The 54,996-nt window shown below is 43.8% G+C and overlaps 4 protein-coding genes across 5 annotated transcripts; 1 reads left to right on the top strand and 3 right to left on the bottom strand.

The window, feature by feature from the left end:
• The first annotated feature begins 736 nt into the window (after window positions 1-736).
• Window positions 737-3,167, top strand: LOC115543090 (zinc finger protein RFP-like). The gene is made up of 2 exons (XM_030355647.1): window positions 737-1,035; window positions 1,140-3,167. Exon 2 carries the CDS (start codon window positions 1,358-1,360, stop codon window positions 2,762-2,764), a length of 1,407 nt encoding a protein of 468 aa, XP_030211507.1. The 5' UTR covers window positions 737-1,035; window positions 1,140-1,357; the 3' UTR covers window positions 2,765-3,167.
• Window positions 3,168-5,146: 1,979 nt separating this feature from the next.
• On the bottom strand, window positions 5,147-21,179 carry LOC115541772 (uncharacterized). Its single transcript, XM_030353612.1, has 4 exons — window positions 20,946-21,179; window positions 14,165-15,777; window positions 11,377-11,664; window positions 5,147-6,942 (listed from the first exon to the last, which is right to left on the bottom strand). Exons 2-4 carry the CDS (start codon window positions 15,773-15,775, stop codon window positions 5,317-5,319), a joined length of 3,525 nt encoding a protein of 1,174 aa, XP_030209472.1. The 5' UTR covers window positions 15,776-15,777; window positions 20,946-21,179; the 3' UTR covers window positions 5,147-5,316.
• Window positions 21,180-23,966: 2,787 nt separating this feature from the next.
• On the bottom strand, window positions 23,967-28,541 carry LOC115543085 (lymphocyte antigen 75). Of its 2 annotated transcripts, none has more exons than XM_030355640.1 (7): window positions 28,278-28,541; window positions 27,207-27,245; window positions 26,816-27,101; window positions 26,363-26,499; window positions 25,326-25,545; window positions 24,748-24,917; window positions 23,967-24,405 (listed from the first exon to the last, which is right to left on the bottom strand). In XM_030355640.1, the coding sequence occupies exons 1-7, from the start codon at window positions 28,309-28,311 to the stop codon at window positions 24,338-24,340; spliced, it is 954 nt and encodes a 317-aa protein (XP_030211500.1). In that variant the 5' UTR covers window positions 28,312-28,541; the 3' UTR covers window positions 23,967-24,337. The 2 variants fall into 2 exon arrangements, with proteins under 2 accessions (XP_030211500.1, XP_030211501.1); XM_030355641.1 differs by lacking the exon at window positions 23,967-24,405 and adding an exon at window positions 24,426-24,563.
• A 4,391-nt stretch (window positions 28,542-32,932) lies between these two features.
• On the bottom strand, window positions 32,933-39,019 carry LOC115541771 (tripartite motif-containing protein 16-like). The gene is made up of 3 exons (XM_030353610.1): window positions 38,804-39,019; window positions 33,962-34,757; window positions 32,933-33,504 (listed from the first exon to the last, which is right to left on the bottom strand). Exons 1-3 carry the CDS (start codon window positions 38,996-38,998, stop codon window positions 32,933-32,935), a joined length of 1,563 nt encoding a protein of 520 aa, XP_030209470.1. The 5' UTR covers window positions 38,999-39,019.
• Window positions 39,020-54,996: the final 15,977 nt, after the last annotated feature.

Below are 54,996 nucleotides of genomic sequence, written 5' to 3'. Positions count from 1 at the left end.
TTTAGACGGGGCCCCACACTGAGGTACCTGGGCAGGAAGAGACTGCCTGTTTCATTCTGTGTTGTTTTTATTCATGCATGTATGTTTGTTTTGGCAGGCGTCACAACGGTGCACACACACACACACACACACACACACACACACACACACACACACACACACACACACACACACACACACACACACACACACACACACAAGTGGCGCCACTTAGCCCCTGAGCAGCGAGTACACTGTGGCAACCCCGCTCCAACTGGGGGGGGTCGAACCACGCCAGCACTGGGGGCAGCGCCCTCCCCGCGGACAGGTAGTCCGAGGGAGGTATGTGCCGTTCAGCGCGGCGGCGCTGGAGCGCGCATCAAGCGCACCCGGTCGATCACGGGCATCGGGATCACCTGGGGGAGGGAGACGGGCACGGCAGAGGGCGCCGAGCACGCACCAGACGAGGAGGACAGCCGAGCTGGAGAGACACGGTAGGGGGAGATCGCACCAACCCATACTAACGCTAATACGCTTCCCCCCAGGACTGAGTGGTAGAAGACGGGAGCGATAGAGACGCTGACCTCGCAGCCGGACCAGACCCGGAGACGGCCCATTTTACCCCATAAGAGGAAGAACTTATATTGACTTTTGTTTTACCTTTGTTCCCACGTGAGGTACACGATTTAAAATCGCTGTTTGAGCGTCTCCTTTAAGAAGTATTCAGGGTAGCCCCGGAAACCCGGATAGATCAAAACCGAGGATCCCATTTGCAAATAACCACTGAATCACCACAATGTCTCTCATTCTGCACCGGCTCTCTCTTAAATCCAGAAAGAAGAGAACAACACAGACAACGCATTTGAAGAGAACGACACAGTGAATGAATGTAGTGCTGCACTCACGGGCCGAAGGGGCGGAGCCAGGTGTTAGAGGAGGGGAGAGGACGTCATGTTGAAGAAACGAAACCTAACGCACCCCGACGTGTAAGCAGTTCTCTCTTTTTAGAGTTAATAACACGCATTAAATAGTCCGACAGACAGAAACAACAACAAGGTGAGTAAAGCAGCACAACTTTGAGATAAGTTAACACTTTTGCAGTCAGGAATAACAAAAATAATGGGATTGCTCAATCCATTAACCTTGTCGTCTGTGTCTAGGAATGGCCCGCGCCAACGCTTCCTGGTCTGAAGAGAACTTTTCATGTTCCCTCTATCTAGATGTGTTCAACAGTCCAGTTTCCACACCATGTGGACACAACTTCTGCAGAACCTGAATTACAAAGTTCTGGGATGAACAAGTCAAGTACAAATGTCCCGTTTGCAACAAGCTTTACGACACAAGACCTGATCTACAGGTCAATACCCTCTTTTCAGAGATGGTTGATCGATTTGGAACGTCCGTACGAGTGAAAGAGCAGCCTTGTGTTGAACCAGCAGAAGTTCCCTGTGACTTCTGTACTGGGACCCAGCTGAAGGCCGTGAAGTCCTGCCTAGTGTGTCTTATCTCTTACTGCCAAACCCACCTGGAGCCACATCAGAGAGTCGCAGTCCTGAAGAAACATCGGCTGGTCGAGCCTATGGACCGTCTGGAAGACAGGATGTGTAAGACACACGACCGACTTCTGGAGCTCTTCTGTCAGACTGAACAGGTGTGTGTGTGTCAGTCCTGCACAGAGACAGACCACAAGTCCCATCCTGTTGTACCTCTAAAGGAGGAATATGAAGTGAAGACGGCCCAGCTGGGGAAAATTGAGATTGAAGTTCCACAGATGATCCAGGAGAGAAAATGTAAGATTAAGGCGATCAAAGACACACTTGAAATTAACAAGAAAGACGCAGACAGAGAGATTGCCGATGGTGGGAAGGTCCTCACTGCTTTGATATGCTGTGTTGAAAAGTGCCGGGATGATTTCAACCAAACGGTTAAAGAGAAACTGAAATCCACAGAGAAACAAGCTGAAGACCTTATCAAAGAGCTGGAGCAGGAAATAGAAGATCTTACCAATAGAAGCTCAGAGGTGAATCAGCTCTCACACACTGAAGACCACCTCCACTTCCTCGAGGCCTTCAGATCCCTCAAGGATCCTCCACCCACCAGGGACTGGACCACGGTGGAGGTCCGTCCTCCGTCATACGTAGGGACCTTGAGGAGATCCCTGGATCAGCTGGAGGAGACACTGAACATGGAGATGAAGAAGCTGCGTGATGCTGAACTGAAGAGGGTCCAGCAGTATGAAGTAGATGTGACTCTGGATCCTGATACTGCTCATCCCCAGCTCATCCTCTCTGAGGATGGGAAACAAGTACATCATGGAGGTGTAGCGAAGGCCCTCCCAGACAACCCAAAGAGATTTACAAAAAACATATGTGTTCTCACGAGGCAGAGCTTCTCAGGGAAATTTTACTTTGAGGTCCAGGTTAAAGGCAAAACTGCGGGGTGTGTAGGAGTGGCCAGAGAGTCCATCAACCGAAAAGATCGGATCATAGTGATCCCTGAGAATGGTTTATGGACTCTTTACTATAACAAAGATTGGTTGTTATTTAGAGATGACCCTTCTGTCCGTCTCCCTCTGAGAGCTGAGCTCCAGAAGGTGGGGGTGTTTGTTGATTATGATGAGGGTCTGGTCTCCTTCTATGATGTGGAAGCCAGGGTTCATATCTACTCTGCTACTGGCTGCAGCTTTACTGAGACTCTCTATCCACTCCTCTATCCAGGTCTCTGTGATTACGAAGGTATAAACTCTGCCCCCCTGATCATCTCACCTGTCAATCAAACAGACTAGGACCTTAGTTTGATAATAAAATAATCAAACGACCAAAACAACTAATGTTGTATCATGAATTAGAATCTCTACCATGTGAGATCTGAGAGAACTGCTTTGATGTAGTACTGCTGTCTTTTAACAAGGATAAATTCATAAAGTAAATAACCCTGACTATTATAAATGATAACCCATTGTAAATTATTAGATAACATTATATTATTCATTGTCTGTTTTCTCCAGTCTTTTAAGGTTTACTGCTATACAATTGTTAATGGTTGCAGTCATGTATAGCATGGTTTCAGGATTGATGTGTATTTCAGAATCATTTAAACATTATTGTTAGTTTATACTTTGGAATCATGAATGACATCATAATCAAATGTAAAAATACTTTTCTGATGTTAATAAAAATAGAAAAACAGCTGATGAGTCAATGACTTTTAATGTCCGCCATAGAACAACCCAACGTGTGTAAGACAAAGATCACAGTTACTACATGTTAAGATTCTCCCCGTGTGTGTGAGTACTGTGACTTTGTCTTTTAAGCTCTCCTCTCCTCTCCTCTCCTCTCCTCACCTTCCTCTCTCTTCTCTTCCTCTCTCCTATCCCTGCTCTCCTTTCTAGCTCATCAAGGATTGTGTTAAGTATTGTCTTGCATGAACACAGGTAGTGTGTAATGTACTACAATAAGGAGCACATTCCTTGATGAGCTAGTTTAGTTTAGTTTTATTCATTTGTCACATACACTATTGTACAGGGCAATGCGTAGTGAAATTCTTACGTACCAGTCCGGCTGTAATTAAACCAAATAAAGTGCAAGATTATAATAATGATGAGTGTGTGCAGGTAGTCTGTAGTTTGTGAGAGTGGCTTCAACTCCGACTTTCTGAGTCAGATCAAATCATCATGAAATCAAACGACGAAAAACAAGAGAACACTTTATGTGTGTGGTTACTGTATGATGTCATCAAATAAGGTTATTTATTTCGCTGTTGTACACACAAACACAGCAGGAAACCAGTCAGTCAGTCAGTCAGTCAGTCAGTCAGTCAGTCTAAACGGTTCATAAACAGTTTTAATAAACGGTGACTCAATAGTTCCAGGAATCCTTTGGATGATTTGAATCTCTCGTCCCTGGTGGCACGACCGGTAGAGCTGGCAGTTGGTGCCGCGCCCTCAGAGAACCACAGAACGGCCCGCAGTTCAGGGAGGAACTGAATTCATCAAGTAATTCAGGACTTTTAATCGATACTTCAAGCAGCCCTCTTTTCTACACCATCTCAACGAAGTTGAGATTTTGTTCGGCACTAAAATGCTGTCAACAATCTATGCTTTCTTTATCTTATCCCATCTCATTCGGTGCAAATAGTTCTTCCTGCAAAGTGTTCCGCGTCTGTACTTCTTTTTAAATGGAGTAAGTACACCGGGGGTGATTCCCTAAACCAGGCGGTCGGAGGCTTGTCCAAAGCGTGTGACGTCATCACCCGGCCGAAGTTCAGCACCTTGGAGAGCGACAGCGGAAGACGTCTCCCACTCTGTCTGCTGCGGCCATCCTCGACACACCAGCCACCAAGCCGACGCCATAAACACGTTGTATTCATTTAACACCTTCGTGTTATTCAACGATGCAATTCTAATAATAGTAATATAATAAAATCTGTGTGAGGAAGATACCGCAGACGACTCTTACCTGAACGTCTCACAATATTGAATAAATAGTCAAATTAAGTGTACCACAAAAGAGTAGGATTAGGGGCCCACAAAGAAGGTGCCGCCCCTCTGTGCTGATACCCGCTTCCGCCACTGGGTGTCGCTCACAACACTGATTATGGGACTGCTGCTTGTATACGCCAGGGAACAGATAGTAGACTATAGTAAAGACAAGTCAAACGGGTATTTACACATATGTAAAGTGCATGTAAAACAATACTTAACCCAATCCTGAATGAGCTAGAAAGGAGAGCAGACATAGGAGATGGCAGCGGAAGGAGAGAGAGGAAGGAGAGAGGAGGAACTAAGTTGAGAGGATGGAGAGAGGAGAGATGACAAGACAAAGTCACAGTACTCACACACACGGGGAGAATCTTGACATGTAGTAACTTTGATCTTTGTTTTAAACATGTTGGGTTGTTGTATGGGGGACATTAAAAGTCATTGACTCATCAGCTGTGTTTCCATTTTTATTAACATCAGAAAAGTATTTTAACATTTGATTATGTTATCATTCATGATTACGAAGTATAAATTAACAATAATGTTCAGATGATTATGAAATAAACATCAATCCTGAAACCGTGCTATACATGACTGCAACAATTAAAAATTGTATAGCAGTAAACCTTAAAAGACTGGAGAAAACAGACAACGAAGAATATAATGTTACCTTATAATTTAGAATGGGTTATCATTTATAATAGTCAGGGTTAACTTCCTACTGAATCACCCCTTGTTCTATGACAGCAGTAAGATATGGATACAGTTCTCTCAGATCTCACATGGTAGAGATTCTAATTCATGAAACAGCATTAGTTGTTTTGGTCGTTTGATTATTTTATCATCAAACAAAGGTCCTAGTCTGTTTGATTGACAGGTGAGATGATCAGGGGAGCAGAGTTGTTACCTCCATATCTCCAGGACCATGGACAGAGGAGTGGATAGAGAGGCTCAGTAAAGCTGCAGCCAGTAGCAGTGTAGATATGAACCCTGGCTTCCACATCATAGAAGGAGACCAGACCCTCATCATAATCAACAAACACCCCCACCTTCTGGAGCCCAGCTCTCAGAGGGAGACGGACATCAGGGTTATCATTAAATACCAACCTATCCTTGTAGGAGAAGAGAGTCCAGTAACCCGTCTCAGGGGTCACTATGATCAGATCTTTTCTGTCGATGGACTCTCTGACCACTCCTATATACCACGCAGTCTTGTCTTTAACCCGGACCTCAAAGTAAAATCTACCTGAGGAGAAGCTCTGCCTCGTGAGAACACATATGTTTTTTGGTAATCTCTTAGGGTTGTCTGGGAGTTCCTTCCTCACACCTCCATCATGTACTTGTTTCCCATCCTCAGACAGGATGAGACGGGGATGAGCTGTATCAGGATCCAGAGTCACATCTACTTCATACTGCTGGACCCTCTTCAACTCAGCATCACGCAGCTTCTTCATCTCCATGTTCAGTGTCTCCTCCAGCTGATCCAGGGATCTCCTCAAGGTCCCTACGTATGACGGAGGACGGACCTCCACCGTGGTCCAGTCCCTGGTGGGTGGAGGATCCTTCAGGGATCTGAAGGCCTGGAGGAAGTGGAGGTGGTCTTCAGTGTGTGAGAGCTGCTTCACCTCTGAGCTTCTATTGGTCAGATCTTCTATTTCCTGCTCCAGCTCTTTGATGAGGTCTTCAGCTTGTTTCTCAGTGGATTTCAGTTTCTCTTTAACCATTCGGTTGACGTCATCCTGGTACTTTTTAATGGAGCGCTTCAGAGCAGTGAGGACGTGCACACCATCGGCTATCTCTCTGTCTGCATCTGCTTTGCTGCGGTTAACTGTGTCTTTAATCTCCTGAATATTATTTAGTCTCTCCTGGATCATCTGCTGGACTTCAGCCTCTATCTTCCCCAGCTGGGCCATCTTCACTTCATATTCCTCCTTTAGAGGTACAACAGGATGGGACTTGTGGTCTGTCTCTGTGCAGAGCTGACACACACACACCTGTTCAGTCTGGCAGAAGAGCTCCAGAAGTCGGTCGTGTTTCTTACACATCATGTCTCCCAGACGGTCCATAGGCTCGACCAGCCGATGTTTCTTAAGAACTGGGAATCTTTGATGTGGCTCCAGGTGGGTTTGGCAGTAAGAGATAAAACACACTAGGCAGGACTTCACAGCCTTCAGCTGGGTCCCAGTACATACGTCACAGGGAACTTCCCCAGGTTTAACACAGACCTGATATTTTACTCGTTTGGATGTTTGAAACTGAGCGGCCAGCTCTGATAAGAGGGTATTAATCCGTAAATCAGGTTTTCTTTTGAAAGCCTTGTTGCAAAGAGGGCACTTGAACTGGACTTTTTCATCCCAGTGCTTTGTAATACAGGTTTTGCAGAAGTTGTGTCCACATGGTGTGGAAACTGGACTGTTGTACACATCTAGACAGATGGAACATGAAAAGTTCTCTTCAGACCCGGATGTGTTAGCAGAGGCCATTCCTAGACACAGACGACAAGGTTTATGTATTGAGCAAGTCCCTTCTTTTTTTAATTCCCTAAGGAAGAGAGGTTTTAACTTCTCTGAGAGTTATGCTGCTTTACTCACCTTGTTGTTGTTTCTGTCTGTCAGACTACTTGTTTCAAAATGTGTTTTCTTTTCCTCCTGAAATAGAGAACTGCTTCCACTTCGGATTGACTTGGCTTCTGGGAATGTTACGTTTTGTTTCCTCATCAAGACGTCCTCTCCTCTCCTCCCCTAACACCTGGCTCCTCCCCTAACACCTAGCTCCTCCCCTAACACCTGGCTCCTCCCCTAACACCTGGCTCCTCCCCTAACACCTGGCCCCGCCAACACGGATGCACAGTTCACTGACATTCATGCGCTGTTCTTTCAAATATATTTGAAAACAGAATATAGGACAAAGCACAGACAAAGAGACGGTGCAAACATGACCGGAGACATTGTGTTGATTTAATGGTGATTTGCCGCTCTAACTGGGATTGAGAGCTATTCAAAAACAATTGACTTGAATTGACTATTCACAAGGCTGGTATTTTCTCTCCAGTATTCTTAAAAACAACCCTTCCCTGTGTGTCCAGGTTGTATGTGCTAGTATGGTTTGTGAGTTAATGTTGAGTTAATGCTGGTAGTTACATAAGGCTGATCCCTAACCTCATTAAACAGCTGCATCATGAGGCTCAGGGTAGGGCAGACGAACCAGACCAACAAGTTCCCAATTCAGAGACAACACAGTCAATGCCAGCGACAGAAAAACAAACCTAAATTGTGCCGTGACAGTTAACAATGTCACATTATAACCGGCCTATTATGGGTAGCTTTTACGTACCAGGGACAAACAGTGTGAAAATCTGAAGTGATGGACAACTGGTTTAATAGTTTAGTTCTATTCGTTATTTAGGCTTATCAAGGTGTGATTGAGCAAAATAATTTTCCACTAATCCAATGCGGTCTTACATCATTTCAATACATGGATTTCCTTATATTCCTTTGAGCCAACTGAATGGGTGGAGTCTGCTTTCCCTCCTGGCTCCGTTGCCAAGCAGGTGACCAAAAGCCATGCACTCACCTTATAGTGACTGTCCAGCTGAATCAAGCTACAGAGTTATTACAGAACTAGCCAATTGAATACCTTTCTACCTGTGTTGTCTGGACAGCCAGAGGGAAATCATATCAACAACACACTACACACTCTCAATATCTTTCCACACACCCTAGAGACATCTATGGACTTTCATTTATTGGACTGAGAGACCCCTGACTCTTACTCTTATCTGTGTGTATGGACTCTTAAATGTTGTGTAAATGTTTTTAGGTGCTGTTTTAATGTCTTTCTATGAGGATTGAAGAGATGTGTAATGCAGGACAAATTTCTGTGTAAACGGACATTGAAGTTTATCTAATGTAACCTAATCTAATAATAACTGGACCTGCTCTTTGTTACTCTTTCACTGCAGCCATTAGTTTGGTTCAACATGATGAGAAATGCTCCAGTGTCTAAAGAACCCCGTCCAGAACCCGTCCACCCACCACTTAATCAAGCAGAATCATTTTTATTCCTTTCTAAACCAATCAAGCCTCGACAGAAAAGATGGGAGAATAAGAATCACATTTTGGATAATAGGGTTGTAGGAATAAAGTAACTTGCAGTTGAAGTTGTGAACTTTTTGAAGGAAAATCAAACATGCTGTTGGAGCTGGTCCAGACTATCAGAATGTAAAGAATGCATTCTGGCTGACATCTGGCTGACACTCGTTTACCATTGAGAGGTGGGGCTTAATTGCAGATCAGGTATTCACTGTCTTTGAGGTGGAGCCAGAACATTTGATTGATGTAACCTGATGACCCAGAACTGCAAGTATCAGTTAACTAGTGCAGTAGCATGTGTTTAAAAGAGGGCCATTTGAGGCCACATTTACATACGTTTTTGAAAATGTTATGCATTGAAATTGAGATTTGGACCAGGTTGAATCTGTATGATGTAATCAAATAAGTTTCTGTATTTCCCTGTTATACACACAAACACAGCATGAAACCAGTCAGTCAGTCAGTCAGTCAGTCAGTCAGTCAGTCAGTCAGTCAGTCAGTCAGTCAGTCAGTCAGTCTGTCTCTCCCTCTCTCTCCCTCTCTCTCCCTCTCTCTCCCTCTCTCTCTCTCTCTCCCTCTCTCTCTCTCTCTCTCTCTCTCTCCCTCTCTCTCTTTTTATAAACGGTTCATAAACAGTTTTAATAAACGGTGACTCAACAGTTCCAGGAATCCTTTGGGTGATTTGAATCTCTCGTCCCTGGTGGCTCGACCGGTAGAGCTGGCAGTTGGTGCCGCGCCCTCAGAGAACCACAGAGCGGCCCGCAGTTCAGGGAGGAACTCAATTCATTAATTAACTCAGGACTTTTAACCGATACTTCAAGCAGCAATCTTTCCTACACCATTCACAGATCGGTTTCCATTACTTCTATTGAATGTCTCCATCTCCAGGTGGAACACCTTCTGGTTCAGGTATCACTTCTGATTGGCTGATAGGGTGACCCGGTCCTTCTGATTGGCTGATTGGGTGACCCGGTCCTTCTGATTGGCTGACAGGGTGACCCGGTCCTTCTGATTGGCTGATAGGCTGACCCGGTCCTTCTGATTGGCTGATAGGGTGACCCGGTCCTTCTGATTGGCTGATAGGCTGACCCGGTCCTTCTGATTGGCTGATAGGGTGACCCGGTCCCCTGCAGATTGGCTCTGGCGCCACACAACTGTCCTGGGCTTACTGAAGCTGAACTGAAGGGGCGTTCACGGGGAGCCGGCAGCCCTGGAGCCCCACGATTAACCAGGACTGTTGAGGGCCTCAGGGGCCCCTGCTTGGTTGGTGTGTTCAGACTCCTCGTCCACAGGACCCCCGATGTCCCCCCTGAGCAGCCCAGACCTGGGCCTTCATCTCACTGGACGCTCTGGATACAAACGTCTGCTAATGATCTCATTCTGAGTTATGGTTTGGCTAACATGATCTTCTATAGTTGGAGGTGAGAGACGGTCGAGGAACCAGACGGCGAGTCTTGTTTTTAATGACGTTGAGATTTGGTTTGGCGCTAAAAAGCCGTCAACAATTCTACGCTTTCTTCATCTGATCCCGTCTCATTCGGTGCAAATAGTTCTTCCTGTAAAGTGTTCCACGTTTGTACGTCTTTTAAATGGAGTAAGTACACCGGGGGTGATTCCCTAAACCAGGCGGTCGGTGGCTTGTCCGAATCGTGTGACGTCATCACTCGGCCGAAGTTCAGCACCTTGGAGAGCGACAGCGGAAGACGTCTCCCACGCGTTGTTGTATTCATTTAACACCTTCATATTATTCAACGATGCGATTCTATTAATACTGTGTGTGAGAAAGAGACCGCAGACGACTCTTGCCTGAACGGCTGATCAAAAAAATGAATGAAAGTAATTTGTACCTTAATCATGCGATGGAGTGCAAAAAAGAGAATCATGTGTCACAATATTAAATAAATGGTTAAATTAGGCGTACTACAAAAGCGTAGGATCAGGGGCACACAAAGAAGGTTCCGCCCCTCTGTGCTGATACCCGCTCCCGCCACTGGGTGTCGCTCACAACACTGATTATGGGACTGCTGCTTCCATGCGCCGGGGCACGTAGACAATAGTGAAGACAAGATCAACGTGTATTTACTCATATGTAATGTGCACGCTGAACAATACTCAACACAATCCTGGATGAGCTAGAAAGGAGAGCAGACATAGGAGATAGGAGCGGAAGAAGAGAGAGGAAGGAGAGAGGAGGAACTAAGATGAGAGATAGATAGATAGATAGATAGATAGATATATACTTTATTAATCCCGGGGGAAATTCAAGTATCCAGTAGCAGCCGAAAACACACATAAAAACAATGCATTTGGATGTGCAAAAATACAGATATAAATAAATATAAATAAATAAATAAATAAAATGTCCATTGTTGTTATCTATTGTCCTCCCTGCCTTTACTGGGAGCTGTTGTACAGTCTGATGGCCAGGGGGACGAAAGAGTTTTTTAGTCTATTAGTGGAGCTGGACTGGGACAGCAGTCGGCCACTGAAAACACTCCTCTGCCTGGTGAAGGTGTCGTGCAGAGGGTGGTGGGTGTTGTCCAGGATGGACAGCAGTTTGTCAAGGGTCCTTCTCTCTGCCACTGTCACCAGAGAGTCCAGCTCTGTTCCCACTACTGAGCCAGCACTCCTCACCAGTCTGTCCATTCGACCAGCGTCTCTCCTCCTGCTGCTTCCTCCCCAGCAAACCACAGCATAAAAGAGCACGCTGGCCACCACAGACTGGTAAAACATCTGCAGTAGTTTTTTGCAGATGTTGAAAGACCCCAGCCTTCTTAGGAAGTACAGACGGCTCTGCCCTTTCCTGTATAAAGCTTCCATATTTGCAGTCCAGTCCAGCTTGTCGTCCAGCTGCAGTCCCAGATATTTATAGGTCCTGACCACCTCCACATCGACCCCCTCGATGGACACGGGTAGGAGATGTGGTTTCTTCCTTCTGAAGTCCACCACCATCTCCTTGGTCTTGGAGGAGTTCAGCTGCAGATGGTTGGACCTGCACCACCTCACAAAGTCCTCAACCAGGCTCCTGTACTCTCCCTCCCTTCCATCCTTGATACAGCCAACTATCGCAGTGTCGTCTGAGTATTTCTGCACATGGCAGAGCCCAGAGTTATGCTGGAAGTCGGATGTATACAAGGTGAAGAGGACGGGAGAGAGCACGGTGCCTTGTGGTGCTCCGGTGCTGCTGACCACAGTGTCTGACGTGCAGCCCTTCAGTCTAACGTATTGTTGTCTCTCTGTGAGGTAGTAGAGGATGGAGAGAGGAGTGATGACAAGACAAAGTCACAGTACTCACGCACACGGGGAGAATCTTGACATGTAGTAACTGTGATCTTTGTCTTACACATGTTGGGTTGTTGTATGGTGGACATTAAAAGTCATCGACTCATCAGCTGTTTTTTTATTTTTATTAACATCAGAAAAGTATTTTTACATTTGATTATGTTGTCATTCATGATTCCGAAGTATAAACTAACAATAATTTTGAGATGATTATGAAATACACATCAACCCTGAAACCATGCTATACATGACTGCAACCATTAACAATTGTATAGCAGTAAACCTTAAAAGACTGGAGAAAACGGACAATGAAGAACATAATGTTATCTAATAATTTAGAATGGGTTATCATTTATAATAGTCAGGATTCACTTCCTACTGAATTACTCCTTGTTATATTGTGTATGTATCATGTACATTGCTTTTGTTTAACGATGTGTGGATGTTGTAATGGGCAGCCTGTAGCTGCTAGCTTAGCTCAATTACCTAGTAATAGGTACGTTACATGCACAGGCTGCCTATTAGCCTGCATGACGTTGTGCATGTTGCTACTAGTTAACAGGACTATTTGTGTTCAACGATCCCTCGTTTGTTCTATGCTTTCTTCATCTTATCCCGTCTCATTCGGTGCAAATAGTTCTTCCTGCCAAGTTTCCCACGAGGATGTAGACCGGGGGCGGTTCTGTCACGCCAAATTTGTACCGGGTGCCAAATTTGTACCGGGTGCGTCATCCATACGTAATCCATTCCAAACCTGCCTGGCAACAGATGATCGCGTCGTCCGTTGCCTGGCAACGGACGATCGCGTCGAATGACGTGATAGGTTCACGAACATTCGCGAACCTTCAAGCTCGTTCATTCGCACTTGTTCATTGAACGTGACAAGACCGATAACATTGACCGTGACAAGACAGATGACACTTACACTTCCAAATACATGACCAAATTTGATTAAACAATTAAATACAATACAAATATAAAGTAAAAACAAGTGTTATCTAGCGATTCGTTTTCTGTATTATGTTATTTCGTCTTTGGCAACATGAGCGCGAATGTTTTTTGAAACCCGCTTTAAACACTCAGTTTACTAGCTAAATTTGATTAAACAATTAAATACAATGCAAATATAAAGTAAAAACAAGTGTTATCTAGCGATCCGTTATCTGTATTATGTTATTTTGTCTTTGGCAACATGAGCGCAAATGTTTTTTGAAACCTGCCCGGCAACGGACAACCCTTACGTAATCAGTTGTCCGTTACCTGGCAACGGACAACTGATGACGTGCCCGGTATAAATTTGGCACCCGGTCAGTTGTCTAAACCAGGCGGTCGGTGGCTTGTTCGAAGCGTGCGACGTCATCACTCGGCCGAAGTTCCCAGCAGACAGCATTCTGTCTGCTGCGGCTAACCTCGACACACCAGCCACCAAGCCAACGCCATAAACACGTTGTATTCATTTAACACCTTCATGTTATTCAACGATGCAATTCTAATAATACTGTGTGTGAGAAAGAGACCGCAGACGACTCTTACCTGAACGGCTGATCAAAAAAGTGAATGAAAGAAAGGAATTTGTACCTTAATCATGCGATGAAGTGCAAAAAAGACTCATGTGTCACAATATTAAATAAATAGTCAAATTAAGTGGACTACAAAAGAGTAGGATTAGGGGCAAACAATACTTAACACAATCCTGGATGAGCTAGAAAGGAGAGCAGACATAGGAGATAGGAGCGGAAGAAGAGAGAGGAAGGAGAGAGGAGGAACTATGATGAGAGGATGGAGAGAGGAGAGACGACAAGACAAAGTCACAGTACTCACACACACGGGGAGAATCTTGACATGTAGTAACTGTGATCTTTGTCTTACACATGTTGGGTTGTTGTATGGTGGACATTAAAAGTCATTGACTCATCAGCTGTTTTTCCATTTTTATTAACATCAGAAAAGTATTTTTACATTTGATTATGTTGTCATTCATGATTACGACATATAAACTAACAATAATGTTTAGATGATTATGAAATACACATCAATCCTGAAACCACGCTATACATGACTGCAACCATTAACAATTGTACATCAGTAAACCTTAAAAGACTGGAGTAAACAGACAATGAAGAATATAATGTTATCTAATAATTTAGAATGGGTTATCATTTATAATAGTCAGGGTTCACTTCCTACTGAATAACTCCTTGTTATATGACAGCAGTAAGACATGAATACAGTTCTCTCAGATCTCACATGGTAGATTCTAATTCAGGAAACAACATTAGTTTTTTTTGTCGTTTGATTAATTAATTATCAGACAAATGTCCTAGTCTGTTTGATTGACAGGTGAGATGATCAGGGGGGCAGAGTTTATACCTTCATAATTATAGAAACCTGGACTGAGGAATGGATAGAGAGGCTCTGTAAAGCTGCAGCCAGTAGCAGAGTAGATATGAACCCTGGCTTCCACATCGTAGAAGGAGACCAGACCCTCATCATAATCAACAAACACCCCCACCTTCTGGAGCTCAGCTCTCAGAGGGAGACGGACAGAAGGGTCATCTTTAAATACCAACCCATCCTTGTTGGAGTAGAGAGTCCAGTAACCATTCTCGGGGATCTCTATGATCAGATCTTTACTGTTGATGGACTCTCTTGCCACTCCTACATACCACGCAGTCTTGTCTTTAACCTGAACCTCAAAGTAAAATCTCCCTGAGAAGCTCTGCATTGTGAGAACACATATACTCTTTGTAAATCTCTTAGGGTTGTCTCGGAGGACCTTCCTCACATCTCCCTCATGTACTTGTTTCCCATCCTCAGACAGGATGAGACAGGGATGAGCTGTATCAGGATCCAGAGTCACATCTACTTCATACTGCTGGACCCTCTTCAGTTCAGCATCACGCAGCTTCTTCATCTCCATGTTCAGTGTCTCCTCCAGCTGATCAAGGGATCTCCTCAAGGTCCCTACGTATGACGGAGGACGGACCTCCACCGTGGTCCAGTCCCTGGTGGGTGGAGGATCCTTCAGGGATCTGAAGGCCTGGAGGAAGTGGAGGTGGTCTTCAGTGTGTGAGAGCTGCTTCACCTCTGAGCTTCTATTTGTCAGATCTTCTATTTCCTGCTCCAGCTCTTTGATGAGGTCTTCAGCTTGTTTCTCTGTGGATTTTAGTTTCTCTTTAATCATATGGTTCAGATCATCATGACACTTTTCAATGCAGCGCATCAGTGCAGTGAGGATGTGCACACCATCGGCTATCTCTCTGTCTGCATCTGCTTTGCTGTGTTTGACTGTGTTTTTAATCTCCTGAATATTATTTAGTCTCTCTTGGATCATTTGCTGGACTTCAGCCTCTATCTTCCCCAGCTGGGCCATCTTCACTTCATATTCCTCCTTAAGAGGTACAACAGGATGGAACTTGTGGTCTGTCTCTGTGCAGAACTGACACACACACAACTGTTCAGTCTGACAGAAAAGCTCCAGAAGTCTGTCGTGTTTCTTACACATCCTGTCTTCCATACGGTCCATTGGCTCGACCAGCCGATGTTTCTTCAGGACTGCGACTCTCTGATGTGGCTCCAGGTGGGTTTGGCAGTAAGAGATAAAACACACTAGGCAGGACTTCACGGCCTTCAGCTGGGTCCCAGTACAGACGTCACAGGGGACTTCTGCTGGTTCAACACAAGGCTGCTCTTTTACTCGTACGGACGTTCCAAATCGATCAACCATCTCTGAAAAGAGGGTATTGACCTGTAGATCAGGTCTTGTGTCAAAAAGCTTGTTGCAAACGGGACATTTGAACTTGACTTGTTCATCCCAGTACTTTGTAATACAGGTTCTGCAGAAGTTGTGTCCACATGGTGTAGAAACTGGACTGTTGAACACATCTAGACAGATGGAACATGAAAGGTTCTCTTCAGACCAGGAAGCGTTGGCAGAGGCCATTCCTAGACATAGACGACAGGGTTTATGTATTGAGCAAGTCCATTATGTTTATAATTCCCTAAGGAAGAGACGTTTTTACTGTTCTGAAAGTTGTGTTGCTTTACTCACCTTATTTTTCTTTCTGTCTGTCAGACTATTTGTTTCAAAATTTGATTTATTTTCCTCCCGAAAGAGAGAACTGCTTCCACGTCGGATTGACTTGGCTTCTGGGAATGTTACGTTTGGTTTCCTGATCGAGACGTCCTCTCCTCTCCTCCCCTAACACCTGGCTCCTCCCCTAACACCAAGCTCCTCCCCTAACCCCTGGCCCCGCCAACACGGATGCACAGTTCACTGACATTCATGCGCTGTTCTTTCAAAAATATGTATTATTATTCCTTTCTAAACCAATCAAGCCTTCACAGAAAAGCTGGGAGAAAAAGAATTACATTTTGGATGATAGGGTTGTAGGAATAAACTAACTTGCAGTTGAAGAAGTGAACATGAAGTTTTGAAGGAAAACCAAACATGCTGTTGGAGCTGTTCCAGACAGAATGTAAAGAATGCATTCTGGCTGACGTCTGGCTGACACTCGTTTTCCATTGAGACGTGGGGCTTGATTGCAGATCAGGTATTCACCGTCTTTGAGGGGGAGCCAGAACATTTGATTGATGTAACTTGATAACCCAGAACTCCAAGTATCAGTTAACTATTTCAGTACTATGTGTTTAAAAGAGGGTCATTTGAGGCCATATTTACATACGTTTTTAAAATGTGAGGCATTTCATTTGAGATTTGGACCAGGATGAATCCACATCACTACCATGTAACCAACTGCATCACCTTTCATGAAATCAAACAACGAAAAACAAGAAAAAATGTTATGCCTTTCGTTGCCGTATTATGTCATCAAATAAGGTTATTTATTGCCCTGTTGTACACACAAACACAGCATGAAACCAGTCAGTCAGTCAGTCAGTCAGTCAGTCAGTCAGTCTCTCTCTCTCTCTCTCTCTCTCTCTCTCTCTCTCTCTCTCTCTCTCTCTCTCTCTCTCTCAAATTCAAAGTGCTTTATTAGCATGACAGTATTTGAATACAGTATCGCCAAAGCATATTCAAGTTATGCAAGAATAATTTTACAAATAACAGATAGTAATACTAATAATAATGCTACTACTAATAACAATAACAACAATAGCAATAGCAACAACAATAATAAAATAAATATAAAGTCGGACTGAATCTCTCAGGTTATGACATTTCAGGAGATGTTGTGCGGCCAGGGCAGCAGACAGACCTTCACCAAGAAGAATTGCAATTTTGACCATATGTTCCATGTCTGCAGGATCCGGAATATAGGTTTGTAACTTGGTGAAGTATATCCGTCTTAAAATGTCCTATTTTTCACAATGTTAAAGGAAGTGCTCCTCTGTGTCAACCTCCTCTGCCTGACAGCGACCACACAGTCTGTGTTCCCTCGGCAGCCAGGTCCATCTGTGTCCGCCTGTTTCCACTGCAAGATTGTGGTCACTGAGCCTGTAATTGGTCAGGATTAGTCTCTGCTTCACATCTCTGACAGAGACGAGATAGTCTGCCAATTCGTAATATCTGTTTAGGATCAGATAGGAATTCTATCTACTTTGGTTTGAGGTTTGGTTTGTCCAATGTTCCAAATAGTCTTCTTTTGCTTGATTAATTATTTTGTTGACTGTAATTGGTGTCTGGGAAGCAGTTCAGGACTGAGCTTGATGTGTGTTAGTTAGCTTCAGCACCAGCTAACCCAGGGGACTCTTGTCAGGGTTCAGTTCCCTGGTTTCTTGCGCTTCAAAATGAAGTGTATTCTTGGGTCTCTCTCTCTCTCTCTCTCTCTCTCTCTCTCTCTCTCTCTCTCTCTCTCTCTCTCTCTTTTTATAAACGGTTCATAAACAGTTTTAATAAACGGTGACTCAATAATTCCAGGAATACTTTGGATGATTTAAACCTCTCGTCCCTGGTGGCTCGACCGGTAGAGCTGTCAGTTGCTGCCGCGCCCTCAGAGAACCACAGAACGGCCCGCAGTTCAGGGAGGAACTGAATTCATGAAATAATTCAGGGCTTTTAATCGATACTTCAAGCAGCCATCTTGTCTACACCATCTCACCGAAGTTGAGATTTTGTTTGGCACTAAAAAGCTGTCAACAATCTATGCTTTCTTTATCTTATCCCGTCTCATTCGGTGCAGATAGTTCTTCCTGCAAACTGTACCACGTTTGTACTTCTTTTTGAATGGAGTAAGTACACCGGGGGTGATTCCCTAAACCAGGCGGTCGGTGGCTTGTCCGAAACGTGTGACGTCATCACTCGGCCGAAGTTCAGCACCTTGGAGAGCGACAGCGGGAGACCTCTCCCACTCTGTCTGCTGCGGCTATCCTCGACACACCAGCCACCAAGCCAACGCCATAAACACGTTGTATTCATTTAACACCTTCGTGTTATTCAACGATGCAATTCTAATAATACTGTGTGAGAAAGAGACCGCAGACGACTCTTTCCTGAACGGCTGATCGAAAAAAATTAAAGAAAAAGTAATTTGTATCTTAATCATGCGATGAAATGCAAAAATGAGAATCATGTCTTACAATATTAAATAAAAAGTCTAATTAAGTGTACTACAAAAGAGTAGGATTTGGGGCCCACAAAGAAGGTCCCGCCCCTCTGTGCTGATACCCGCTCCCGCCACTGGGTGTCGCTCACAACACTGATTATGGGACTGCTGCTTGCATGCGCCGGGGCACAGGTAGTAGACTATGGTAAAGACAAGTCAAACGGGTATTTATTTACACATATGTGATGTGCATGCAAAACAATACTTAACACAATCCTGGATGAGCTAGAAAGGAGAGCAGACATAAGAGATAGGAGCGGGAGAAGAGAGAGGAAGGAGAGAGGAGAGATGACAAGACAAAGTCACAGTCCTCACACACACGGGGAGAATCTTGACGTGTAGCAACTGTGATCTTTGTCTTACACATGTTGGGTTGTTGTATGGTGGACATTAAATGTCATTGACTCATCAGCTGTGTTTCCATTTTTATTAACATCAGAAAAGTATTTTTACATTTGATTATGTTGTCATTTATCATTCCGAAGTATAAACTAACAATAATGTTGTGATGATTATGAAATACACATCAATCCTGAAACCATGGTATACATGACGACAACCATTAACAATTGTATAGCAGTAAACCTTTAAAGACTGGAGAAAACAGACAATGAAGAATATAATGTTATCTAATAATTCAGAATGGGTTATCATTTATAATAGTCAGGGTTCACTTCCTAATGAATTACTCCTTGTTTTATGACAGCAGTAGGATATGAATACAGTTCTCTCAGATCTCACATGGTAGATTCTAATTCAGTATACAACATTAGTTGATTTGGTCGTTTGATTATTTTATTATCAAACAAAGTTCCTAATCTGTTTGATTGACAGGTAAGATGATCAGGGGGGCAGAGTTGTTACCTCCATAATCATGGTTGCCTGGGCAGAGGAATGGATAGATAGACTCAGTAAAGCTGCAGCCAGTAGCAGAGTAGATATGAACCCTGGCTTCCACATCATAGAAGGAGACCAGACCCTCATCATAATCAACAAACACCCCCACCTTCTGGAGCTCAGCTCTCAGAGGGAGACGGACAGCAGGGTCATCATTAAATACCAACCCATCGTTGTTGAAGTAAAGAGTCCAGTAACCTGTCTTAGGGGTCAATATGATCCAATCTTTTCTGTTGATGGACTCTCTGGCCACTCCTAACCCCCATCCAGTCTTGTCTTTAACCTGGACCTCAAAGTAAAATCTCCCTGAGAAGCTCTGCCTCGTGTGAACACATCTACCCAGTCTAAATTTCTTGGGGTTGTCTGGGAGTTTCTTCCTCACACCTCCATCATGTACTTGTTTCCCATCCTCAGAGAGTATGAGACAGGGATGAGCTGTATCAGGATCCAGAGTCACATTTACTTCATACTGCTGGACCCTCTCCAGTTCAGCATCACGCAGCTTCTTCATTTTCATGTTCAGTGTCTCCTCCAGCTGATCCAGGGATCTCCTCAAGGTCCCTGCGTATGACGGAGGAAGGACGTCCACTGTCGTCAAGTCCCTGGTGGGTGGAGGATCCTTCAGGGATCTGAAGGTCTGGAGGAAGTGGAGGTGGTCTTCAGTGTGTGAGAGCTGCTTCACCTCTGAGCTTCTATTGGTCAGATCTTCTATCTCCTGCTCCAGCTCTTTGATGAGGTCTTCAGCTTTTTTCTCAGTGGATTTCAGTCTCTCTTTAACCATTTGGTTGAGGTCATCCTGACACTTTTCAATGCAGCGCTTCAGAGCAGTGAGGACCTGCACACCATGTGCTATCTCTCTGTCTGCATCTGCTTTGCTACGGTAAACTGTGTCTTTAATCTCCTGAATATTATTTAGTCTCTCATGGATCATCTGCTGAACTTCAGCCTCTATCTTCCCCAGATGGGCCATCTTCAGTTCATAATCCTCCTTTAGAGGTACAACAGGATGTGACTTGTGGTCTGTCTCTGTGCAGGACTGACACACACATACCTGTTCACTCTGGCAGAAGAGCTCCAGAAGTCGGTTGTGTTTCTTACACATCCTGTCTTCCAGACGGTCCATAGGCTCGACCAGCCGATGTTTCTTCAGGATTTCGACTCTCTGATGTGGCTCCAGGTGGGTTTGGCAGTAAGAGATAAGACACACTAGGCAGGACTTCACAGCCTTCAGCTTGGTCCCAGTACAGATGTCACAGGGAACTTCTCCGGGTTTAACACAGAGCTGATCTTTTACTCGTATGGATGTTTGAAACTGAGCGGCCAGCTCTGATAAGAGGGTATTAATCCGTAAATCAGGTCTTGTGTTGAAAGCCATGTTGCAAAGAGGACATTTGAACGTGACTTGTTCATCCCAGTGCTTTGTAATACAGGTTCTGCAGAAGTTGTGTCCACATGGTGTGGAAACTGGACTGTTGAACACATCTAGACAGATGCAACATGAAAAGTTCTCTTCAGACCAGGAAGCGTTGGCACGGGCCATTCCTAGACACAGACGACAAGGTTAATGTATTGAGCAATCCCATTATTTTTGTTATTCCTATATTGCAAAAGTGTTTTTAACTTATCTCAAAGTTGTGCTGCTTTACTCACCTTGTTGTTGTTTCTGTCTGTCGGACTATTTAATGCGTGTTATTATCTCCTGAAAGAGAGAACAGTTTACACGTCGGGGTGCTTTAGGTTTCGTTTCCTCAACATGAGAGAGGGGTCTGGCTGCAGACATCCACCAACACACTCCAGACATCCACCCACAAGCACTTCCGCTGCAGACAGAAACATCAACCCACACGCCGGAAATTGCGTGCTGGTGGATATCTGGAGCGCGAGTTGCACATTATTCAACAGCGCCCCCTCGGGTCACACTTTTCGGTGGGTCGCAGAATTCGGTGCAACTACGGGACTCACTGCACGAAGATGTGACGTTCGGCTCAGCTGCACTTGGAGGTTATGGTAGGTCACGGTGACTATTCAAAACACAGCGATACAATTATAAATGCACGAGACTTCCATTTCTTTACCGATCTATTAGTTTCATTAAGTTTAGATTTTTTCATCAAACAAATAACAGAACGTTACACCAATATGAAGCATTTGTTGTTTTAATCCACACTGAGGTGTCATTTTTGCAAGATAGGCAAATGTTTTTTGTAAACGTTGTGTAGCCTATAGTCGGTCTTATTAAACGATTTTAGAGATTTGTTGATGTGTTGTGAGCATAAGCGATTTTAAGATTTGGACTTTTGACAGTCATCTGTAGTCCAAAACAGAGTTAAGTTGTAATAAAATAATTACCACGAATTGAATTGACGCAGCTCGTTTCGCTTTAACTAGAGTTGCACCTATCAGCTGTTCATCTCCGCAGCGGTGGCTGAGAAGTGTGATATCATTCAATAGACAAAATTGATCGTTAAATATTCGATCTGCCTGTTTAGTTCATACAATCTGTTTATATCTAAGAGATCATAGATAGCACTTAGTTCAGTTAAAAGGGGTAAAAGAGATGAAAAATGTAATAAAACGGATAAAAGTTAATAAATTACTGTTACGTAATAGCCTACTATCCTGTCTCAGATTCTAAATGTTCAATGTCCCCCAGTCAATAGGGTGCTGGGATTTTTTTTTTTTATTATCCGATTTCCGGCGTGTGGGTGGATGTTTCTGTCTGCAGCGGAAGTGCGTGTGGGTGGATGTCTGGAGCGTGTGGGTGGATGTCTGCAGCTAGACTCTCTTGCAACATGACGTCCTCTCCCCTCCTCTCCTAACACCTGGCTCCGCCCCTTCGGTGCGTGAGCGCAGCACTTCATTCATTCACTGTGTCGGCCTCTTCAAATGCGTTGATGTGTGTTCTCTTCTTTCTGGAGTTAAGAGAGAGCCGGTGCAGAACGAGAGACATGAATCGATGGTTATTGACAACTGGGATCATCGTTGTAGATCTATTTGGGCTTCCGGGGCTTCCCCGAATACTTTTTAACCAACCCCGATCCGATTTTCAACTGAAACAGGCAGAGAGCAAAGAGCTGTTCATTGGCGCTACGCTGCTGTAGGAACTCTCCCCGATGTGCACGCGCAAAATGCACACACGAGTAGCAGATCTTAGAGCAGCAGGCAGCGATACGATCTGGTCAGCGGGGGATTTCCTTTTGCTTTTGGAAAGCTTGCTGCGTTTGAAGTACTAGTGCACCCCCTGCTGGTAAAAGTGGGTCACACACACACACACACACACACACACACACACACACACACACACACACACACACACACACACACACACACACACACACACACACACACACACACACACACACACACACACACACACATTCCCTGTTACCTGTGTGTCCCTGTTACCATTTGACAAAAGTGTAAATATAAGTCCTCATGTAGACTGTCGTGTTTCTAGTTGTTTGTTTCCAGTAATCAGATTCAAAATTCCTCCAAACGAAAAAAAAGAAAGAAAATAAAGCCTCCCAAATAAGTAGCCTACTTGATGGAAACCATCAACGGTCATTTTGTGTGGAGCTGTTGGAGCGGCTGGACGGCAGGTCCCCGGTGAGGTCGGGGACGGAGTGCAGAGTTAAAAGTTACATATTTTAACTTTCACTATCTACATACAAAGCCTATGGCCCTAAATGATGTAGTTAGCGGACCAATCACAGCCCTTGCTGCTGCCTCGCCTCGACCCAAGGTTAGTGATTAGAAGAGGCGCCGTAAGGGGGGGGGGGGGGGGCTCAGAGCACACAATTGGTATTATTATCATACGAAGGTTAACGTTACTCAACTGAAAGTTATATTAGAAACTAGTGTGGCTGTTTGTTGCAAAAGGTCTGTTGGAGATGATACGCGGCCTGGTGTGGTGGTGCCGTCCAGGAGAACCCCCAGAGTGTGTGTGGAGGTGTCTGGATTAACCTGGGCCCTCATTGGCCTCCCCCAGCCCCAGCGTCCAATCAGACTCGTCCAGGTGAGGCGGCTTAAACCCGCCCTCCTCCACATACACTGCCACAATAAACCAACACGTTTAATTGTATACTACATTTAATAATATGCCGTGCATACGAACAGTTCTGGGCTGCTCGTTATCTCAATTTGCATTTCAACGGCCACGTTGAAGACGGCTTTAGTTCGTTCTTTTAAATCCTTGCAGGCAAATGCAGTCGGTGCAATATCCAAATACAGAGGACTCTGCTCATGGAGTGCACTGGAACGCTGGGTTGCAGAGCGAGAGAGAACTAAAGCCAGAGAGGGTGAGAGAAGGAGAGAAAGAGCAAGCGAGACAGTGAGACGGAAAGGATTGAGTGGGAAGAGAATGCAGTGTTTATCCAGTGCTACGGAGCACAGAGGAAGAGAGAGTAGAGACAGAACAAGAGAGAGAGCTCAACAATGGTCTCGGTTCATCAAGGATAATGGGTGTGATGATAAGATATGATCACCGTAAACCATCTCGAAACTGCATCAATCCTGTAATGCATGGGTTTCTATAAAATGGTGATATGGCTACATGGCACAGGGATGTTTCATACAAAACCTTAAATATTGAAATATGCATTCTAAATGTCAATCAGTGAAGAAATTATTTTTTTGAAACAGTTGAGACATTCAATAACTTATCAAAGGAAATTAAGTTGTTTTCTTTATTTCAAGAATTAAAGACATAGAAATAAAACATGACCAATATTTTATATGGTATTTATATAGCATATTCTCACAATCTCCACATTTCAATCAAAGGACTAATGCAACGTCAACCAGATCTGCTCATATGGATGTTCAATGATTATATTCTAAAGTAAATAAATTACTTCTACCTACGCTTTTACACGTTCAAGCTATTACAGCACTAATTCCATGGATATACATCTTCCGTGAGTTTGTAAACAAAATGCAGAACTGGTTAGCTACCACAGACAAGCTCTGTGCTAAAGCATTCAGAATCTCCACTACGTATGACTACTTGGGATTCAGTAGTTGCATTCTCCAGCAAGACAAACCTAGTTTTTACAGGTTGGTTTCACTCTTGTTGTACTAAAGAAGCGCACCTTTTTCCCTCCTGTCGGACCTGCGGACAATAGATACAAGAAGGTTAATTAAAGTTGTGTAAAAGACAGAGAGCTCATTTCACTCCTTGTTCAGACTTCTAGGTGGAGCTTAGTACTTGAGAGATCTTTAATTTTTCCAGTTTTCCCAAAAAGGAAGCTTCAACCTCTTTTCTTCAACCTGTTTCAAACTTTTAATCATGTCAGACATTCAAAGAAGTTGAGTGAAAAATAAGATCTTATTTGAGAGTCCCTTGTACGTGTATTGTATGTCGCACACGTTGGTGCATGCTTGCAGATTAGAAGAAGGTTCAGCGATTTGGCTGATCAGGACCTGGTTATGGGTCTATAGACTGGACACCGACCTGTGAAACAGATGAAGTTGAGATGTTCCCCACAAAAGCGTTGCCTCCATGTGGAACGTTCTGTGCTGGAAATGCCCCCACAGGGGCTGGGCTCCTGTGAGGCCTCGTCCCACTGGGTGAAGTCCATCGGGTCACCCGACATCCAGAACCAAGAGCTTCCTAGAATAGACCTACAAACATGGAAAGAGTTGAAAGTGTTACCCGGGTGGAATAGCAGAGACAAATGTTGAACTTATTTTAATGTTAATGAATAGAAGACCAAGTGATTGGATGGACCGACAGATGATCATAAGGACAGACCTTTATGCTTAAAAGACACTTTGGGCTCAGTTATGGTTCCACTTCGACGCAACATGACGACCACGCAGACGCTTCGACGCAGTCGTGGACCTGTTTTGGTTCTGCGCCGGGTTTCAGTGAGCGGACCAATCACAGCCCTCGCTGCGGCGCCGCCTCGACGCAAAGTTCCACTTTTCGGGAGGCTCTTGAGGCGGAGGCAAGGACGTCATTGGTCAGTGAACCCCCTAGCGTCGCGTCAACGTGGACCCCATAACTGAGCCGTAAGGCCTGGCCAGTACCTGCGCAGGCCCACCCAGAGATGGCTGGTCAGTGTGAAGGGGGCGCGAGCCACCAGATCGTCAACCATCTCCTGCTCCGCCGGGCCCCTGAGAGTCAGCAGGTCCCAGTGATAGTCTCTGCAGTAGAACAGGGCGTCTGACCAGCACAGCCGCTTCCCCACCAGGGTGACGTTCATCCCCACCCCCGGAGTGCTGATGGAGGGGGGAGGGGGGGCCAACTCTAGGGGACCAAAAGACAGCGTTGGGGTGAGGGACCTCCACTCTTAGCCCTGTAAGCGTACAATAAGGTAACATTGAGCAAGACAATCCCTCCCTAATATTCTACTGAAGATCCCATATCTGCTTTTTTGAGGTTAATAATTGCATTTGGGGGTAGGCTACTACTAGAATAGGGTTACATGCATGTATGTTAGAAATACCTCATACTATTCTCACATTGTTTAATTTCTGCAAAACCGATTTCTGCGTTTTTCTCGGTGGGCGCAGAACTCCCCCTGGCTCAGACTTAGATTTTCTAGTTTAGCAGACATAAAACATGCATACAGTACGTACATCATTTAACAATCTCAATGAAGGGAAAAGGCGAAAAAGCATGATATAACCCCTTTAAGGCCTTTGGTAGACACAAATTTTAAAAAACTTCATAGCGACACTAAATTAATCACTTCTGTGGGACGTTTAGAAACACTTTATTGACGGCAAAACTAAATCTTCAGACAGTTGACTACGCATTCATTTTTCTCCAAATAAAAAGGGTCGGTCAAAGTCAAATCTCAGCATACACTTCTGCCCCTGTTTGCAGTCATAAAAGTCATGTTTAGCATCAACACAAGTCGATGATGTAAGCAACAGGCTACATTTGAATTTGCCAGAACCTCTCGACCGACGCCATACAGTCGCTTTGCATAATATGAAACCGGGTTGGGTTCGCACACCACACGGGTATAACCGGAAACTGTGTTACCCTAACCAAATGTCGCACTCATACACCCATCCCCACACCAATGATGACTTTGATTGATAGAATGGGTTCCTACCTCCGTACACTTTGACCTCGCACAACATCAAGTATGTAGTGTTGAAGGGCTTGTAGAAGTTGACGTACATTCCTTCCATTCCCCAGCAATGGACAGTCTGAGTCAAGCCGTCGGGGACATCGTGGATGATGGCACACCTGAGGGAGAGAGAATCTATCCCATTTTATAACTGCAAATAAAATAAGTCTGCCGTTTAGAGAAAACCGGGGTTAAAAAATACACATGCTAGACTCGGCCAATCAGTTTGCTCATTCACAATGACAGTAGGCTACTAAAAAAGGTTCATAAAGTGGCCGTGTAGCTCCATGGGGATTACAGAATAAGTTGAAAAAGGGGGTTGACTTACACTCTAGGCTATTTAGTCATTTAAACTTTTATCCAAAGACACTTTATCCAACCCATGTTGGCTGGGGGTCGAACCCAATTAGAGAGGAGGTTGGCATTGTGACTCACCTCGGGTTGTCGTTGCCGTTGTTGACCAGTGAATTGCCGATGTGTATTTCCACGCCGTCGAGCCACTTCCTTGTTGAGTACATATTAGTGATCTCGATCACGGACACCCTGTACACACCGTCCAGCTGGAGCCTCCACCACGGATTGTCCATCGCCAAGGTGTGAGTGCAGCTGTCCTTCCCATCAGGGCTGCAGCTCCCATCGATGGCCTGTCCAGCGCTCCAGCCCTCATAGGTTGAAGACTGAACGGCCGCGCCTCTCAGCGGCACGTCAATGCTGGATGCAGCTTGGGAGCGAGTGAGACCACAGAGCAGAGTTTAGTCCAGTTGCGTTCTACGGTTCAAAAACGCATGACTTGTGTGTTTAGATAACTTGCTTCACATGTAAATACCTGAACATCGAGGTGACTCCCGCAGGTGGATGAGAACAACTGGTGCATGAGAAAATACATGATCGGTACATCAGGGATAAAACCAGGACAGGGTGTTCTGTGATCGGAAGATAATCTACGAGGGGTGGGTTGGTACGAACCATATGATCAGATATGAGTTTCTTTCATAATTTTATAATGATAAAGTTAATGAATCCAAATAAAAAAAATCTATAATATTCGTCCTGCTTTGAGCATAAAGCTTTTGCGCTTTCATGGAAATATCAGATAGTTGTATTTTACTGTGTTATTAATGTTCAATTTGTAAATTTTGTAAATATTGCATTGCTGCAATATGTATTATATATATTTATCTATACATAATTATATAATAATTTTACAAGGCTGATTTTGGGGCTGAAACATTACTGAATCCATGGGGGAAACACGTACTGGTATTCAACAACGCAGTGGAATACTAATAAATAACTTAACAAATAATTGTACAAAGTCAACTATTCAGTTGACATTGCCCCCCGGGTCTGAAAAAATAAAATTAAAATATCCTGAACTGAAACGGTCTAAAGAAAGCTGAAATATATGCACTATTAGTTTGATCTAACTTTGACTTATTATTCTTATTGAAAGTGTAAGATTTTGCCATTATGAATAAATATTGCACTTAAAATACTCCCCCCCCCCCCCCCCCCCCCCTTCTTCCGTTGACAATCAAGTGCCACCCCAAATATAAGACTTGCCCGGGCTGGCCACCACAGTAATAATGTCCTTGCTACGTCCCTGAAACTATTGTGTCTAAAATTACAATTTAAAGGAAGAATAGCAATACTACCTATAGGGAAATGACTATTGGGCGGCTACTGCCTCCTCCTCCCATTCTGCATTAGCACATAACATATTTGAATAATTTAGATATAAATTTAGATATAAATGTTGCCAAACATCACAGTGACCCCAAATCACAAAAAAATAAAACTTTCAAACATACCTTTCCATAATGTTGCTGGTTAGTTTAAATGAATTCAATAAAACGGACTGAATGATAAATAGAGAAGTGATGTGTGGTTTACGTAACGATGAAACTGCAGATGAGACGACTGGACCCCATGGTACTGCAGAAACAAAATCCCCAGTAACTAACTTATGGATGACGCTAGCCTCTAGATACACATCCCCCGATTGAATAATCAGATCACAGTGAAAATAATAGATTGTTTAAATGTTACAATAACTACTTATTAGTTCAACCAATGAGGAGGTCGCGAGTACAGAGGTGCCGGAGATCAGAGTAACGTTGTGCCTCCAGTTTGAAGATGAAACTCACTAGCAGAGCTCCGCGGTCCCTCTGCGATGGTCGAAGCATTTACATCTATTGTCAATGACGGATTTGCCTCAATTCAAACACAGGCTCTCATTTGCAAAAACAGCGCCTTGTGCAGTGCAGCAATAGAAAATATTGTTTCAGCTTCTGTCATGGAAATGGGGCCTAGTGAAACACTATGCTCACAACAACGGGAATTATAGTTTAACATATACCCCTTGTTGTGGCTGAGGCTTTCCTTATTCAAATCAAAGTCATGTTGGCTCACGTTCATGCAACTAAATTCCGTTTTATTTGTATAGACCTTAATCGCAGTTACAAAGGGCTCAACAGGCAATATAGTTATAGCCACTTTGATGCTGATCCCTCAGTAGGAAAACAAATTGTTGCTATCTTTTGTGAGATAAGATCTAATCCAGCGAAGAGCGGAACCTTTCATGCCAACATCGTGTTCGAGAGGAGGAGGAAGAATGCTGGTCAACTGTGTCGAAGGCAGCGCTGAGGTCGAGCATAGCATGGAGCTTGCATTGCTATCCATAGCATTTATGCTGTGTGCTGCATATAATTGCGTATAATGTGCTAAATAAATAACAATGAGGAAAGTTTTTACATTTTCTTTCACAACTGAAAATATATGTTCCAGACTGAACCAAAAAGGTGACCGGGCCTTCGCTGTAGCTGCTCCGCGCTTGTGGAACCCACTGCCACCCGACATACGTGATGCCCCCTCCATTTATGCCTTTAAATCATGGCTCGAAACCCATCTGTAATACCTTTGCCTTCCCTCCCCATTAACTCTCTGACCTCTGCACTATTGCCTTTGTTGTATTCGGATGTCCGGTATCATGTCTTTTATTTGTATTTCATTCAATTTTTTATTTATTTTTTGCCTTCATCTTTGCCTTCATCTTTGCTTATTTTGAAGCTTAGCACCGTTCATCTTTGCCTACTGTATGCACTATGTACAGCACTTTGGTCAGTGCAAACTGTTATAAATGTGCTTTTATAAATAAATGTTACTTACTTACTTACTTACTTATTTCAGGGTAAAGTGCCGTATAAAGGCATCTTTGGTACTTGGGCTTCATTCAAGGTACCTGCTGCGTCACACTCTCTAAGAAGGGCTCAACAGAGGACAATGAGACGAAGGGAAATATACAAAGTGGGTCAAAAACGATGGAATCTAAACAAGTTTGAAAGATATCGAAAATCTGTTTCAATATGCATAAAGATCAAAATATGAATTTTGTTAAATGTTTGGCAAAAAAGAGAGTTGTGAAGTCTCCCGGGAATCGCATTGACGTCCATTACAGAGTATAATAAATAGATATGAAATTAAATATTTTTTAAAGTATAAGAGTAAGTCTTGATGTGAAAAATTGTCTGAGGAAATTGGTTCCTAAATGTGTAAAAAAATGTAAGCACTCAACACCTGATTTCCATGCTCTCCTCTCCCCTGAAATGCAAATAGGAACACCTTCCTATTTGGCTGAGGGCAAAACGTTTTTTTTTGCATATGTTCAGGAAATGTACCTGACACAACTTAGTAAAATTTTTGAGAAGAGGATAGAGAGAGATTCTTCCATTTTGGTTGACGGTGTGCTCCTGTAGCACTGCAGAAAAAAATTCAATGAAGGCAGCATTGTAGTGAGTACCTTAAATATGTTGAGTGATTGGTTTAATTATGTGGCATTCAACCAAGGCAGCACGGGAAGGATGAGACGGGAGCCTAAAAATGATTTTGCAGTTTATGCAGTCTTGTAACAGAAAGGTTGCAAGTTCGATCCCCAGCTCCTCCTAGCTGAGTGTTGACGTGTCCCTGAGCAAGACACTTAACCCTAACTGCTCCTGACGAGCTGGCTGTCTTATCTGTCTTATCAGACCTCTGGCTAGTGTGTGAGTAAGATCCTTACTGACCACATTACTGACCGGAAGACATTAGTGACCAGAATAAACTAATGTTCCCCCTCTTCCAAAAAGTCAATATGAATACATATATGAATATGAATCCCATGGCTGCCCACGCCATTTACATTGCTTGGTGTTGTTTGGCACATTTCTGTACTTTTGGCATATTTGACAGCTATTCAGCTATTGCTGATGTAGGCTAGTTTCGATTCTGGCATTGAACGTGGCCTATCAGTGGACTAAAGGCGTCCGTTGGTCTGTGCCGCTATTAAGCATGCATTCCTAGAAACAGTATGGGTCTCTCTGTATTTACCGAATACTGTCATTTGCATTTCTGTTTAGACATGTTGCAAAGCCAGGCGTGAGACCGAGAACAACAAACAACATTAAATCTTGGAGCAATCAACACATTTTTTTCAAAAGTGTTTCAAAAGTGGCAATTGACAATTTTCATTTTTAAATAGTGTTGATTCTTCGCGGTGCGAATCTGCCGTGATTAAATATTAAGGGGGACCACAATGCTTTCAAGCCTATATTGTGTCACTAGAGAAAGTAGCGACAAGAAATGTGCATAATAATCTAACATTAAGAACATTAATTGGGATATAATTTACAGTATAGGCCTACCCAAAATGTGAAATAGGCCTTGAAAGTCAGTTCACAACATTTTGGCCATGGAGGGATTGGGGTTTGTCGCCACCTAGAGGAGAGGAGAAAGAGTCTAAGACATGGTAGTGAGGTGAAGTCAGCGCTCACCTTGGGTACACACAAAGGGGACCAACAACACTTGCTTGTCTCTTATAATTGGTTTGCCACTGGTGGCCCCACTTGGGTCCTCACCTTAAACGAGGGAGCAATATAGGGATTTAAATGCGCCCAAACAATGCAGTCAAGTTTCAGGGAATTAGACTCTCTGGGGGGATGTCACATCGCTCACCTGAGCAAAAGTTAAATCCTTCTCTAAAGAACTACCCAGTGGACTAAGACGGGAGTAGCAAAAATTAGGTAACTGGAATCAAACACACTTTTAGATTTACATTTATCTATTTAAAAATCAGTCAAGGTCAAACAAAGCCCAAGATTTAAAATGAAAAACCTCTGATTTTCATCGTGATTAGAAGCAAAGGAGAGAGAGAGAGAGAGAGAGAGAGAGAGAGAGAGAGAGAGAGAGAGAGAGACTATTCTTATTTAAAATACATTATTTAAAGGGTCTTGAACAAGAAATAAAAGCATGTAATCTCCATGAATAGGCACAGAGCAGCCCTGTTATCAGGTTACAATGCTGCTATGCTATAGCTACACACATAGAAACACAAAAATATTGTATGTCAATGGACTTTTGGGGATATATTTATATATTTGTCATATTTGAGGAATACACGTAATTTTCCAACTGTCTGCCTCTCATGTTGTTATTCACGTCGACAAGAATTAACTAGAATGCAGATTTTCTTTTCACCTTCATCATTACCATTCAGATTTCTGATTTTCTTCAACCTGTAGTTTTCTTGGTCAGAGATAACCCCATTTCCTTTAACCCCCATCAGGCATTTTATCGCCTTGACAAACACTTTTTGTTTTCAAAATAGTGTTTGATTTTCACTTCTTCAATGTTATAATTAATAATAATAATTCATTGAATTTATTTAGCGCTTTTCTAGACGCTCAAAGACGCCTACAGTGAAGGGGGGGGGGGGGGGGGGGGGACCTCACTAACCACCACCAGTATGTTGCACCCATTTGGGTGATGCACGGCAGCCAATCGGCGCCAGAACGCTCACCACACACCAGCTTGAGGTGGAGAGTGAGGGATGAGGTGGAGAGAGAGGGAAAAGAACATTTAACACTACTATGGACCACATGTAAACCCTATCGACCACATTTAAACCCTATCGACCACATTTAAATCCTATCGACCACATTTAAACACTATCGACCATATTCAAACACTATCGACCACATTTAAACACTATCGAGCACATTCAAACACTATCGACCACATTTAAACACTATCGAGCACATTTAAACACTATCGACCACATTCAAACACCATCGACCACATTCAAACACTATCGACCACATTTAAACACTATCGACCACATTTAAGCATGTAAACCCTATCGACCACATTTAAACCCTATCGACCACATTTAAACCCTATCGACCACATTTAAACACTATCGACCACATTTAAACATTATTGACGGACTGTACTTTTCTATTACCCACGCCCTCAACCAAAGACCACACAGAAACCTCAACTGAACACTGAACAGACACCTCAACTGAACACTGAAACATCTGCAAAATGTGTACACTGTGCTTCCGCGTGAGTTAAAAGCGGCATGACAAAAAACAGACATGACTATAGATTATCACGACACAAAAGATATAACAGTATAACAGTATGAAAAAAAGATACAAAAAAAAAAGATACAAAAGATATAACAGTATGAAAGTCACTGACTCTGTAGAGACCAGGGAGGGAGGGAAGGAGGGACTATAACTGACACAGAGACACTGTGGAACGAGACTCATATAACTTAAACCCAGGGAGGAGGTCCTCCTGGGTGAAGGAGGCCTGGAAGGTGTGGATGTGTGTCAGTGTGTCTGAGGACCTTCCTCCACCTGGGGACACTCTGTAGAAGGACAGAGAGCCAGCAGGCCGGTCCAGATACACTCCTACTCTGGTAGAGCCAGAGGGAGGGAGAGGTATGATTGTTTTTCTACTGTTGTGCCAGGCAGAGTAAACATCATCTCCATCATCATTTTCATCATCACAACAATTGAGACACCAGGAATGTTTGTTGTGTCCAAGCTCACTGTCTCCGAATCCTCTCCTGGAGATCGCTCTGTATGTCACTCCAATATCCACCATTGCTTCCCTCTCTACCTCCCAGTAACAGCGGCCAGTAAGACCCTCTCTACAGAGCACCTGTCTACTGTAGTCAAATCTCTCAGGCCCGTGACAACACAACGAATCGACTCCAAGCTGTGTCACCTTTCTGTTTTTATCAGTCAGATAGAGATGTCTGTGGGCTGTGTTCGGGTCCAGTGTGAGTTCACAGGCATCTGACGGGTGAAAAATACATGATTAGGCTGTAATCATGTATTTACTCTAATTTAAATAATGTGGGAGTGATGTATATTAGTATAATTAAAAACTGCATTCTCCTTATAGTAATTATAGTTATATTATATCCATTATAATTATACATATATGTTTTAACATAAAAAAAATAACCAGTTTAGTAACATAATTATGTGTAATATAATAATGAGAGTAATCATAATATTTGAATACAGACCCATTCTTAATAACTATTTACAAACATTATTAACAAACGTTATAGCATAACATAATAACCACACAAATACACACACATTACTATGATACCATAACTATGACATCATGATTAATATGATGGTACCATGATTATTATTCAATTGTGTGTAGTAAAAAAATACTTACAATCATAGTTACATATATTATACAATAAAAATCATACATATTGGATTTTACACTTACACTTCTTTACACCTGGTTTCAAGTCAGGCAGCTTCTTCAACTCCATGTTCAGTGTCTCCTCCAGCTGATCCAGGGATCTCCTCAAGGTCCCTACGTATGACGGAGGACGGACCTCCACCGTGGTCCAGTCCCTGGTGGGTGGAGGATCCTTCAGGGATCTGAAGGTCTGGAGGAAGTGGAGGTGGTCTTCAGTGTGTGAGAGCTGCTTCACCTCTGAGCTTCTATTGGTCAGATCTTCTATTTCCTGCTCCAGCTCTTTGATAAGGTCTTCAGCTTGTTTCTCTGTGGATTTCAGTTTCTCTTTAACCGTTTGGTTGAAATCATCCCGGCAAATTTCAACACAGCCTATCAGAGTAGTGAAGACCTGTCCACCATCAGCTATCTCTCTGTCTGCGTCTTTCTTGCTAATTTTTATTGTGTCTCTGATCTTTTTAATCTTTTCTTTTCTCTCCTGGATCATCTGAGGAACTTCAGCCTCTATCTTCCCCAGCTGGGCCGTCTTCACTTCATATTCCTCCTCTAGAGGTACAACAGGATGGGACTTGTGGTCTGTCACTGTGCACAACAGACACACACACACCTGTTCAGTCTGGCAGAAGAGCTCCAGAAGTTGATTGTGTTTCTTACACATCCTGTCTTCCAGACGGTCCATAGGCTCGACCAGCCGATGTTTCTTCAGGCCTGCGACTCTCTGATGTGGCTCCAGGTGGGTTTGGCAGAAAGAGACAAGACACACTAGGCAGGACTTCACAGCCTTCTGCTGGGTCCCAGTACAGACGTCACAGGGAACTTCTGCTGGTTTAACACAAGGCTTCTCTTTTACTCGTACGGACGTACTAAACTGAGCTGCCAGCTCTGATAAGAGAGTGTTAACCCGTAGATCAGGTCTTGTGTGGAAAAGCTCATTACAAACAGGACATTTGTACTGGACTTGTTCATCCCAGAAATTACTAATGCAGGTTCTGCAGAAGTTATGTCCACATGCAGTGGTAACTGGACTGGTGAACTCATCCTCACAGATGAAACATGAAATGTTGTCTTCGGACCAGGAAGTGTTAGCAGAGGCCATTCCTATACACAGACGACAGGATTTATGTGTTGAGCAATTCCATTCTTTTTCTAATTCCTTAACAGGCTAAGAGGTTTTGGCTTCTCTCAAAATTGTGCTGCTTTACTCACCTTGTTGTGATCTGGCAGACATTTGTTCCAAATGCGTTTTATTTTTCTCCAGGTAGAGAACTGCTTCTTCGTTGGTCGGCTTTGTTTTCTACGAACCTTAAGTGTCGTTTCCTGATCAAGACGTCCTCTCTTCTCCTCTCACACCTGGCTCCTCCCCAACGGGCACACAGTTTACTGACGTTTCAACTTCCACACTCGTGACTTTGGGCACGGACCTGAACTGTGTAGGCTAATTCAAATGTGGTGTCATGTGTGTTCTCTTCTTTACGCATTAAACATTTTCAGCCTTTAAAAGATAGGACACAGAGATTGATTTAGTGTCGATTCGTGACTTACTGATTAACAGCTGTACAAATACATTGAACTTAACTTTTCCTGAGGCTAGTATTTCCCCCAGTCTTTATAAAAACCCTCTTCCTGTGTGCTCCAGTTACATGTCCTTTAATGATTTATCATTTTATATTGCTTTAACGCTGGTGGTTATATAAGGCTTATCTCCGCGACTTTAACCGCATAAAACATAATAAACCAGAGGCATGCTACTCGGGGTAGGGCAAACGAACTTGACCGACGTCCCTACTCGGAGACGACAAACCCGAAATCCAAACCCAAATCCAATACCCGTTACTGAGGTTATCATAATTTTACCACACATTACTAACAACTAATATAACCGACTACCACTAAAACACTGTCTAGCTAACATCCACCTAAAAACACCTTAAGGATTCTGGCCAACAATAGCCTTAAGCCTGCTGGTCATGAAGAGGTCAGCTCTATAATGACCTGACACAATCTCATGTTATCAGTTCTACATCAAGGAAGTGAATTCAGATCCAAAATTAGATTTATGTATGCAATCAAACAAAAATATTATCAGTTTTAATGTAGACCCAAAGATAGGTCAACTAACTAACTCACTAACTGAAAGGGTGTGTACTTTATTTTTAAGGGTCTGATTTTGTGAGTCCGCTCCCTTTGAGGAAGAGAAAATACAGTTTGAAACAAAGAGGTCTAAAGACTTCAAAGGTTTCTTCCATGTGAAGATGCTTAGACATGAGGAAAGGGACTGTCCCGTGAGCCAACCTGATTAGTCGGACAGGGTCAGCAACGAGGACGCTGCAGTAACTGGACATCAAGGCCTCGCTTAACATCAAATCTTCAATATTGAGAGTCTGTCACTAAGCTCAGTCTCTTAGGTAACTAAGCTCTTAAACTATGAACTAATGTCAGTCAGTTAAATCTGGCTCAAACCATACTAGCTATCTATAACCTTCAATCGAACTCTCACCAATTTGAACAAAAAACGAATTAAAGGATTCATGAAGCCATAAACTTAATGATGTTATTCTAATTAGTTTTTTCTCATTGAATCTCCTGAGTTTTTATCATTGTGTTGTAGCCCCTCAAATCAGGACGATGCAACTACACCAGTTCTGCCAGGTCCATGTGCAGTATAGCCTCACTTTAAAAGCTGCCAAAATGGGATTGTACCAGCAGCATTTCCAGTTGTCCTCCCACCAACGACAAGATATCACTTTTCAGACACTTTAACTGGAGGATCAGATCCAGCCATGACTTGTCCATCTCTTTTTGGACCTCCGTCCAGTTCCTACCCCCAGAATCCCACTAAATCTGGTCCAGACTTTATTTTTTTTACAAATAAGTTTTTAGACCCAGCTCACTCTTTGATACGGCTGGAATAGTGAGGTGTGTGAGTGTGTTTGATCTAAAATCTCCACCACCCAAGTTTAAGTTCTTCAAATGTTTGACCAAAGAAATCTAAATAGGACATATGTGTGTACGAACGTAATGTAGCTATTTCCCACAAAGAATGTACCGATTCCATTTCTTGCCATTTTATTGAAATCAGAAAAGTCTACAAAGAGGAATTGCATTGCAATTCATTATTCCAAAATATAAACTAATAGTAATGTACAGTTTATTATCATAAAAAACCGTATCCCCCAAAAATGTTATGATTGCAACCATTTATGATGGTATAGCATTAGCAATAACCCCGAAAAAATAACTGGGGAAAACAAACATTTATAAAATATAGTAGAATCTAATAATTTACAATGGGCTATGTATTATGATAGTAAGGGTTATTTCTTAATGAATTTCTCAAATTTCTTAAATTACAGTAGTAGGCCTACCACTTCAATGCAGACCTCTCAGATCTCAAATTGTAAAGATTCCTTTCAGGAAAAAACATTAGTTGTTTCGGTGGTTTGTTTGTTGTATTATAAAACAAAGGCCCTAGTCTGTTTGATTGACTGGTGAGATTATCATTGGAGCAGAGTTTTTACCTTCATAATTATGGTATCCTGGAGAGAGGATTGGATAGAGAGGCTCACTAAAGTTGCAGCCAGTAGCAGAGTATAAATTAACCCTGGCTTCCACATTGTAGAAGGAGACCAGACCCTCATCATAATCAACAAACACCCCCACCTTCTGGAGCTCAGCTCTCAGAGGGAGACGGACAGCAGGGTCATCATTGAATACCAACACATCCTTGTTGAATTTAATAGTCCAGGAGCCGTTCTCAGGGGTCAATATGATCAGATGTTTTCTGTTGATGGACTCCTGGCCACTCCTAAACACCATGTAGTCTTGTCTTTAACCTGGACCTCAAAGTAAAATTTACCTGAGGAGAAGCTCTGTCTCGTGAGAACACATATACATTTTGTACATCTCTTAGGGTTGTACTTGTTTCCCATCCTCAGAGATGATGAGCTGGGAAGGTGCTGTATCAGGATCCAGAGTCACATCTACTTCATACTGCTGGACCCTCTTCAGTTCAGCATCATCACGCAGCTTCTTCATCTCCATGTTCAGTGTCTCCTCCAGCTGATCCAGGGATCTCCTCAAGGTCCCTACGTATGACGGAGGACGAACCTCCACCGTCATCCAGTCCCTGGTGTGTGGAGGAATCGTCAGTGATCTGAAGGTCTGGAGGAAATGGAGGTGGTCTTTGGTGTGTGAGAGCTGCTTCACCTCTGAGCTTCTATAGGTCAGATCTTCTATTTCCTGCTCCAGCTCTTTGATGAGGTCTTCGGCTTCTTTCTCTGTGGATTTCAGTTTCTCTTCAACTGTTCGGTTGAAATCGTCCCGGCACTTTCTAATGTAGCACATCAGAGCAGCGAGGACCTGCCCACCATCAGCTAGCTCTCTGTCTGCGTCTTTCTTGCTCATTTCTAATGTGTCATTGATCTCCTTAATCTTTCGTTTTCTCTCCTGGATCATCCGTGGAACTTTTGCATCCATCTTCCCCAGCTGGGCCGTCTTCATTTCAAATTCCGCTTTTATGGGTACAACCGTATGGGACCTGTGGTCTGTCTCTATGCAGAACTGACATACAGACACCTGTTCAGTCTTGCAGAAGAGCTCCAGAAGTTGTTTGTGTTTCTTACACATCCTGTCTTCAAGACGGTCCATAGGCTCAACCAGCTGATGACTCTTCAGGCCCGCGACTCTCTGATGTGGCTCCAGGTGGGTTTGGCAATAAGAGATAAGACACTCTAGGCAGGACTTCACAGCCTTCAGCTTGGTCCCAGTACAGTCATCACAGGGAACTTCTGCTGATTCAACAAAAGGCTGATCTTTGACTCGTATAGTCGTTCTAAACTGAGCTGCCAACTCTGATAAGAGGGTATTGACCCGTAGATCAGGTCTAGTTGGGAACAGTTTGTTGCAAACAGGACATTTGTACTTGACTTGTTCATCCCAGAACTTTGTAATACAGGTTCTGCAGAAGTTGTGTCCACATGGGGTGGTAACTGGACTGCTGAAGACATCCAGACAGATTGAACATAAAAAGTTCTCTTCAGTCCAGGAAGTGTTAGCAGAGGCCATTCCTAGACACAGACGAAAAGGTTTATGTATTGAGCAATGATATATTTCTAATTCAATAATGGAAGAGAGGTTTTAACTTATCCCAAAGTTGTGCTCACCTTGTTGTGTTTTCTGTCTGTCAGACAATTTGTTCCAACATGCGATAAACTTTTGTCCTGAAAGAGTGAATTGCTTCCACGTCAGCTGGCTTTGGTTTCTTTGATGTTTAAGCTTTGTTACCTGAACCAGTCGTCCTCTCCTCTCCTCCCCTAGCACCTGACCCCTCCCCTAACACCTGGCCCCTCCCCTAACACCTGGCCCCTCCCCTAACACCTGGCCCCTCCCCTAATACCTGACCCCTCCCCTAACACCTGGCTCCGCCCCCACTGACACACATTTTAATGACATATATTTCACACTCTGACTTTGGGCGCATTCATGAACTGTGTAGGCTCCCTTCAAATTCGCTGTGTGTTCTCTTCTTTGCGGCATCAAATATGTCTAACCTTTAAAGCCCAGTTCAGACCAAAGATTCACCTTGCAACGGCTTGCAACGAGACGGTTTTGGAACGTCGCAGGGGCGGTGTGAACGGGTCGTTGCAAGCCGTTGCAAGCCGTTGCAAGGCGTCGCAAGGCGTTGCAAGGAGTCGCCAGAGATTGAACATGTCAAATCGCAAGGTCCAGTTTTAGAACGCGGCGATTTAACTATTCCTCTTCAGCCAATCACAGCACAGAACAACTTGTACGTCACGGCCTTACTCCGTCCCGGTACCGTACTGTCGTATTTTGTTGATGTATTTGCACTTTTAATCTTGCTGAATTCTACGACGAATAATTGTGTCCAAATACAGATATGAGGACGACAAATGACCTGAAAAGATTTGGTTGGGGTTTGTCTTATTTTTCCTGCATTTACAGTGTGGGCGCAGAATTCAACGGTGCGCTAGATTGATTGTGACCCATCGGGGATTGCGACCTGCGTTGCTTGTGGACTCTGTGATGATCGCAGACATGAATAATTGTGTCCAAATACAAATATGAGGACGACAAATGACCTGAAAACATTTGGTTGGAGTTTGACTCATTTTCCCCGCATTTACAGTGTGGTCGCAGATTTCGACGGTCTGCTGACATGAATTGTGACCCATCGGGAATTGCGACCTGCTGCTTGTGGACTCTGTGATGATCGCAGACATGAATAATTGTGTGCACATACAGATATGAGGACGACAAATGACCGGAAAATGCAATGTATCCAACAACGGGTAATCTAAACTAACTGTAAGCTCCAGCTATTTACTCCAATGCAGATGTAGTGGAGAATGACAAGACATAGTAACTCTAGCCTACTCTCAAGTAAAATAAAAATAAAACTAATTGCAAACCTAACTAATCTAACCTAACCTACGCAAATAATGCTGTTGCGGCTCTCAGCATGTGCCAGAGCGTTCACAGTTACTATGGAAACCACCTAGCGTCGCAGCCCGTTGCAGCGCGTTGCAGCCAATGTGAACTGCCCAGTTTTAGAACGTCGCAGCCCGTCTCGTTGCAAGGCGTTGCAAGGAGTTGCGAGTTGCAAGGCGTTGCAAGGTGAATCTTTGGTCTGAACTGGGCTTAACGCCTCGTTTCCACATACGTACATTCTCGTATGCGATCCAACCGTCTCTGACCGAAAGTCCATTCATTCCTATGTGATTCTCCGTAATGTCCGTTTTTCCTCCGAGACTCCTCCCCTCCGTAAAATTTCTGTCCGGTATGTCCGTAATATACGTTCAAAAAATTTAACTTTCGCCGTCGTTTTACGGAGATACCGTATGAAAGTTTTTATGTTTTTCACAAAACTTGTAGGCTAAGTACCTTGCAGGCCAAACTCCTCAGCGATCTCTTTCCAAGCCTGTTGGTTTTGTTTTTATCTCTGTATATGTCGATCCTCATGTTCCAAAGTACCGGTCTCCTATCCGCTTATCCGGGGTCGGGTCGCGGGGGGAGCAGCTCATGCAGGGGGCCCCAGACTTCCCTTTCCCGGGCCACATTGACCAACTCTGACGGGGGGATCCCGAGGCGTTCCCAGGCCAGTGTTGAGATATAATCTCTCCAACTAGTCCTGGGTCTTCCCCGAGGTCTCCTCCCCACTGGACGTGCCTGAAACACCTCCCAAGGAAGGCGCCCAGTGGGCATCCTTACCAGATACCCGAACCACCTCAGCTGACTCCTTTCTAAGTAAAGGAGCAGCGGCTCTAATCCGAGTTAGGGAGACGCCAGCCACCCTTCTGAGAAAACTCATCTCGGCCGCTTGTACCCGCGATCTCGTCCTTTCGGTCATCACCCAGCCCTCATGACCATAGGTGAGGATAGGAACGAAGATCGACCGGTAGATCGAGAGCTTGGCCTTGCGGCTCAGCTCTCTTTTCGTCACAACGGTGCGGTAAAGCAAACGCAATACCGCCCCCGCTGCTCCGATTCTCCGGCCAATCTCACGCTCCATAGTACCCTCACTCACGAACAAGACCCCGAGGTACTTGAACTCCTTAATTTGGGCACTCATTTCCTACCCGGAGTAAACAATCCGCTGATTTCTCCTAACATCTTTTGTCCGTAAATAAATTCATGCCCGTACGTAAAACACTAGCGACTCCTTCCGTAAATTTACGGAAGCACGGACACGAAAAACATACGTATGTGGAAACGAGGCGTTAGACAGAGAGACACGGAAAAACAAGAAATGTTTGTGATTTAGTGGTGTTTCTGACTAACTGTGTTTAACTGGGTCCGTCTTTATAAAATCCACGCTCTCCCTGTGTGCCTAGGTTGTATGTGCTTTTATGGTTCATGATTTAATATTGGGTTAACCCTGGTGGTTATACAAGGCTTATCTCCCCGACCTTAGCCTCATAAAACATGATGTCCGCGGGCTCTCTGCCTCAGGGTAGGGCAGACGAACTTCACAGACGTCCCAATTCAGAGATGACAAATACACAAAAGTAGTTTTACCACACACTTCTTTCAACTAATATCATGTGCAACCACACAACTAACCTAGAATTAAGACTAGCACACTGTCTAAATAAGATCCACCTCAAAACACCTGTAATGATTTTGGCTAGCAATAGCCTGGTGTAGGTCATAAAGAGGTCAGCTGTGTGTGTGTGTGTGTGTGTGTGTGTGTGTGTGTGTGTGTGTGTGTGTGTGTGTGTGTGTGTGTGTGTGTGTGTGTGTGTGTGTGTGTGTGTGTGTGTGTGTGTGTGTGTGTGTGTGCGTGCGTGCGTGTATATATATATATATATATGTGTGTGTGTGTGTTTGTATATGTTTATATATATATTTGTGTTGTAGCCCCTCCAATGTGTGTTTGTATATATATATGTTTATGTGTATATATATGTGTATATTTTTTTGTGTTTGTGTGTATGTCTGTGTGTGCGCATGTGTGTTTGTGTACGCGCTTGTGTGTTTGTGTGCTGGCCTGTGTGCATGTGCGTGTATATATGTGTGAGTGTCGGTGTGACCACAGGAGAATCAGGCTTTACTTTCTAACGCTCTTGTCGTCTCTCCTGCGTCTGATCCGCTCTCTGCTCAGAGGGCTCAGGTTGTGGGTGGAGCCTGAGAAGGGGGCGGGGTAGATGAGGTGGAATCAAGGGGGCAAGCGAGGGCGTCTGACACACAATTTGCAGAAAACTTCAGGGTCGTGCAGAGACCCTTTGAGGGGCAGGGGCTCAAATTCCAAAAAGGGCACATGTGTGTTCATGAACTCATCAGAAGTGGTTTGGTGTTGATATCTATAAAAACAATTAAGCTATTACAAAATAAAAGCCTTGAATATGAATTAGCCTAACTATACACAATGTATACGTATCTATTAAACACAGGGTGGTGGGAACTCCACAATGAGTTTATGAACACACCAGAAGTGGTTTGGTGTTGATATCTATAAGAACAAGTGAGCTATTAAAAATAAAGCCTTAATGCAATACATGCACTGAAAACTTTTGCATTTTTTAAAAAACAATTAAAAGTTTTTCTTTAAAACAAGGGGTAGTGGGGACTACAAAACGAGTACATAAACACATCAGAAGTGGTTTGATGTTGATGGGAAGAATTTCGAGTGAGTTATTAAGAATTAAAAAAATGACGTTGCACTTTTTTGACGGTCCCTAAGCACTTGACGCTATTACAGATAAAACCCCGGAAAATCGACGAATGTCGAATATAAAACTAATTTCACCCCGTTCTGCCAGAGACACTGAGACAGAGTAGACATGAAACGGATTTGGCCATGTCATGTGGCCAAGTAGTTACTATAGACAGATTAAATATAACGATGTATGCTTTCCCTTTGCAATTTCAAAAGGTTTCCCAGATAGGTTAGCTGTATAGCTAGCTGGTAGGCTATATAAAATAAACCGAGTGGTAGCCACTTTCACAGGTCAGTTAAAACAATGCTTGTTGAAAAGCTTTTGCTGGCAAACATAGGCCTCTACTTCAAAATGACACTACAAAACGAGATAACTGTTACAGTTTATTTAGCATTATCAACTTTATGGTTTTGGAAACAACTGTCTGTGTCTGACTCTGTAGTGATCTTACCCTGCGTTGTACCGTCTCTTAAAACAACAAGCGCATCTTGCAGGCAGGCAAATTGTGAAAGGTCACGTTGATAGCCTATGACGTCACTCAGCGGCAGCAGCGCACTGAGCGCCGGTAAACGAGGCTACAAAGTACAAACTTTACTTCTGTATCATTACTTTTAGACATTTTTATACTCGAATAATTGATTCACATGTTAATGTGTAATTTTACAATGCATTGAAAATTTAAACGACCACTCAAAAGGGCACTTTGGTCCTTCGAGGGGAAAGGGCATGCAGGGGCTCGGGCACCCATAGCCCCCCCCCCTCTGCACGTGCCTGGAAAACTTCATCATCCTCCTCCTGTTCATAATCTTAAATTATGTTTTAGGTTTTTGGTTCGAGTCTGTTTTATTTTTGTTTGTTCAATTGTTGACCCCGTTTTTGAAAAGTTTATTTTTTTTCCTTTTACGTATAGCAATGCTACACTCGTACACTCCAAAATATAATGACATTCTATTGAATCATATAATAGAGCACCTTCTCTCTCTTCTATCTCAAGTTGCAGTGTCCAATAAACGTTATCTATTCGATTGTCTTAATAACCACACACAATAAGGGAAAACGAATGCATCAGTAATCAATGTGTAAATAACACGTTTGATTCACTAAAATAAGCGGGATGGATTAAAAAACAGAATTCAAATATGAGTGTGGATACATGGTTGATGGGCCCTGTGTGTGTGTGTGTGTGTGTGTGTGTGTGTGTGTGTGTGTGTGTGTGTGTGTGTGTGTGTGTGTGTGTGTGTGTGTGTGTGTGTGTGTGTGTGTGTGTGTGTGTGTGCGAAACCGAGATATTAAAAGATAGTATTGCTGTATTCTTCTGATCAATAACAAACGTTGCTCTTCTGTTGGCCTAACGTTAAATGCGCTTCCGCGTAGATCTGTGGGTTTTTGTGTGTGCATGCGTGCGCGCGTTTGTGTGGGTGCTTGCATTTGTGCGTGTGTGTGCACGGGCGCACGTGCGTTCTTGTGTGCGTGCGTTTCTGCGCAAGCGTGTGAGTGTGTGACCTTTTGTGTGCGCGACGGTTTAAGCGCACACACTCAACCAGGATCGATGCTAACGTTAGCAGTTTCTCAGAGTGTGTTCCGACTATCGACAGCTCTTTGATATCAAGTTTAATCCCAAAAAGAGTGTAGTCATGATTATGAAAACTAAGGAAGATAGGGATGCAACATTCCCTTCTTTTCTTTTGGCTGACAAGGTGCTCAATGTTGTGGATAAGGTCAGATATCAGGGTCACATCATTAGGGACGACCTCAGTGACGATGATGATGTTCAGAGACAATACTGTAAATTATATGCACAAGCCAACATGTTGTCACGAAAATTTCATATGTGTACTGATGATGTTAAGATTGCCCTTTTTAAAGCTAATTGTACTCCACTATATACTGCCCACTTGTGGTGCAGATACAGTAAAAGTAAATATAACAAATTGAGAGTGGCGTATAATGATGCTCTTAGAATTCTGCTGAGGCTACCAAGGTGCACAAGTGCCAGTCAACTGTTTGTAAACAGTGGTGTTCCCACTTTAAATGCATTGTTCAGGAATCTGATGTACAGTTTTATGATGAGATTAATGGACTCAAAAAATGAAATCATAATGGCCCTCATTTATCAAACCAACGTAGAAATGAGCGCAAATCTGAACGCATGATTCATCTTACGATAGGACCCACGTGAGATTTACGAAACCTTCGTATCACACCAATCCCAGCGTACGAAGGATCTTGGTGTTGATAAATACAGCGGCTGAGATCGATCGTAATTAACGTAACACGCCCATATAAAATCACGTCTTCAGAAGTCTCGCCCCTAACTTTTACGACATGGAGAAACGTCCAACGGTAAAATAGAGGAATTCTTCCGAGACCCAAATGGAGACGCTCGGGTCACTGTTGGATGCGAACCGTCTGGTTTTATTTGGTAGCCTAAAAGCTGGCATTAAAGGCCAGCAAAAGAATGCTATATGGAAGGAAATAACTGTTGCAGTGAATAGTGTTTCCAATGTTCGTCGGGCTACGGAAGAGGTTTGTTAATTAAATAATAAATAATTAAATAATAAATTAAATGTACAACTTCTGTTATCCAGCTTAAAACATTTCACATATATGCTATTGTTTGCATTCCGTTAAAGTTATTTAATTCCGAATAAGGTGAAGAAAAAATGGTCCGACATGAAGCTCAGCACCAAAAAACGTGTTGCGGCTGTGAAGCCGGCCAAGCAAGAAACGGGAGGCCGGTGCAGTGCGACTGCAGCGTAACTCACCGAGATGACTCTGACCATGTAGTGCGCCCTGATGTAGACGATGCCCAACGTTGCTATTTTGGAAAATAAAAGAATCGTGCGTGCCCCCAGGCCATCGGGCTACCATGTTCAGGATTGACATTCTGGCATCGCAAATAATCGGAACATTAACTGAATGGTAGCTTTTGCGGTTGATGTACGCGTCATAATTAATAGATGGTTCATACGCACATGGGTACAATCAACCGCACCAATCACATTTGGAAACCTAGCAATAGCATAAAAATCCCGTTTGATTCCAGTTTGCTGATCGTTATTATATGGGAATTTAATATAACGTTCGGAGAGGGACATTATAGCTGCCAAAACTGCTGGCTTGGTTCGGCTAATACTTGGCTGGGAAATAGCAGACCTGTCCCCGATCTCCCGCTGCAAGATCCCGGTGGCCAACAATCCCAAGGTAGAGCAAACCTGCACAGGTATTGCGTTTGATCGCCTAGTTTCTCGCCTTAACTGTGGCTCCAAAAAATTGGATAGCTCCATCAGGAGATGCCTTGGGAGACGAAAACGACTCAAGAGCCATATCGCCCTCCTTAAAAAAATCGGCGCGGTCTCGAAAAACTCTCTCATCTGTGCGTTGAGGTCCTTAACAGAGCCAGATCTGCCATCGCTGAGACACGATCACCTATTTGGCAAAGCTCCTGTTAATATAGACAGCTGAATAAACATTTCACCTGTCACATTCTAATTATTTTCATAGCAATACTGTTTTAAATTAGGCCTGACTTGATTGTAATTGTTTGAACGGCTGGGCTAATTCCAATTTATTAGTAATTAATACAGATGTTGAACATGGGCTACTTGTGCTGCACTATTCATCATTGAAATACCCGTATGTTGCGCCAAAAAAACTTGCGTACACGAGCTCAGACCTGGCGTGAGATTTCATCGCAGCCTGCGCTCACGTTCAAATTGATAAATGCCAAGCTCAACGTTGAAATGAGCGTACGTCCATTTTACGCACGTTTTCTGTCGTACGCTCGTTTGATAAATGAGGGCCAATGACTTTAACCATGCCTAAGATAAGCAGCATCAGATACACTTCCAGTCTCTGGAAGCATTGGAGAGAGTGTCTGTATGTTTTTTAGTTGTGTTTCTTATTTGTTTGTTGTTGTTTTGTCTGTTGTATTGTCTTGTATATGGACTGCAGAGTTCTTCAGGGAAAGAGGGGTCGAATCCAAAGGAGTAGCTTTAAAAAGACTTTATTTGTATAAAGTATTTTCGGTATGGTAAACTGATACTCTGAAGCAGGGGCGGCCTTCCCTACAGGCGGGTTAGGCGGCCGCCTAGAGCGCCATCTAGAGGGGGAGCGCAAAATAGTGCGTCCAAAAAAAAAAAAAAATCTTATTCCCCCCCCGTCAACAATCTCGCCTAGAGCGCCAAATGTGCTGGGGCCGCCCCTGCTCTGAAGCAAAGAGAGGTTGAAGATGTATTCTAAGCACGTGCGAGAGTATTCTCCTAGCTGATCAAAAATATACCCATCTATGTCTAATCGCTGCCTAGAGAGTTCTAATGTTTTCATGGCCAGGGGGCTTTCTTATGGACTCAGCGAGGACCGGAAGACTTGGAGAGGAACCGGTGTGACGTAATCCTCGGTTTTCCTCGCCTGGTCTGTGATGCTGCCCTCTGTGGCTAAAGTATCTATTGCAGCCTTCAGTAATGTCCTGCTTTCCCTTGTGGTTATGTGTAGTATTTACGGCTTATATGTTTGGTCCTACCCCCTATTGGTTAAGTGAGGGAAATACAGCTTGTGTTCCTAAAATACGTAACAGGACCTATATGAGTCTGAAATAAAGATAAATGAATGGAAGTTACGTCAGCTATTCTTTCTACTCTGACTGACCGGACAGAATACGCAGTCTGCTAATAACTCTGCTGCTGGTCTGTGCACTAAGCAAGCATGCACACTGGGGCGAGCGAAGCGCCGATCAAAAGCTCTTTATTCACTGTTTTGGGGGGCTCAACATCGAATCAGTGCATGATTCTGGAAGCACCGGAAACCCGGGTCGATCAATGCCGATGAATCCTAGCTAGGGACTCGAATCACCACTAAATCACGACGAGGTCTCTCGTTTTGCACCGGCTCCTTTTTTGTTTCCGGAAAGTAGAGGAGACACACATCACACGGCAGAGGGTGAATTTTGTAACGTCAGTGAACGGTCAGTGCGTGGGGGAAGAGCAAGGAATTAGGGGAGGAGCCAGGGCTTAGGGGAGGAACGAGAGGACGTCTGGTTAAGGAAACGAAACTTAGATTTCAGAGAAACCAAAGGCAGCCAACGCGAAAGCTGTCCCTCGTTCAGGCAAGAAAATAAAACGCATTTTGGAACAAATAGTCTTGCAGAAAATAACAACACGTTAAGTAGAACAGCACAACTTGATAAAGTTAAAACCTTTCTTCCCGTATTGGAATTATAAATATATAATTGATCAATACATAAACCTTGTCTGTTTCTAGGAATTGCCTGTGCTAACACTTCCTGGTATGAAGCGAACTTTTCATGTTCAATCTGTCTGGATATTTTCAGCAGCCCAGTTTCCACACCATGTGGACACAACTTCTGCAGAACCTCTATTACAAAGTTCTGGGATGGACAAGTCAAGTACAAATGTCCCGTTTGCAACAAGCTTTTCCACACAAGACCTGATTTACAGGTCAATATCCTCTTATCAGAGATGGCAGCTCAGTTTAGAACGTCTGTACGAGTAAAAGAGCAGCCTTGTGTTGAACCAGCTGAAGTTCCCTGTGACGTCTGTACTGGGACGTGCGTCGCGACGTAGGTCGCATTGGTCGCGACGTAGGTCGCATTGGTCGCGACGTAGGTCGCTTTGGTCGCGACGTAGGTCGCTTTGGTCGCTGTGTTGGTCACACGTCTGGCTGCCGTTTTCTCGTCTGGCTGCCGTTTTGGTCGCTGGCTGGCTCGGTCGCTCAAAATCTATGGGCGGTCCTTAATCAGTTAATTTGCATGTTATTAACGGGTTTTTTGCGACAGGTGAAGTACCAGAAAGGGCGAAAGCTACCTACAGCTCTTTATTGCTAATATTGTTTTAATATTTCTATATTGAAGTACAGTTTAAAATGATAAAATCGTTGGTCTATCAGTCAAATAATGAATTTTATATCTTATATATAGCCTATATATTTGTTTTGTTAAATGTCATTAAGCCTAATAAGGTATATTATGCACAAAGCACTTCGTTATAGAGTGATATATTAGTTGTAATTTGGGGCATATTGAAATAATGTATTTTCGAAATTATACATAGCCTATTTGTTTTGTTAAATATCATTAAGCCTGATAAAGTATCGGTACAAAGTTCTTCGTTATAGAGTTATATAGTTTAAAGGCCCACTATGCAACTTTTTTAGCCAAAATTACATTAAGTATGCAGGTTGAGAGTTATGCTGATGGTTCTGCATCCATTTCTGGGTTGATTGGTGGGTGTGTCATTTACCCATGTCGCCTCTCCAGTGAAAAAGCGCATATGCAACTTGATCTGTTCGGACCGACACAATCCGGATGTGACGCAGCGGAAGTATCCTCGAAAATGTAGTCAGATTGTAGTTTCGAAAATGCTTTACGGCACAGACACACCCCCAAACATGGCACCGGCTAGATATAAACAGCCAGTTGCGAGGCAATTGTTGTCCGAGGTAGGAAACCCAAACGCCGCCGTGTTTGGGTGCATGATAGAGTTTAGATCGGGTTAGATTAAATAATCTCGGATATAAATAACGATCTCATCTCATCGTCATCCGTTTATCCGGGGTCGGGTCGCGGGGGGAGCAGCTCAAGCAGGGGGCTCCAGACTTCCCTTTCCCGGGCCACATTGACCAGCTCTGACGGGGGGATCCCGAGGCGTTCCCAGGCCAGTGTTGAGATATAATCTCTCCACCTAGTCCTGGGTCTTCCCCGAGGTCTCCTCCCCAATGGACGTGCCTGAAACACCTCCAAAGGGAGGCGCCCAGTAGGCATCCTTGCCAGATGCCCGAACCACCTCAGCTGACTCCTTTCTAAGTAAAGGAGCAGCGGCTCTAATCCGAGTTCCTCACGGATTACTGAGTTTCTCACCCTATCCCGAGACGCCAGCCACCCTTCTGAGAAAACTCATCTCGGCCGCTTTTACCCTCGATCTCATCCTTTCGGTCATCACCCAACCCTCATGACCATAGGTGAGGATAGGAACGAAGATCGACCGGTAGATCGAGAGCTTTGCCTTGCGGCTCAGCTCTCTTTTCGTAACAACGGTGCGGTAAAGCGAACGCAATACCGCCCCCGCTGCTCTGATTCTCCGGCCAATCTCACGCTCCATAGTACCCTCACTCGCGAACAAGACCCCGAGGTACTTGAACTCCTTCACTTGGGCTAAGGACTCATAAATAACGATAATCGGGTTAAATAACTTCACATGGTGTGTCTGGTGTGTTTCCAGCATTCGTAGTGTTGATCAGCAGAGAAATAGTCCGCCAAGACGTTGAGGTTGCTTAGCAGCCAGAGACTCTGTCCATGCAAGTGAACGGAGCGTTCACTCTTCGTCATAACTATCAAACCAAACATCCTTCACATTCACCGAGCGAACATTCTGAAAGTAATATGCACATTTCTCGCTAAAAATGTTTCCATAAACGCATTTAATTGCGTAACTATGTTACTATTTCCACCCAGAAAAAAGAAAGATGTCGGCCGTATGCTTCTGTGCAAGGGTCACTACTATGGTCACTACAGTAACGAATTGCTTTACGGCACAGACCCACAAACACGGAACCGGCTCGATATAAACACAAGTAACTAATGGATGGTTATATTCATCATAGATCAGCCGACTAAAAAGAGACAGAGAAACCCAATGTCGGAGGAACAGAAGAAGAGAAAAGGGAGACAGACCGACAGAGAGGCCAGACACGAGTAAACGTTGGGCAAGCTTTTCAGGAATAGCGTGAACTGAAAGAAAAAGAAGACTGCAAATCAGACGCCGACTCGGCCGTGTTGCTTTTGAAATTGAAAGTACCCTTGGGTGAACTTTGTCTGCGTAATATTCTTGATTCTGATAGTCTCTGTACACATGTGTTTGCTCAACCATTTTTTTGAGCCCTGTAAAAATTGTTTTCTCGACCGTTTTGTTGTGAGCCCTGTTTGTTTCTAGCTTGCTTGGTTGCAACCATATAAACACCTTTGTTTCCATGGGTGTTTTGCTGTTCGTATGTCTCGTCCCCCAGATACAGACTGAATCCCCGAATCCAGGTTCTTGTTTATTTCGATTATTATGTTGGCCAAACCTCTTACACTGATTGTTCTGTTCAACCTAAGATAAAATAATTATAACCTAGGGTATAAATTCTCCCCGTCAACTATAAAAAAATATGGATTTATGTTTATTGCAATGCAAATACACCATTTTAAAAATGTATAACCTTGCCTACACTTTATGAACATCTATTTCGGACATGGCTCCGCGCATTCGCCGGCTTCTCTGAAAACAAATGCACATGGCTCGCGTAGAAGAGCATGGGGAAGGGACGTCAACGAGTTGTTACGACAGTGTTGTGAAATATCTACTACGAAGCTTTAGGGGGCGCTGTGTAGAGAAATGTGCGTGCCAAAACCAAGAAAACAGCCAAGAAATGCCCAAAGTTGCATAGTGGGCCTTTAATAAAAGTACAACGACAAAACGTCATTGGCACAGTGGTACAAGTGGGAGTGGCCCTAGGTTGGTAATCATCACAATGGCTGTTCGATACGATCAGGTATATATTTACCATTTGACTCAAACTCGTAATCGTAATCGGTCTCTTTCATTTGAACATTTTTGTATGATTTTGTACGATGGTATGATAATCATACGACGTAATGACGGGCAGCAACGCCTGGCTGGTATCGGCTGGCTAGCTGCGACGACAGGCCAGCCGCGCTGGCTGCCACTGTCCGCGCTGGCTGCCACTGTCCGCGCTGGCTGCCACTTGCCGGCCGCGCTGGCTGCCACTTGCCGGCCGCGCTGGCTGCCACTTGCCGGCCGCGCTGGCTGCCACTGGCTCTGGCAGGCTGACCGACTATATGGAAACGTCGCAGCCAGCCAACCGACCCAGCCAGCGTCGCAGCCCGTCATTACGTCGTATAATTATTAGAGATGCACCGATTGCAAAATTCTTGGCCGATACCGATTTCCGGTTTTTAAGGAGGTCTGACCTGCCAAAACCGGTTTTTCCGATACCGATTTTCTAAGAAATAATTATAATCATATAATATGTTGATAGGTTTTCAATGTAGTGAGTCCCCGGGACCCACAGGTGGCGAGTTGGGTGGGTCCCTGAGAAATTCAATGGGTCCCGACTCCCCAGTTTAAAAAATGTGTTTCTTTTTTATTATTATTCTATTTCTTAAATGAAATTAATAGTGTTAAACTCAATACATGAAATTGTCATCTGAAAAGCGCAGCCATTTGTATGTGGTGAGCCACTGCTTCAGAAAAGTTCGCTTTTTTTGGGAGGAACATGTAGAAGGTTGAGGCAATTCTTCTGCAGTGGGCTCATCAGGCTCAGTAGAGGGGGAGGCAGAAGTAGGTACAGGCAATGTTGAGGTACTCTCTCTAGGCTGATCAGAGTCAGGGAGGAGTGCAGAGGTAGTGGGGACAGAAAATGCAGCTGCAATAGTTTGCTGACCTGCAATAGGTTTCATCTTTTTCTTTGGTGGTATTTTTGCGTTCTCTCTTCTCTGCCTGTTTCTCGAGAAAAACGGGATCTCGTTGGAAGCGCGATGTATGCGCAGGCGCCGTTTGGGCATAACAATATGTAGGCTGCCGTTCAATGTAGTTTTCATCACCACCACCGGATTATGTTTCATTTATTTCATTACAGCACGTCCCCTAAACGTTACAACATAATCGACACGAATGAGCACAGCATCGAGCAGTGGAAACGTGGGTTTATTTACTATGAAGTTTGTATTTTTAATTGTTGAAATGAAATCAGCGGTGACGAGCTAGTTGTTTTGGTAGCGGCTAAATTAGCATGTCGCGATACTTTGAACAGGGGATCACGTCTGCGCCGAGTAGATGCGCAGAGGGTTGAAACAGTGCTTGTCTGGTCTGCTCACAAGAAGGTTTCTTTGGCCAGTTACTGTGATTAAACACGAGTTGTTTAATGTTCACAATGTATCGTTTTTCATGGGGAAAATTAGATGCGTCCCCGGGACGCATGGATAGTGAGTTTAGTGCGTCCTTTCAGATTTGAATGCGTCAGGGACGCAGGACGCGTACCTAGCAACATGATCCCCCACGGCTTATTTTTGACTTGCAAGCATTACAAACAGCGTGTTTTGGGTCGTCCTGGCACACAGTGAAATAAGTCCAAATCAGCGACATGTTTTTCTTCCCGCGCTCTGGGCGCCTTGAGCTGCTACGCACCGCGCATGCGGGTGAGTTTGATCGGCCGAAAACCGGAAATTACGACAGTGACCGGCAGGTCACCGATTGTGGCCGATTGGATACAAAACCGGCTTTTTTAATCGGCGGCCGGTTGATCGGTGCATCTCTAATAATTATCATAACATTGTACTAAATCCTGCTAAAATGTTAAAATGAAAGAGGCCGATTGCGTCAATAAGTTTGACTAAAAGAGCAAAAATCTATCTGACTGTGAATAAATTCGTACTCAGATCTCCTTGATTACTAACCTAGCATCGCTACCACTTACACCACTGTGGCTAACATGACGAACATCGTTACACTTATCAAAAGGTACACCACTGTGACTTCTATGATAGACACGTTACACTTTTTATAGAACTATATTACACTATAATTTGCTTCATAGGATATTTTATTAGTCTTTGACATTTAAAAAAGAAAAGGCTATACAATATAATCAATACAAATTCATACGCATCACTGTATTACAAAGTTAATTTAAAATTAATTATAGATGGATAGACCAAAAGGCCTATTTATTTTTATATTATAAAAAGGCATATTGGTCTATCAATATCTAAGCTAGGCTATATATTATTGCATGTACGTTTTTATTACACTGACGCACGTAGCCCATATTTATTCTGTTCAATGAGATGTTAACTGATAACATAGGCTTTTGGTTGTGCTAGCAGCCATGGTGACAATGGCTGGCTGCCACAGGTCGCTCATTCAGCCATACCTCTGGTTGGTTGCGACCTATTTGCCGCCAAAAGGGTCGCGACGCTTTTATGGTCGCGACCTAGTCGGTCAGCCTGCCAGAGCCAGTGGCAGCCAGCGCGGCCGGCAAGTGGCAGCCAGCGCGGCCGGCAAGTGGCAGCCAGCGCGGCCAGTGGCAGCCAGCGCGGCCAGTGGCAGCCAGCGCGGACAGTGGCAGCCAGCGCGGACAGTGGCAGCCAGCGCGGCTGGCCTGTCGTCGCAGCTAGCCAGCCGATACCAGCCAGCGTCGCAGCCCGTCATATAATTATCATACCATACCATATACTAAATCATACAAAAATGTTAAATGAAAGAGGCCGATTGCGTCAATAAGTTTGACTAAAAGAGCAAAAATGAATCAGTCCGTGGAGAGAATAGAACACCGGCCTTCAGGATCAATAACTTAGCGTCACTACCACTTGTACCACAGCTTGCGCCACTGTAGCATTGATTTCAAACTATTCCTCTTATATTAAAGTATAGCCTATCGCTCTATAACGAAGAACTTTGTGCATAATATACCTTATTAGGCTCAATGACATTTAACAAAACAAATAGGCCATATAAGATATAAAATACAATTAAATAAATTATTTGAATACGCCCCAAATTACAACTTATGTATTTTATTGATACTGATAGACCAACGATTTCATCATTTTAAACTGTACTTCAATATAAAAATATTAAAACAATATTAGCAATAAAGAGCTGTAGGTAGAGCATGGCTTTCTGGTACTTCAACTGTCGCAAAAAACCCGTTAATAACATGCAAATTAACTGATTAAGGACCGCCCATAGACTTTGAGCGACCGAGCCAGACGAGAAAACGGCAGCCAGACGAGCGACCAACACAGCGACCAATGCGACCTACGTCGCGACCAATGCGACCTAGGTCGCGACGCACGTCGTTGGCCACTCG

The sequence above is a fragment of the Gadus morhua genome, chromosome 4 (assembly GCF_902167405.1).
Source record: "Gadus morhua chromosome 4, gadMor3.0, whole genome shotgun sequence".
Taxonomy (NCBI): domain Eukaryota; kingdom Metazoa; phylum Chordata; class Actinopteri; order Gadiformes; family Gadidae; genus Gadus; species Gadus morhua.
The sequence above is the reverse complement of the archived record's forward strand: the minus strand, read 5'-3'. Positions and strand labels throughout refer to the sequence as shown.

Bases quoted from the DNA above. Each gene is read 5' to 3' on its own strand.
- LOC115543090 (XM_030355647.1), top strand. From the start codon at position 1,358: ATGGTTGATCGATTTGGAACGTCCGTACGAGTGAAAGAGCAGCCTTGT.
- LOC115541772 (XM_030353612.1), bottom strand. From the start codon at position 15,775: ATGGCCTCTGCCAACGCTTCCTGGTCTGAAGAGAACCTTTCATGTTCC. The intron at 11,665-14,164 runs CAAACAGACTAG...TCCGACTTCCAG, and splicing joins TGATCATCTCACCTGTCAAT to CATAACTCTGGGCTCTGCCA. The intron at 6,943-11,376 runs GCAAATATGGAA...CTGTGTCTAGGA, and splicing joins ACGACAAGCTGGACTGGACT to ATGGCCTCTGCTAACACATC.
- LOC115543085 (XM_030355640.1), bottom strand. From the start codon at position 28,311: ATGGGGTCCAGTCGTCTCATCTGCAGTTTCATCG. The intron at 26,500-26,815 runs GTGAGTCACAAT...TCTCTCCCTCAG, and splicing joins AACGGCAACGACAACCCGAG to GTGTGCCATCATCCACGATG. The intron at 24,918-25,325 runs GTACTGGCCAGG...CCATGTTTGTAG, and splicing joins CTCTGGGTGGGCCTGCGCAG to GTCTATTCTAGGAAGCTCTT.
- LOC115541771 (XM_030353610.1), bottom strand. From the start codon at position 38,998: ATGGCCTCTGCTAACACTTCCTGGACTGAAGAGAACTTTTTATGTTCA. The intron at 34,758-38,803 runs GTCAATACCCTC...TGTGTTAAACCA, and splicing joins CAACTAGACCTGATCTACGG to GCAGAAGTTCCCTGTGACGT. The intron at 33,505-33,961 runs GTAAGTGTAAAA...TTCACCCGTCAG, and splicing joins GAAACCAGGTGTAAAGAAGT to ATGCCTGTGAACTCACACTG.